This window comes from Narcine bancroftii, chromosome 6 (genome assembly GCF_036971445.1).
Source record: "Narcine bancroftii isolate sNarBan1 chromosome 6, sNarBan1.hap1, whole genome shotgun sequence".
NCBI lineage: Eukaryota > Metazoa > Chordata > Chondrichthyes > Torpediniformes > Narcinidae > Narcine > Narcine bancroftii.
Window position 1 is genome coordinate 197,651,733 of NC_091474.1, and position 62,481 is coordinate 197,714,213.

At 38.4% G+C, this 62,481-nt stretch overlaps 1 protein-coding gene across 1 annotated transcript; it reads left to right on the forward strand.

Moving 5' to 3' along the window:
* Window positions 1–8,206: 8,206 nt before the first annotated feature.
* Window positions 8,207–45,984, forward strand: mchr2a (melanin concentrating hormone receptor 2a). Its single transcript, XM_069888318.1, has 5 exons — window positions 8,207–8,394; window positions 13,288–13,497; window positions 39,054–39,248; window positions 41,632–41,751; window positions 45,391–45,984. The coding sequence occupies exons 1-5, from the start codon at window positions 8,207–8,209 to the stop codon at window positions 45,713–45,715; spliced, it is 1,038 nt and encodes a 345-aa protein (XP_069744419.1). The 3' UTR covers window positions 45,716–45,984.
* Window positions 45,985–62,481: the final 16,497 nt, after the last annotated feature.

The following is a 62,481-nucleotide window of genomic DNA, read 5'->3' on the forward strand; positions in this document are numbered from 1 at the left end:
CAGTTTCCACAAAACAGGACATCAAGCGCTGAAGAGCTGGCTATAAATAAGGGTGATAAAAAGGGTATGTTTTTTGCATGTGCCTTTTTGTGGGGTATTCTATCATTTCTTGTTTCTTAACTTTTCTTTTTTTCACACATTTATTGGTATGATAGATGTAATAAAGGATAATGCCTTTGTTATGTTAAAGTGGATTTGGAAGATGAAGGCTGGATGAGTAGGGGGTTTATCTGATTGAAAATGATTGGGAAGATTAATTTTATGAGTTTTAATGTTAATGGAATACAAAATCAAATAAAATGAAAAAATGAAAAAAAATAGAGCTTTTTTACAAGAAATGCATTTAGTGGAAAATGAATTAGATAAATTACAAAAGAATTGGATGGGGAAAGTAGTGGCAGCCTCATTTAATTCAAAGGCTCGAGGAGTTGCAATATTGATAAATAAAAATCTGCCAGTAAAAATTTTGAATGTAGAAAAGGACATGACAGGAAGGTATGTTATGGTAGAATATCAAATATATTCAGAAAATTGGATCTTGTTGAATTTATATGCTCCTAATGTATAAGATTATAAATTTATGCAAGATGTTTTTTTATGAAACTATCAAATGCCAATGGTAAAATTTTGATGGGAGGAGATTTTATTTTGATATTAAATTCAAAGATGGATAGATCAGGAAAATATGTAGGAGATAGCAATGTCTAAAGAAGTAAAAGATTTAATGGTAGATATGGGGTTGATGGATATTTGGAGGAAAATGCATATGAATAAAAGAGATTATTAATTTTATTCTTTTCAACATAAGACATATTCACAAATTGACATGTTTTATTGACAGCTCAATTTCAATCTAGAGTACAACAGGTGGAATATTTGGCATGTATTATCTCAGACCATTCCCCTTTGTTATTGTTAATAGTGTCTGAGGAAGAAAAAAATTAGTGGATACAGGTTGAGATTAAATAATGTTTTGTTGAAAAGGAAAGATTTTTGTGATTTGTAAGAAAACAAATTAAGTTTTTTATGGAAAATAATAAAGATTTGGTAAAGAATAAATTAAAGGCATATTTAAGAGGACAAAATTTAGTTGTACAGTAAAATTAAAAAAGGCTATTTAAAGGAAGTAGATCAGTTAGAAAAGGAAATAACTGATTTAGAGAAAACAATACAAATTAGTCCAAATGAGTAAAGGAAGAAATTAATGGAAATTAAAAAGGTCAAGCTTAATATGATACAAACATATAGAGTTAAAGAGATATTTTGCTAACTAAACAAAGGTATTATGAACTAGGAGAAAGAATTCATAAGGTGTTAGCATGGCAGTTAAAGAAAGAGCAGGTATCTAGGACTATTGTAGCAATGAAAGACAAGAATGGTCAGATGGTTTATAAGTTGAAGGAAAAAATGAAAATTTTAGAGAGTTTTATGAGAAGTTATTTAAGTCTGAGTTAAAACAAAATTCAGTTATCAAATTTGTGTGAAGAGGAGAAGAATTATCTAATTCATTTACAGAAGCTGAGATATACGAGGTCTGAAAACATTGCAAAATAACAAAACCCCAGGAGAAGATGGTTTTCCAGTAGAATTTCATAATGAATTTAAGAAATTGTTGGTGCCAATTTTAAAAGAGATATTAGATCACATAAGATAAGTAAAAGATGTACTAGAATCCTTTAAGATGGCATTGATAATGGTAATACCAAAAAAGGGGAAACATCCATTACAAACAGTTTCATATAGACCAGTATCTTTGTTAAATGTAGGTTTTCAAATTGTATCCAAAGTCGGGACTAATCATTTCATTAAAATACTTCCAAAATTGATTAATATGGACCAGGTGGGGTTTATTACAAAAAGAAAGGCAACAGCTAATATAGCGAGATTTTTAAGTTTGATTAATGTGGCTTAAAAAAGGAAAGCTCCAGTGATGCAGAAAAAAGCATTTGATAGATTAGAATGGGACTTTCTATTCTGTTTAAGGTATTATATATGTTTGGATTTTCTGAGACATTTATAATAAGCATTATATAATGAACTAAAGGCGAAAGTAGTAGTAAATGGCCAAACATTGGGTTTCATTAGATTAGGAAGGTCTTCTAGGCAGGGTTGTCCACTTTCATCATTCTTATTTGTATTGGCAATAGAACCATTCACTAAAGTGATTCAAGGGGATGAGGAAATTACACCTTTTGAGATAAGAGACAAAGTTAATAAAATTAGTCTTTTTGCAGATGATGTTATTTGACTAAACCCAAAATTTTACTGAATAGACTAAATGAAAGATTAATAGAATATGGATTAGTTTCAGGATATAAGGTTAATGTGGATAAAAATGAAATTATGCTGTTGGTTGATGCAGATTATACACAATGTAAAAAGTTAGTAAAATTTAAATGGCAAAATGAGGGGGTTAAATATTTGAGGATAATAGTAAGTAATTAATAGAATAATTTGTTTAAATTGAATTATTTTCCCTTTTAAAAAAAAGATGGCAGGATTACCAATAATTTTAATAGGATGGATGGGTGAATTGTGTTAAAATGAATATTTTTCCCAGAATTCAATACTTATTTCAAACAATACTAATTCGGGTACCTGAAATGTTTTTAGGCAATTAAATAAGAATATTAGGGAGTTTTTATGGAAAGGAAAATCGGCAAGGATAGGTATGGAGATGTTGACATGGAATAAGAATCAAGGAGGTTTGAGATTATCAAATTTTAAAAGATATAAGGCAGCTCATTTGAGATTTTTGTCTTCTTGGTATCAAAGAGAAGAAAAAGTATCATGGGTAGATATTGAGATGAATAATATTGGTGAAGAAAGTCCAGACCAAATATAGTATGAATAGAATTATGAAATTTTTAAAGGTAGAAAATAAATACCAATTTTAAAACATTTGTTTCAAATATGGAATGGGTTCACTGTGGAAATTGTCAGTTAGCTCAATTGACCTTAAAACAAATCAATTTCTTCTATTTACAATGAATAATTCTTTATTTGAAAATTGGTATGTAAAAGGTATACAGAAAATGCAATATTGTTTTAGATGTTCAATTTTTATGACATTTGATCAATTAAATGAGAAATATGGGATACTACAAAATGCAATATTTGTTTATTATCAATCACAATCATAATTGAAGGAAAAAAATAGGAATGAATTTACTATTTAACTTTCCTAATGAACGTCCAGAATGAATTTCCTATTTAACTTTCCTAATGAACTTCTGGAGCATAGTCAATTTGAATATGTTATGACAGATGCCTTTATTTTTTGAAGATTTATAACTACTATTTATAATAAATTACAAGAAATAAAAGAGAAGAAAGATTTGTATAAAATTAAACTGAAGTGGGAACAGTATTTTAATATACAAATTCAAGAAGAAATATGGATGAAATTGTGTAGAGATACTGTAACTAAACCAATTAATGCTAGATATCAAATGGTTCAATATAATTTTTTTTACATCAAATGTACCAGCCTATAAGTTGAATAAATTTAATGTAAATTTTTATACTCAATGTTTTAGAAATAAAAAAGAGGTTGGTAATTTTTTGCATTCAGTATGGTTGTGTGAAAAGGTAAAAAAAAAAACTTTTGGAAAGAATTATGTGTTATCTTAGAGAAGATATTAAAAATGAAGGTTAAATTAGATCCAAGATTTTTTTTGTTGGGTAATATATATGATGAAGACATTAAGTTGGAATTAGATAAATATAAAAAGTTATTTTTGAGTCTAGCAACAGCAAATAGCGAGAAAGTGTGTAGCTAAAAAGTGGAAGTTGGAAAATAATGTTAAAATAGAAGAATGGTTTAACAAAATAAAATATTGTCTCCCATTAGAAAAAATCACATAATAAGAGATGTTTATGATAAATTTTGTCAAATATTGGAGCCTTATATAAGATTTATGAATATAGACTAATCCAGACCTTCTAATTCAATCACCTCTCCCCCCCAAAAAAAATATGGTACTTTTATGTGATTATAATTATTATGATGAATGTGTTCTTTCCTCTCCATCTTCTTTTTGTATCAGTAGGGGTTGGAGAGGTTGGGGGGGGCGGTGAAAATTGAAAATTATTTAGTATCTATTATATAATGTTATAGCAAGTTAATTTGAAATGTATGAAAGAAACTAATAAATAGAATGTTCAAAACAATTACACATAATTGACTTTAGTCTGCTATAAGGCAGAAAAAGATTCACTATCAGCAGAAATTGGCCAGTGCCCTTTACAGTCAGAGAATCAGAATCAGAATTTATTGTCATGAATAAGTCATGAAATTCGATGTTTTGTGGCAGCGTCATAGAGCAAACATTCATATAATAACCATATTACAACATTACTGTAAATAATTAAAAAATTAAAATAGTAGTGCACAAAAAATAAGGCAGTCTGTTTGATTCATTGATTATTCAGAAATCTGATGGCAGTGGGGAAGAAATTGTCCTTGTGCCACTGAGTGCTCATCTTTAGCTCCTGTACCTTTTTCACGATGGTAGCAGAATGAAGAGGGCATGGCCTGGATGGTGGGAGTCTTTGGGAATAGAGGCTGCTTTTTTAAGACACTGCGTCTTGCAGATGTCCTTAATGGAGTGAAGTCTGGTGCCTGTGATGTCACAGACTGAGTTAACAACCCTCTGGAGTTTATTCTTGTCCTGAAAGCTGGTGCCTCCAATACCAGGCAGCAATGCAACCAGCCAGAATATTCTCCACTGTACACATGTAGAAGTTTATGAGAGTCTTCAGAGACATACCAAATCTCGTCAGACACCTCACAAAGTATAGCCGCTGGCAAGCCTTCTTTGTGATTGCATCACATTGAGGCACCAGAACAAATCCTCGGCGATGTTGACACCCAGGAATTTGATGTTATTGACCCTCTCCCCTACTGAACCCTGGGTCGTGTTCCCCTGATTTCCTCCTAAAGTCCACAATTATCTCTTCGGTTTTGCTGATGTTGAGCGCAAGGTTGATGTCGTTCCACCATTCAAGGAGTGGATCTATATCCCTCCTGTTCGCTTCCTTATTGCTGTCTGTGATTCTGCCAAGAACTGTGGTGTCATTGGCAAACTTGTAGATGGAATTGGAATTGTGTCTGGCCACACAGTTGTGGGGGTATAATGAGTAGAGCAATGGGCTAATCACTCATCTTTGGGTGCACTTGTGTTGATGATCAGTGAGGAGGGGGGACATTGTTTCCAATTCGTACTGACTGTGCTCTTTTGATGAGAAAGTCAAGGATTCAGTTGCAGAGGGAGGTACAGAGGCCTAGAGTTTGTAACTTCTTGACCAGAGAAAGAAAAGCAAAAGACAGTGCCATGAGATTAGATTTAGTTTTTGGTTTTTTTTATTTTTTTTTAGATTAACTTGTCAAATATGGGTTTAAATATGGTTGTCATAGATCATATCATTTTCTATCCAGAACTATTTTCAAATATCTTATGAGAAAGAGATATGCAGTTAATTACCAAGTTGATAGAATTTAATGGTTTAAAGAAATATTATTAAAAAAAACAAATATGAATAGGTTTTCAATTTATATTTAATTTGTGATATGTATATGATATGACTTGCTGTTTGTTATATTAGAAGACTTTATATGTGGGATTTATATGTTCAACTCAATAAAGAAAATTATAAAGAAAAAACAGTATCCCCCAGAGTCACTGAGTGTCCATGGATTCACCACCAGTGCTCCCTCAGCCTCCACAGCCACACAGACCAATCCAAACCATTGGCATCCCCAGCTCCAAATCCAAACCTCCGACACAAACAAGATGCCTTCAGTGCCTTCAGTACCATCTTACATCCTGATTCTGATATCTAGTACCCCTTCAGCCAGTCTTGAGCCAGTCTCCAGCAGTCTGCAACCTGGTGTGAGTCCTCTGACCACAGTCACCAACAACCCACCATCTCTGTGTTCTTTAGCCGCAGAGCCCCTCATAGGTCCACTGCTGTGGTCACCATCCTTTAGGCTAAACTCCTCTGCTTCCCCTTCTCATATGGGGTTGTCCTCACTATTACTGGTGCCCTTCGCCAATCCATTGTTTTCCCAGAGTCTGTAACCTCTAGAGGTGGCTGCTGGACATAGGTGCCACCATCTTGGGCCCATTCATATGTATGATTTTAAAGTAAACCACCATCAACTCCATTAACAGGCCATTTAAAACCTGTAGTGAGCCGTCGGTAGTTGAACTGGGCAGTAGAACGCTGCAGAGGTCCAGTGTGTCTCTTCTCCTCACTCTTTTTTTCTTGACCTGATGCTGCTCAACCTGCTGACTTTATCCAGCAGATCGTCTTTACCTTCAGATTCTAGCATCTGCCATCCCCGTGTGTCCGTAGGCTAGATGTTTTGGAAGTCAGATGCAGTGCGGCTGTTATCTACTGTACAATCATTTATTGGGTTTCAGCGCTAGATGGTACAACAGGTTAATCACGTTTCCATGAAAATTGAGAAGCTAGACTTGTTATGTCAGTCTTCTATGAAATATGTTTATTTCTTCATCTGAATTTACTTGCTATTCCTGGTTTAACTTTAATCACTTCTATTAATAAGAGCTGCCTTGGCTGCAGGCAATTTTAATAACAAGAATTGAACGGGAATGAAAATTTGAAATTAATTTAATTTTAACAACACAGCACGCCACATTGACCACCGCCAGTGGGCTGATAACGCCTCAAACCGTGCATCTTGGCGCCTCACAGTTTGGCGGGCAGCAACCTCCTTTGAAGAAGACCGCAGAGCCCACCTCACTGACAAAAGGCAAAGGAGGAAAAACCCAACACCCAACCCCAACCAACCAATTTTCCCTTGCAACCGCTGCAATCGTGTCTGCCTGTCCCGCATCAGACTTGTCAGCCACAAACGAGCCTGCAGCTGACGTGGACTTTTTACCCCCTCCATAAATCTTCGTCCGCGAAGCCAAGCCAAAGAAGATTTGCTTATTCTCTGCTCAGTGGTACAAAGATAATGTTGAAAATGACTGATGGTGAAATAGCTGAAATGGTTAAGAATCAAGGTAAAAACAAAACATTCTTTTAATGTGAAATCTAAAATTAATCTCCACCTAAAATGCCATGTTTGGATGTAACATGAGCAGTAACATTACTCCATTGAAAAAAATAAAATACAGTGTACTGTAACCTTTTGATCAAAACACAGCATCGTAGGTGGAGACTGAAAACCTGCCGTTATTTTTTGTTGTTGTTCAACAGCTGCTACAAGTATTTTGCTGATGCTACTGTGCTGCTTAGTTACCTTAAACACATTATTCCAAAATCCAAAAAAAATCCGAAATCTGAAACACTTCTGGTCCCATGCATTTTGGATAAGGGTTACTCAACCTGTATTAGCATTGATATTACCTTGCCAAAATATATTCATCAAAATGTATGCAATGCAAAATTTCCTGAGGGATGAAACCTGTTATTTATTTGACAAATTCAATGTGTTGAAGTTTTTGTTAATTTCAAAGTCTATCTATTTGCAATCTTATTATTTGATTCCTCAAAGTTCTAACAAGGCCTTATATTTGCTAAGTAATTTTGCCTGATTAAATTTGCAAGGTTAGAATTAAAATGCTTCATAATGATCTTACTATTTGCCAAATTAATCTAACATAGTGGTTTAGTAGATTGGAGAAAACTTAATACAACTATTTGCAATTAGAAAACATTCTCAATGTAGTGAAAATGTCCCAAGAATTTTACAGAAATGAAAATGGAAAATCTAAAACAAATGCATTGGAGTGAGTGGATGAACATAAAGGGGGATAAAGTGGATCCACATTAATGCAAAAAGAAAATGGCCAATTAAATGACAGTTGATGAATAGCGTTTGGAGGGAGAATCTTAAAAGGGGTAAAATTTCAACTCTATCCATCAATCGGATAATGAAGGGGAAAGAAGCCTAATAAAGTACTTTGAGAATCAAGAGGAGACAGATGCAGAAATGAGAAGGTCATTGAAAGGTACCAACAAAAACAAAATAAAACCATTTAATTGTGAGAACCAATGTGGATCAATATGAATATGATAATGGGTGAGCACTAGTTACCGTAATATCTGGTGACAACTTAGTAATGCCTGAACTATGCCTATTCCTTTGTGGGATGTCTATTTTTAACTGACTCTATACTAATACTATATATTATTTATTACAGAACCAAGAATCTATACTATTTGAGCAATGAACAGATCCCAAACACGGTACCTGGTTTGGAATAATGGATCTGAATGGATAAACAAGTCCAGAAACATTGTATATGATGATCAAATGATAGATGGATTGGAAACTATCCTTCTTCCTTCTTTCATGGGCATTATCTGTTCAACAGGATTGGTTGGAAACCTTATCGTCTTATTTACCATCACTAGGTAGAAAAAGAAAAGAAAATTGGAAACTTAATTCTTAATGTTATGAAAATTTATAAAACAAAAAATTGAGTGAATGAACATTAACAGTTAGATCTCATTTTGAGCTTGTACCAGGTCACCATGGAGATCTAGTATTGCTATTATCTTTTAATTGTTCCATTAGAAATTAATGTAAAGGAGTCCAGATTTGGTTTAAAAACATTTATTGAAAAGGTTAATGAAATGAAAACCCATTTTGTTCTCTGCAGATGCTGCCTGCTCTGTTAGGTATTGTCAACATTTTGTTTTTATTTCAGAATAAGATTTATTTGCAAATGAATCATAAAACCAAAAGAAAATCAGGAAGTAGGCCATTCAGATATTAGGATTGTTGCCACCATTCAGCACGCTTATGGCTGATCTGTCACCCAATACCCTGTTCTCGTCTTCTCCACATCCAGACATTGATCAACCCCTTTCTTGAATATATTTTGATGACTTGATCTTCACTGCCTTCTGTGATAAATAATTCCATGGGTTCACCCTCCTCTGGGTAAAGCCATCTCTGTTTAAAATGACATGCCCCAGCAGTTATCTCTAGTTCTGGAATCTCCAGCTTCTGGGAACATCTTCCTCTGTCTAGTCCTTTTAGAATATTATCAGTTATATAAGAAAGCCCCTCATTCTATCATGCTCCAGTGAAAATATGCTTAACCTTCCTGACCTCTCCTCATATTTCAGTCCTTCCATCCCAGGAATCAATCTAATAAACCTTTGTTTAACTGCACCATGACAAAAACATTCCTTCTGAGATAAGGAGATTAACTCTACACACACATCTTTCGATCAGGTCTTGCCAATCTCTTATACCATCTGCAGCAAAATATTCTTATTCCTGAACTGAATTGCCTTGCAATTAAGCCTTTTGCTTTTCCAATAGACTATTTCTTGCATCAAAGTACTTGCCTGAAGCATACAAGACATTCAAGTTGTATTTGCACATTTTTTCCCCATATGCAGTTTTACCGTTCACATAATCGTACTCTCAAGCGCTGAAGAGCTGGCTCTGAATGACGTCCTGTTTTGTGGAAACTGCCAAAATGTTTGGCCTGGAAGTCAGCCTGAAGAAAACTGAGGTCCTCCATCAGCCAGCTCCCCACCATGACTACCAGCCCATCCACATCTCCATCGGGCACACAAAACTCAAAACGGTCAACCAGTTTACCTATCTCGGCTGCACCATTTCATCAGATGCAAGGATCGACAATGAGATAGACAACAGACTCGCCAAGGCAAATAGCGCCTTTGGAAGACTACACAAAAGAGTCTGGAAAAACAGCCAACTGAAAAACCTCACAAAGATAAGCATATACAGAGCCGTTGTCATACCCACACTCCTGTTCGGCTCCGAATCATGGGTCCTCTACCGGCATCACCTACGGCTCCTAGAATGCTTCCACCAGCGTTGTCTCCGCTCCATCCTCAACATTCATTGGAGCGCTTTCATCCCTAACGTCGAAGTACTCGAGGTGGCAGAGGTCGACAGCATCGAGTCCACGCTGCTGAAGATCCAGCTGCGCTGGGTGGGTCACGTCTCCAGAATGGAGGACCATCGCCTTCCCAAGATCGTGTTATATGGCGAGCTCTCCACTGGCCACCGTGACAGAGGTGCACCAAAGAAAAGGTACAAGGACTGCCTAAAGAAATCTCTTGGTGCCTGCCACATTGACCACCGCCAGTGGGCTGATATCTCCTCAAACCGTGCATCTTGGCGCCTCACAGTTCGGAGGGCAGCAACCTCCTTTGAAGAAGACCGCAGAGCCCACCTCACTAACAAAAGGCAAAGGAGGAAAAACCCAACACCCAACCCCAACCAACCAATTTTCCCTGCAACCGCTGCAACCGTGTCTGCCTGTCCCGCATCAGACTTGTCAGCCACAAACGAACCTGCAGCTGACGTGGACATTTACCCCCTCCATAAATCTTCGTCCGCGAAGCCAAGCCAAAGAAGAATCGTACTGTCTTTTGGAACCAAAGTGGATAACCTCATAGCTTTCCATGTTAAACTGTACCTGCCTCCCACTTGTTTACTCACCAACTTTTTTGACTCATGTTGGAATCGCTTTGCATTCTCCTTACATCTCATACTCCCATCAGTTTGTCACATTCAAATATTTTGTGCCTTATTGAAACATTGCTTGCATATTGTGTATAGCTGGGGTCCAAGCACAAATCTCTGCTGTGACCCATGTCACTTAATGCTGCCTGGAAAATTACCCATTTATTTCTACTCATTCATGTCTGTCATTCTTACCCTGAATCCTATGTGGTTTGCACACTAACCTCTTATGTGAAACCTTATGAAATGCCTTCTCAAATTGTTACACAATTTCAGAGTTCCTGAATATAATCAGTATCTGTCATATCTGTTGGGAAACAATACCATTTGTGTAGTCTACTTTGTTGTGCACACCAATTATACAGAAAAGTTTCATGTCTAAAAACCTAATTTAGGTTATTAATTCCCTGTGCAAATTGTCATATTTCATTGCATTTCCCTTTGTAGTGCAATGAATAAAAAATTATGTCAACCTTAGCAAATGCATTAGTCAGCCTATTAACAAAGTAAGGACACATTTCATAAGAAATTAAATCTTTTAGTTATGAGTAAAATATCCTTAACTAAACAACAACAAAAAAATTGACCCAGACATGAATCTTGTTTAATCACCTTTATTATGAATTTAATTGTATCAGCAACAATTGTATGCAACTACCTCTGTGAATTTTGCTTCTTCTAATTCTAGCCTCATTTGTATTTCTTTATCCTTCACAGTAGGCCCTTTCAAGCAAGGAAAATGCCCGACTGTAAAGGCGGTGGTTCTCCGTCCTGTGACAGACCCATAGAATCCCAAAACCCAGCAGCAATAGAAATTCACCAAGACAAATTGTTACTTAAACAAAGTTACTTTTAATTTTCTTTAAAACATAAACACAGGATCAAACTTTAACTTATTACTATTAACTTAACCCCCTCCTAATTCTAAGCACACATGTATGCAATGTGTGTGCCAGTTCAGAAAAGTTCTTTGATTCACAGTCCATTTTCACTTCTCACTCCTCCAAGTTCACCGGTATCAGACAATTCTTATGCTGTGCACAGAATTTAACATTTATGAATCTTCACCTGGCTTTGGTGCTTTAAAGGTAAATGGTTACTACTCAGGAAGGTTCTTGTCCGTTTTCAGAGAGATTTGTTGCTCATTGGACACAAACTAATTCCTTCCGATCAGCCACTTCAGGGTCTTGCCGAAGAAACTTGCTCCATCAGGGTTTTTTCAGATGATAATCTCTTTCTTTCAGGTCACCACAGAGTTCCTTTTCTCTTTCCCTTATCTCAGGTGAAACATTATGCAGCAGTCATCTCCTCTTTTATGGATCACAAGGGCTTTGAACAGACTGAACTCAGAACTCACAACCCGTCTTCAAAATGGAGTTTTAAACAAGCTTCCAAAAGCCACTGAGACTCTCTCTCTCTCTCTCTCTCTCTCTCTGTCAAATTTAGAGACAGACCTGTTTGTCTCTCTCTGCTTGCAAAATCACATGAACCTCCTAAAACAGCACACTCCACCAAAATCAATTCATGAGAGATCTTACCAGTTTCCTGAGATGGGACCTTCCATTTGGACCTCCTTGTGAAAATCTCCAGCACAGGAGTTTATTGTCTTTGCAGACTTTTAGTTACCACTTTATGCATAACTCTTGGATTTTAAAATGAGATCTGTTTTGAAATGTTTATATCTGTTTGTGACCTAACTAAAACCCCACAATCTATCTTCCACAATCATATCTATACATAATATAAAATATAACATAATCTTTCAGCCCTCATCCCTAGAGACTTACCTTTCTGAATGTGCCATGGCTGTCTCCGAGGCGCCAAATCCAACCCTTCTCAGGGAAGGATAATCGGTGGAGCTCTGCGCTCCACCACCTGGCCTGAATGTACAGCTGCTGCAAGTGGCTGGTTAGGGGTGAGCTGATGATGTCATCAGCCCATCTCCCCACTCACCCTCTCCCTCTATCAGGCAGCAGGGGCCGGTGGGAGCCGACAGGGCAGTGGGGGCCAGCAGGAGCTGACAGGGCAGTGGACGCCAGCAGGAGCCGACAGGGCAGTGGACGCCAGTGGGAGTTGTCAGGGGGCAGTTGATGCAGGCTCAAAATGCAGCAGAGCAATGGCCATCTTCCTTACCCATAATCCCCCACGCAGCTGGAACTGTTCTGTGAAAAACAAAGTGGTTCCAGCTGCGTGGGGGATTATGGGTAGGGAAGACGGCCATTGCTCTGCTGTGTATTTATGATTGGTGGTGCTATGGCACCAGTCGCCCTGCTTTCATCTGATCCGGAGGGCGCTACCAGGTGCTGCTCGACATGAATATGACTCTGGAGCAGCCTTTCAGAACTGCTCTATTAAGGGTAATTTTTAAGTTTTCCCTCTGTGCTTGTAGCCGGCCTCCAGGTGGAGGCCTGGCATGAAATGGCCAAGTAACAGTGGCAATCATGGCTACATCACTTAAAGCTCCTTGCCTTGTCAGCTTCTTCTTCTCCATTTGATCTTCCTTAAAACCTAATCTTCTAATGTTTCCCACTATGACTTAGTTAATTTTTATTTGACTACTGAGAAATGTATTGAGATAATTTGTAATGCAAAGTTAATTAACTCTTGATATGGGAAATTAATAAAAAAAGAAAACATAAGACAAAAATTATTAATTAACTGGATTATACACTGTAGTAAAAAGATTCTGTGTAAAATTCTGGACTAAATTTGAGCTAAATAAAAATGCCTTTTCTAAGAAATAATTTTTTGGAACATGTGTTATAAAATGCTGATTAAATTTGGATTTATTTCAGGCCTGTGAGGAGAACTATTCCAGATGTTTATATTTGTAATTTGGCAATGGCGGATTTGGTTCATGTGATTGGAATGCCATTCATAATCCATCAATGGGTCCAGCGAGGAGAGTGGGTGCTTGGTAGTATTGTCTGCACTATTATCACATCATTGGACAACTGCAACCAGTTTGCTTGTTGTGCCATTGTGACAGCTATGAGTCTGGACAGGTAAGCAAGAGCACAATCTTGTTAATGAAACAAATGTTCAAATGATTTAAAGGAGCAATGGCCCTTTATGTATATTAATCCTCACACAATATGTTGAAGTTGTATTTTGGGGACAGTTAGTTTGGATTCCTGGAGATCTTTCAAAGTGGGATGTGTATCACTTCAAAGCGTATAAACACACACTTTAATTTGCAATCATTTGGAAAGTTATCTCCATGTTCCTGATATTTCAGACAACTGATCAATTAAGATAGAAGTATTTAGGTTGGGCAGCATCCGTGAATACATAATCAGAATTAACATTTCATGTTAGTTCATTATCTCTCATCAGTTTTCACTTGACCTGCCCAGTATTTTCAGCATTTTATGTTGTAGCTATCCAGCAACCACAGTATTTGGCATTTAATCAATTGATAGTTGGGCTCAAATACAATGGTAGTCTCTACCCTTAGTGAGTTGTGGTAACGAATACCCTAAGATACACAAAATGCAGAGTATGAGAAAAGTTTGTTTAATTCAGATTTCTTTATTCAAAGTACAATGGTTCAGTAGTCCATCCACTTCTTCCTGTTTATTGTTGAATTTAATTTTTTGGTGTTGTTTGTGCACATTTTTTTTTGCATTGACACACCATGAATTTCTTTAATATCACTTCAATGCAAAAGGTAAAAATTGAAATGCTTGAAGGTGTTTACATTTCAGCCTGCAGATAGTGATTGCTTGAGGAAACTGGATTGATCTCTGTATTAAGGCCACTTGAGGCACAGAGCAGAATGAAATAGACCATTCAACTCTGTCACTTTAATTAGAGTACAAAAAAATTGCATCATAATAAACTGACAATTACAGTAAATTGCTATTCTCCATAAAAGTCATCACATGTAAGTTAAATTCAACAGCAGTGCCTAACTTTACAACCTATTTCTCCAAATCTCCAGAGATATATGAATATTTGTCCTGATATGTGTTAATGTGAAACGCTAAAAGATAGTGTCTGTGCCAGATACATGTAAGTTATTTTGCATGCTGCCATTCATGCTTGTTTTTAATTTGAAACAGTACAGTTGGAGGCTTTTTTTTAAAATGAGCTATACAATTAAATCCATGCCCTTGGTTCTGCTATTTTGCCATTTGAAATATCTAATTCCTTTTGAAAATTAGCAATGAATCTACTTCTACTATTCTTTTCATTCTAGACAATATGAACTCATTTTATAAAAAGGTTCCTTTTATCTCCCCTTATCCTCTTATGCCAAGATTTTCATCCTGTTTCCTTGCCTGTGAAAACATTTTCTCCCTGCCTTTTCCATCAAAACCCTGCATCATTTGAATAATACTGCTAAATCATAGATTAATACACATTGACCTAGAGAGAATAATTTGAGCCTCTCTCTTTCCTCTCTTCTTGGCTTATTCTCTTTCACTGTTTAACTGAAATTCCTCAACACTGGCATCATCTTTTTACGTCATCTATGAAGTCATCACACTGCTTTTACCATTACTGTGTAGTTGTGTACATGTGTGTGTATGCTTTTTCATCTAGAGTGGAGAGGGAGCCTCTAATAAATATGCATTATGGACTCCAGAATGTAGGTTTACACATTTTTGGCACAAAAATCTGAGAAAAATGGCAGTGTTAAGTTTGTGTGTATTCCCTCCTACTAGTATTTTATAAAAGTGACCTGAAGGTCATTGTTTTTGTATTCTTTGCTTCTAGTAATAATGTATCTCACACTTACCCTATATTTTAATTTTCCTTATCAATTTCAAAGATTACCATGTGTGAATCCTGGAATCTACTTGTACTTGAACCCTCCCTGTCATTTGTCTCTCCTCATCCTTCTTTACAAAATATATCAATTTGCATTTTCCATTCAATTTAATCTTCTTCACTGCCCATGTCAAGTGTCTTTTGAATCCTGCTACTACTGAAAACTATGTGGATACTAAAATACTCAACATTCTGGATTCTGAAAGATCATTGATCTGAAACATTAACCTGTTTTACTCTCCACAGATGCTGCATGACCTGATGAATCTTTCCAGCATTTTCTGTTTTTATTGTTATCTCCAACCTCCTTGCTGAACATTACATTCATTTCCCTCTCCAGGGATTCATCCCCAGCAAATTTTTTAATTGGCCTTAAAATGTTCATACCTAGTATTTTTCTGATGTATTAATGGAAAAAAATATCTTCCACTTTCAAACTGCTTAACTTTTCATACAATCACAAAATCATATACCCAAACACAGGTTCAACCATTTCATCTTCACTTTTGATCCCCTTGACATCACAATCCGAGAGCAAATTTGCACATGCAACTGCTGTTAAATTAAGATAGAGCACATCATGGATTATCAGGCCTTGCACTCTTCTGCTAAACTTACTTACTGGATCAGACATACCAAAAATCTCCTTTAATATCCTCAATCCAACGAATTCCTTTTTCAGAAACCATAAGAGGCAGCTTATGGACTTTATTAGGAGCATTGAGTAATTTCAGTAGGCACTGGTTGGCTTGCTCTGTGTTTTCTCACCACCCATAGCTTTCTGCAGGATAACTTTTGCCTGGCCTCATGACAAGATCAGGAGTAAGGTTAAAGCTACAAAAACATGCACAATCCATCCCATTTTTACAAAGATAAGAAGAGACGTGAATAACCCATCACAAGCAGATGGCTCAACATCTTTAAAATAGCCTCCATACATATTTCCCAGGCGTTGTAAACAACCGAAGAGTTTTGTTGGACTATTTTTCTAATAATTTGCTAAACTGCCAGCCAAGGAATAAAACAAGAAAATTCAACTCAAGTCAGCTATTAAGTTTAACAGCAAAAACGTATCACTGGGCCAAGTGAACCTCTGTGTTTTAAAACACCCACCTACCTCTTAAATCTCAATATTCATGTTTCAATGGAATTTCCCTTCATTCTTTCTCTAATGTCTTGCATCCTTGCCACTGTGGAGTTAGTCAAGGGCTTTATGTGCAAAAGCAAAAAAGGGCAATTCCATTGCAAGTATGTCTCCCAGTAATAATAAAATAATGCAGCGTGAGTTATATACAAAATATGTATTTAACATTCCCTCTGAATTGAATAGTGCTCTTGAGGCACGTGACAACCTCAATCCTAACATGCTTCTGTTTCAGGTAATTATTAAAAATGCTGAAAACTTTAAATTTTACTTGCTGCTCAAGAGGTTGGAGGGAAGAAACTCCATGCTTTAAACCTAATCCAACTTCTTCAGAATCAAGTTAGTTTTAGCTTCAAGTCCTTCCAATGTGATCAGCCAACCTCTTCCTAGACATCACTTCTTGGAAATTCTTCCACAAGAGTTCTAATTCTTCCTGCTTCCTACTCTGCTAATTTAAATGACAAAGGATAAATAGAAAGAAGAGCAATGCCTTGAGCTTCACTGTAACCAAAACTCGGGAGTATCCTGATCCAAAAGTGAACGTGTTCAATCAGTCCTCAATCCCACATACCTTACCACAGGGTATTCATCGGTATCTTAATACTGTCTCATTGTACTTTTTTATACCTTTGCTGGAAGAGAGAGCATATTCACCATCTGGTCTATCCTTGAGTTAAATCACATGTGCTATGTTCGAGGGGACATAGTTTCCCAGTGAGCCAAAGTGAATTTCAAGACATAGGCATACAATATCTTCCTTTTTTCATGCTTCTCAATCATATTAAAGCCATGACCATTGACATTGCTGTGCTGGTGACATAAATTGGATGGGGATACACAATGATTGCAGCATTATGTCCTTGAATTGATTCACATACAATTGTTTATTATGATTCACTGCATAATGTCATCAATTATTATCCCCATATTTTCTACTTGTTACATATCCCTAGGTACATGGCATGTTTTCCTAACAGTGTTCAATCTCTTTTTTTTTAAAGTTTATTTAGAATTTTGAGAAATACAAATATCAAACACAAAATAAAATACAAGAAAACAAAATTAAACTGCCCCCTATAACCCCCCACCCCCCCCATCCCACCCCTAACTACCCTCCCCCCCTTGGAGCTTAAATTACATACAAAAAAATATTTGTATAAAATACAAAATCATAGTGGGTTGAATTACAATATACCAATTCCCCACACAAGACTAGTATAAAAAAAAATTACCGAACATCTAAATTCATACATTCCAAATACAGAGTCCACATTTTCTCAAAAAAAGGGTAATTATTTGGTAAATTATATGTAGTTTAATTGAATTTCATTATGCCATCTTTTTATATTTAACTCCACATTATTTTTCCAAGTTACTGCTATACATTTCCTGGCCATTGACAAACTCAATCGAATAAATGCAATTAGAGATTTATCTAAATGTGCTGTTAATGGATTCATATAACCTAATAAACAAAACCATGGATCCACATATAATTCTATTTGAAATAATTCTCACAAAAATTTAATTATCTTTTCCCAAAAGGGTTTAACTTTTACACAATCCCACACTGAATGGACGTAAGTACCTATCTGATCACCGCATCGAAAACACATATCTGAATCACTGAAACCATATCTTTTTAATTTTTCAGGGATTAAATATAACTGATGTAAAAAATTATAATTAACTAAACTAGTTTTAGTTTACTAAAATTAACTAATTTTGTAACACTCTCCAAACATAAATCTAACCATTCTTGCTCAGAAATAGAAGTAGATAACTCCTGCTCCCATTTATCTCTTATTCTCAGTACACCTGTCTTCTTCATTTTTGCCTGCAACAAGTTCATTTATGAAACCAACTCTTTCTTTCCCTTATCCATAAGTAACATCTCAAACTTCAATTCACTTGGCAATATTATTTCTTGACCATAAGATTTTCTTTAAAAAATCACATACTTGATAATAAACAAACAACATATACTGTGATATACCAAACTTCTCTCTCAGTCTATCAAACAAAAGAAATGAACCTGGTTCAAAACAGTCTTCTACTAATACCAAACCCTTAAAATCCCAATGTTTCAAATAAGGATTATGCATAGAAAAAGTAATTAATTGATCCTGATATAAAGGGGTTTTAATTGAAAATTTTAAATATTAAGGGAATTATGATAGGAGTATAAAATTAATTTATCTGTTGATGACGTGCTGATATATCTGTCTCAGCCTAAAAATTCTTTAGAACCTTTACAAGATTTATTAAAATTTTATGGATCGATGTCGGGTTATAAGGTGAATTGAGATAAGAGTGAGATATTACTGATATCTGATGGGGATTATTCAGATTGTATGCAACTTACTAAATTTAAGTGATCAGATAAGATTAAGTATTTGGGTGTAATTGTGGATAAGGAATATCAAAATTTATATGGTTTAACTTATTTGCCATTGTTAAATAAAATTAAGTCTGATTTAAATAGATGGAAAGATTTACCATTAACATTGATTGGTCGAGTAAATTGTATTAAAATGAACGTATATCCTCGTATTCAGTGTTCCATCTCTTACAACACATTTCACATTAATAGTTGAGATGTCAACGGGTCATTTTGGTGAATTTTGAAGTTTGGTCCCTAATCCAACTAATCTGTCTTGGGGTTTTCTGCATTTGCTTGTACTGTGCAAATGGCGGATATGGAGCTGGTGTAGCATGTTGTGAGTGAGTGCAGCGAAGAGACTGAGACAAGAGACTGAGCTCCAGTATCACAACTGCTTTAATTTGAATCTCGTGCTGCAGCCTTTAAGCCGGATCTTCGACACACCCCTAACGTCTCGGCGCTTGCATCCCGATGATGCAAGTGCATACACAACCTTCCGTCCTGGACTGGAAGATACGGTCCCGCAATGCCATCTTTGCTGCGACTGCCCCACGGACTACACGTGCCAAGCGGGGCTGGTTTGCCGCTACAAGCATGTGCATTGCCACACAACTTCTCTCCCCCAGAACCGGCATTGATGATCTCAGGATGTGTCATGGGAAAAGTGTGCTGGTTCGGTGGCACTATGCACTGGTAGGGGGACTTGCACTGGTTGGGACAAGTCCACATGCACTGGTTTTAAAAGGTCCAGCATGAATACCTCCTCTTTGCCCCCAATGTTAAGGGTGAATGTTGAAGTGTTTCTGTGTAGCACCCAGTATGGGCCTCATAATTTGTCATTGAAGGGGAGTCCTGTGTGCACCCCTATGTATGAACACATACTCACTGGAAGACAAATCCGGAGGGTAGTTGCAGGACAGTTGACCATGTCACGATGGTGGGGGTGGTGCGATGGAGCCCAGTTTGTCACGCAGCTGCTCAAGGCCAATGGTGGTGTCTGCATCATGCTTGGTTGCTGGAGGGAGGAATTATCCAGGCACTGTGAGGATCTCTCCATAGACTAGTGCGGCCGAGGAGGTAATCTTTTGGCACCGTGCGAATACCCAGGAGAATCCAGGGCAGCTTGTCCACCCAGTTGGGCTGATCAAGGCATGCCATCAGAGCCAATTTGAGGTGGTGGTGGAAACGCTCAACTAGTCCATTGGCTTGAGGGTGGTAAGCTGTGATACAGTGTAGCTGGGTGCTCAGGAGTCTGGAGAGTTGCTTCCACAGGGCAGAGGTGAATTTTGCTCCCTGGTTGGTCATAACATCAGCTGGGACACCAAAATGGGAAACCAAGGTGGCGAGGAAACCTCTGGCGCATGTTTCTGTGGAGGCGTCTGGGATGGTTATGGTCTCCGGCCAGCAAGTGAATCTGTCCATCACTGTGGTAGTGAGATCCCTGGGAGACAGGCAGGGGTCCGACTATGTCAAAATGGATGTTTTGGAACCTCCGGGTTGGGCCATCGCAATATTGGAGTTGGTGCTTGGTGTGCCACTGGACCTTAGCTGTCTGGCAGTCTGTGCCATTCTTCACCCATTCTGTGACTTGTTTACACAGGCCATGCCAAACAAATTTTGCGTATGGAGAGGTGCAATAAACCCTGGATTAAGTTGAAAACCGTTCTGCTCCACTGTGCGGGGATGAGAGGGCAGGGCTAGCCGGTGGAAATTTCGCAGAGGAGCGTGGTGCTGTCAACATCCAGCAGGAGGTCTTCGAGCTGCAGCCCCATATTTGCTGTTCTGGAGCTGAGTGTCTTGGTGTTGTTCTGCTGTGCCCAAGCCAGATCATGGAAGTCGATGCCCCCTGTGACATAGTGTTGGCTACAGACCTGGAAAGTGCGTCAGCAACCATGTTGTGCTTTCCAGAGAGGTGTCGGATAGCAGTGGTGAACTCAGAGATGAGGGCTAAGTGTCTCTGTTATCAGGCAGACCATGGGTTGGAGGACTTTGCGAAGGTAAAAGTAAGTGGCTTGTGGTCGGTGTAGACAGTGAACAGGTGCTTTCCAGGAAATAATGGAACTGGCATACGGCCAGGTAAAGGGTGAATAGTTCTCTGTCAAATGCGCTGTACTTAAATTCGGCCGGCTGCAGGAGTCAACTGAAGAAAGCGAGGGGTTGCCATGAGTCATCAACAAACTGTTCCAGGACTGCGCCCATTGCCGTGTTGAACACATCAACTGTGAGGACCGTCAGTACATCCATCCATGGGTGTACCAGCATTGTAGTGTGGGCTAGAGCACGATGTGCCTCCTCCGTCAATTCAAGCTCTTTTGACAAGACCAAAATTAACATGAAGAGAGGGCACATAATCTTGGCTGCTGCTGGGATGAACCTGTGGTAGAAATTCACCAATGCCATCCAATTACTGAAGTCCCTTCAGAGTTGTCGGTCTGGCGAACTGCCGGATGGCATCAACTTTGTCACTAGCTGGTGTGATCCTATGGCCCAGAAAGTCTATTTCTGTGAGGCCAAATTGGCACAACTCTGGATTAACCATGAAGCCGAACTGTGCAAGGTGAGTGAACAGCTGACGGAGGTGTGTCATGTGTTCTGCAGGCAAGTGCCTGGCTACCAGGGTATTGTTGAGATAGATGTAAACAAAATGCAAGTCTCTGCCGACCACGTCCACGAGGTGCTGAAAGGTCTGCGCTGCATTTTTCAAGCCAAACGGCAAGCGTAGGAACTCGAACAGGCCGCAAGGGGTGATGATAGCAGTTTTTGGACATCATCTGGGTGCATGGGGATCTGATGAGTATCACTGGATTAGGTCAACTTTGGAGAAAAGCTTTGTGTCATGAAGATACACTGCAAAATCCTATGGGGGATTGGGTAGTGGTCCAGTATTGTTGCATCATTGAGATGTCTGTAATCACCACTGAACCTCCAGCAGCCATTGGACTTAGGCACCAAGTGGAGGGGTGAGGCCCATGGAGTATCGGAATGATGGATGATGCCCTGCTCTTCCATGCACCTAAACTCCTCCTTTGCAAGGTTGAGTGTGTCTGGGGCCAGGCAGTGGTCATGTCAATGCAATGATGGACCAGTGGTAGCAATATGATGTTGAACGGCATGTTTGGGCATGGATGCCGTGAACTGTGGACACAGAATGGAAGGAAAATCTGCAAGGAGGTGGCTGTACTAGCCATGTTTGTTCTCCACGGAAGTGAGCTGGGTGAACGGTTTGTTGGACCTGCCGAGGGGCACTGTGTGGTAAGTCTACGTGTGGACTAGTCATCTGCCCTGCAGGTCAATGAGTAGGGAGTTGGCCAGAGGAAATCCGTGCCGAGCAGGGGTTTGTCCAACGAAGCGAGGGTGAAGAACCATGGGAACGTGCTGTCTCCAAAATGTATGGGAATCCACCTTTTTCCAAAGGTTCAGATGGTAGTGTTATTGGCAGCCCAAAGGGAAGGACCGTGTGGTCTCATGCACACGTTAATCTCCACCCCGTATCCATGAGGAACCTGTGGCCTGAGACGCTGTCCCAGATGTGGAGAAAGCTATTTGGTCACCAGCCACTGCAGCCACTAACGGCAGCTGGCCATTTCATTTGCTGGGAACAAACATGGCTGGCGGGATCTGCGGGTGGACGCCCAAACCAACGTTGGTGATAGAAACACCATCTGGGAATGGACCTCTCCATCCTCTGGTGGGGTGGGGCATACTCACATGGTCGACTAGTCTTGGGTGTTGTCCTCAGTGGTGGCCTTGAGACACAATCAACAGAGTCTATGGCTTCGTGTTTCAAACAATAGGGAACATCTGCATGCACCTCAACCTTGAGCGGGTCGCTGAAGTCTACGTCAACCAAGAGGAGCCTGATGTCTTCAGACATCTGCTATAGGAATGCCAGCTCAAATATGAGGCAGGGCTTGTGCCCTTCTGCCAGTATGAGCATCTTGTCAGAGGAGGTCCTATCACCTAGGCCATCCAAGTGCAGGAGCCTGGCTGGTAGCTCACACCATGAAAGGCCGTACATGCTAATGAGGTGGTTTTTCAGAGCCGTGTATTTACCTTCCTCTGACGGTCATTTTTCTTCTCAATCACCTGTCTATCCACCCCCAAACTTTATCTACAAGCCTTCTCTATTTGCAGTCTACCCTTCTCCTTGCTGTTCTCCTTTATTTGGTTTCCTTCCCCCCCCAACCAACATTGGCACAGCACTGATCCCTGAGGCGTACTCTAATCACAGCCCACCAGTTTTAGAAGCAATCATCCCCACTACCCTCTGGTTTCTCCCGTCCAGCCATTGTCAAATCTATTTCACTACTTCACCATGAATATCTCACATCTGAACCTTCCTGACTAACTTCATCTGCAGGCCTTGTCAACAGCCTTACTAAAGTACATGTAGACAACATCCACAGCATTTCCTTCATCAACCTTCCTGGTACCTCCTCAAAAAAACACTATAAGTTTGGTTAAACACCACTTACCATACACAAAATCATATTGACTATCTATAATCAGTCCCTGGCTATCCAAATGCTTGTACATCAGATCTCTTAGGGCACCTTTCAATAATTTACCTTTGACTAACATCAGGCTCAATGCCCTGTAATTTCCTGGGTTATTTTTGGAGTCTCTTTTAAATAACAGAACAACATCAGCACCACACCCGTGCCTAAGGCCATTTTAAATATTTCTCTGCCAGGGCCACTGCAATTTCTACACTACCCTGTCTAATGGTCCAATGGAATATCTTGTCAGGCCCTGGGGATTTATCCACCCTTATTTACTGTAAGTTAGCAAGCTCCCCCTTCTCTTTAATCTGTACAGGTTCCATGACCTCACTGATTGTTTTCCTTACTTCCCTAGACTTGTGCCAGTTTCATGAGTAAATACTGATGCAACAATAATGATTTAATATCTCCCCATCTCTTTCAGCTTCTTACAGAGCTAACCGCATTGATTTTCAATGAGATCAATTTTGTTCCTTACTATCCTTATGCTCTTAATATACCTGTAGAAACTCTTAGGATTTTCCTTCACATTGTCTGCCAAAGATTTCTTTCTTAAGTTTTTTTCTTGCATTTTATACTCCTCAAGTACCTCATTTGTTCATTGTTGCCTATACCTGCTATACACCTCTCTCTTCTTAACTAGATCCCAACACTCCTCAAAAACCAAGGTTCCCTATGCCTGTTAACTTTTCCTTTAAACCTGAGTGGAATATACAAAATTTGTACTCTCAAAATTTCACCTAAGAAGACCTTCCACTTAACTAACACACCGTTACCAGAAAACAACCAAATCCATGCATTCTAAATCCTTTCTAATTTCCTCAAAATTTGTCTTTCTCCAATTTAGTACCTCAACCTGAGGACCAGTCCTATCCTTATCCATAATTAACTCAAAACAAATGGAATTATGATCACTGGACCTAAAAGGTTCCCCTACACATACTTCTGTCACCTGTCCTGTCTCATTCCCCCTTAGGAAATCCAGTATTGCACTCTCTCCAGTTGGTGCCTCTAAGTATTGATTTAGAAAACTTCTCTGAAAATATTTGGAAAACTCCAAGTCATCCAACCCTTTCCACTATCTGCTATGGGAATCCTAGTCAATATTAGTTAAAATCTCCTGCTGTCACAACACTTATGTTTTCTTCTGCTGAATGCTATCACTGTACACATCTGCTCCTCCAATTTTCAGTGACTATCAGGCAGTCTATAATACAACTCCATTAGTGTGGACATAATTTTCCCATTCCTCAGCTCCACCCATATAGCCCCAGAAGACAAGCCCTCTGGCCTGTCTGAGCACAGCTGTTATATTTTCCCAGTCGAGCAATGCCACTCTTCCCCTTTCATCCCTCCCACTCTATTATGTCTGAAATGACAGAACGCAGGAACATTGACTGCTACTCCTTCAACCAATTTTTCACTCATGGCCAGAATGTCATAATTCCATGTGCTAATCCATGCTCTAAGATTATCTACAGTTCTCCTTGCATTGAAATAGCTGCAGTTGAGAATATTTCCACCGTATACAACCCATTGATTCCTGACTTTACATGCAGTCTTCACATCATCTTTTTTCTCCTCCACTCCACTATCTGCTCTGGCACTCTGGTTCCCATCCCTCTGTAAATCTATTTTAACCCACACACCCCCCCCCTCCCCTCCACACCAGAGTAACACTAGCAAACTTTCCTGCAAGGATATTCGACCCCCTCCACTTCAGGTAAAAACTGTCATTGGAACAGATCCCTCATCCATGGAAGAGAGTACAATAATCCAGAAACCTGAAGTCCTCCTTCCTTCACCACATGTTAAGCTTCCTATTTCTCACCTCATTAGCATGTCACATAGATAGGTATCCTGAGATCACAACCCTGGAGGTCCGCCACTTAGCACCTAGCCCCCTGAACTTTCTTTGCAGGCCCCAAAATAGACCATGACTTCTGTCTGCTCACTCTCCTCTTCAGAATGCCATAAGCACGATCTAGGATATCCAACTCTGGCATCAGGGATGCAACATACCATTCAGGCCTCTCAATCTTCCATAGAACCTCTTATTTCTTCCCCTAACTATGGAATCCCCTATCACTACAGCTTGCCTCCTTTCCTGCCTTCCCTTCTTAGCCACAAGGCCATGCAAGAAGCCTGACCATCGTGGTTCTTCCCTGGTAGGTCATCTCCCCACCCCCAAAATGCTATGGTTGTTTTTGAGGAAACAGCCACAGGAGTGCCATGCACTGCCAGCCTGTTCCCTTTCTCTCTCCTGTCACCCAGAGACTTTCCTCCTGCCTCCTAGGTATGGTAGTGTTCCTCTAACCTCTGTCTGTCACCCTTTCAGTCTCCTGAATGATCCAGAGATCATCCAACTCCAGCTCCAATTCTCTAACTCATTCGCAAGGAGTTGCAACTGGATGCACTTCTCGCAAATGAAATAATCAGGGGTACTGTTGGCTTTGTTGGCCACCCACATTTGTCAAGAGGAGCCTGTCATGGCTTTTATTCCCACTATCTAAGAAATAGAAAGAAAAATTGATAAAAATCTATCCTTTCCTTGTCTCAACTCCTGCACCTTCTCCTCCCCTTCCCAATACAGCCGTACAATATAATTTCTATTGGAAAGTGAATGCCAATGTGACTATTTCAGTACAACTCATTTACATTAAATATTACCATGGCAGATCCATCTGTATGGTATTTTTGACCAATGTCCTTGTACATATTTCCCTTCTGCCCATCTGCCAAAATGACACTGGTTGTTTATTCACTGGCTCAATGAACTGGATTCAATACCATCATTTCTCTTTTTCTGCTCTTTTGCCCTTGATGTCATCAGCATAATCATGTCATTCACTGAATAATTCTTTTAGTACCCTCCTTCTTTTGCCGCCTTCTTTTCATCTAACTTTTATTTCAACTACTCCACTGTCTTTTGCACATTTCTTTCTTTCTGCCTCTTTGCATATTCTTTTATCCATTCATTTGTCTTTTGAATCACGACCCTTTTCTGAAGAATGGGTTGTACCCATTGGTCCTTTAGGAATTCCCTAATCCTGATGTTGCTCTTTCTCATTGCCTTAATGTTCAGGCTACCTTGTTTTCACCTTCAACTTTCTGGCTGACTCGCCACTTAATTCTGCCACCTAATCCTAACTCAGCTGCAGAGGTTGACCCTTTGTATCAACAACAAGTAAGTTTCATTCATTTCAACAAATATTATCCTCACATATTCAAGTGTGAATGATTTTAGACCAAGATGGCCATAAATTATAAACTTCCTTATTCTGACCTGTGTAATTGGTCATATTACTTTTGTTCTTGAGTTATCTACTGTCACCTGACGGGTCTTCCTTTTCTCTATCCCATTATGGGACTGCAGCCTGCATGACCAGACTCTAGTTAGTTGACCTTACTTTTTGGAAATTGGTTAGTGGCTACTGGAGGGCATTGTAAGTATCTACCATGGCCGATTGACCTTGAGCCATCTTGAAAACACCTTGTTTGAGGGTCCTATCTCCCAGTTTCCACTGAAGGTGGTGGCTAAGCTCTTCTTTCTTTGGTCTCTCAGGAAAGAAAACAGATTGCTTCATTCCTGGGCTCTTCAGTTCTCTAAACAATTAATTAATGATAAAATGTTATCAGTCACATCCTCTGCCCACGGACTTCTGGAGATGTGCAAACATAAGCCCTCTTTGATATATTAAAATCTACTTACACATTCCCTTTCCACATTTAATTTCTGTCATGTGTAATTCATGAGTTTTAGTTTAGAGATCCTTCAAGGTAGCAGATCAGATCCATGAGATTGATTTTAAAGAAACAGTTTACAGAATACTTACCTTTATTAAGGCATTAAATGTAAATGCAGTAAGCTTATACATGCACTGAAATTTTACACACTTGTTAGGCCACAGCTTATATACAGTTCTGGTGACATTACATGACAATTGTGATTCCACTGGAGAAGGTCCAAAGATTTATGAGGATTCTTCTAGGGATCATTAGACTATTGTTTGGATGTCAAGATGCCTGGATTGGCACTGGGGATTTATTTGTTTCGAATTTATCCCAATGACCTGGATGCAGGTAGTGAAAGTATGGTTGCTAAACTTGCTGATGACATAAAAGTAGGCAATAAAGTAAATTATAATGAGGACATACAAAGAGAACAAAGTAACTTAGCTTGTTTAGGTGAGTGGGCATTGATCCAGAATATACTATGGAAAATCATGAAATTTCTCCAGTTTGACAAAAAATAGTTTATTATCCATAAATGGTGAGAGATTGCAGTCCTGCTTTGCAAATAGGCTTCAATGTCTGAGTGCATGACTTCTTTCACAATTCTCAGGAATACGGGATGCAAGGAGAAACAAAGTAATAGAATATTATGATTTATAGATAAAGGAATCAAATACAAACATAGAGAGTAAAACACAAAAGTCCATGGATGCTGTGACTGAAGTAAAAACACAATTCTGGATAAACTCAGCAAGTCAAACGGTGAGGTGGGGGGGTGGTGGGAGAAGCAGGGAGAAGAGCACAGGCCCACAGGCAAGAGGTAATAGGTGGATAATGGAGAGAAGGCAGAACAGCAAACAGGGGAAGGGAGAAGGCTCTGTGAATGGAGATGGAAAGAGGGTGGAGAGGTGAAAGAAAGGAGACAGTGGGATAAGGAAGGGTGGGAAAACAGGAAGTGGAGTAACATAAACTGGAGAATTCGATGTTAATGCCATCTGTTTGGAGAGTGCCAGACAGAATATTAGATGTTGCTCCTCCAATTTACAGGTGGCCTTGGTATGGCAGTGCCTAATACCATGGACTGACATGTTGGCATGGAGTGCAGGGCAGAATTGAAATGGTTGGCCACTGGGAGATCCCTGTCATTGATGAACACAGTGTGAAGTTGCTTAGCAAAGCAATCTCTTAGACAACGTCCAGTCTTTCCGACGTAGTAAAGGTCACAATGGTACCATCGGATATAAAAATAAGGAGGCTATGCATCAGATATATGGAGTTTTGGTGAGACCACAGCAGGAGTATTGTGTCTGGTTCTTTAAGGAAGTGTGTAATTTATTGAAAGCAGTTCAGAGGAAGTTTACTGGACTGAATCGTAGACTGAGTGGGTGATTTTTTTTGATGAAAGATTTGACAGGGTGATCTATTGGCTGCTGGAGTTTGAAACTGTGAATAATATTCCTGAATACTAGTTGAACTGAAAGACTGAGTCAGGCAGCAGATGCCCTGGCAGAAATTCAACGCCTACTCTGTTAATATAAGATCTATCATGGCATGCAGACCAATGAGAAAGGGAAAAATATTAAATAACTGACATAAATGTGAAGTTTGATACATCATAATTACAATCAGCCTCAGAACTAAATTGGTCCGTATTTTTCATTATTGCCCCTGTCCGTTAATTCAACGTTTCCTCCCGCCCCATCCTGTCATGAGGCGCAAACTTATTTTCTTCTCAACCCATCATTTGTCCCTGAACCACCAGTTTTCCTAACCTTCTTCCAAAGCCACTTTATGCAAAGGAATAGCCTTATCTATGCCCACAGTCCATACAGTAGTAGCCAAAACCTTGGAACTTAAATACTGAGAACATTGGTTAACCAAAAAATAAAAGGTGTCCCTGAACCACCACACAACCACCATTCAGTATACTTCCACTGCAGAAATTATATTTTTTTAAATGTGAGTATATTGTGAAAATAAAATCAATTGGTATATTAGATTTTCTCTGATCAGACACATTATACTGGACATCAATTTTTTTTCAAAAAAGTTTGCTTCCTGAAAAAAAATAGTTATTATTATGGATAACTTCAAGCTGAACACAAAGATAATTTCCAGAAAAGAGGCAATAGTCATCTTAAATGAATAGCACGCAGAAGGTTCATCCAGATTGGGGCATGAATTTCCTCTTTTCTAAGACACCTTGAGGGGATATGTTGTTTTCACATACACTGATGTAGACTGATTTACCAATTATATGGAAGTTCAAACATGCAACAAAACTGGAAGCAAAATAAATACCTTTTATTTAACTTTTTAAACCCTTTGCAAGACATAAAACAGTGATTGGCACTAGCAATACTACTTCAGTAGAAGGTGAAATATTATAAGCAATAGAATTATTCATCAAAAGTGTAGTGCTACTTTTCAATTTTGTACAGATGAAAGTGATTTCTTGTGGAGGAGAGTGCAACTACGATTACATGTGCTGAAACTCAATCAGGTTCTTCCACTCGTAGATTAAGCTTGCATAGATGATATGGTCAGTGTCATTCATAAGATCATAAAAAGCAGGAGTAGAATTGGCCCATTCAGCCTGCCAAGTCTGACCTCCATTCATATTATGGCTGATGTATTCTTCCTTTCAATCTCATTTTTTTGCCTTCTAATCCAATGGCTAATAGTATTATTTCTGCTGCAAGCAATTTGTCCAGGCAATTCTACAGTATGGTTGCTCCTGGCATCTCTCAGGATACATTCTTAAAGGTCTTCCTATCTCTACAGCAATGCAATGGTAAAGTTGAGACCCCTGAGCAAGTCACAGATTGCACCTGGAATGTCACTGGTAGCTTTAATCTGTTCACTTGGCTGTTTTGTAAGGACTTCTGCTATTACACCTTTCCCAATCAACTGTGTTCATTCCATCCTGTACCTAGCAGATCACTCTTCTCCAATCCTGATTTGCCAATACAATCACCATCTCCACTGCTGATTCAGTATCATCATTGCCCCAGTTCTTCAATGTTTCTCCCTCATCCTATCCTGTCATGAGTCATGAACATATTTTCTTCTCGATCTGCCATTTGTCCCTGAAACACCAGCTTTCCCCTCACATTAACTTTCCTGCAAAGCCACTTTATGAAAAGAAATAGCCTTATCTATTGTTACGAGCCCAAAGGATGACAAAACCCAGCAGCAACAGATATTCACCATGACAAGTAGTTACTTAAACAAAAGTTTTTAATTATCTTTAAACATGAAAACAGAATCATACTTTAACTTATCACTATTAACTTAACTAACCCAACTTAACCCCTTTCTAATTCTAAGTGCACGTGCATATAATGTGTGTAAATTTAAGAAAAGTTCTTTGGTTCACAGTTCAATCTCACTTCTCACTCTTCCAAGTTCACTGGTTGCAGGCAATTCTTATACTGTGCACAGAATTTAATATGTATAAAGTTCACCAGGCTTTGGTGCTCGAAAGGTAAATGGTTACCGCTCGGGAAGGTTCTTGTAGGTTTGTAGAGAGAGAGATGTGAAGTTCCAGGATTTCCACAAATGAGTCACCTCAATGTCTCACTGATGAAACTTGCCCCATCAGGGTTCTCCAGATGATAACCATTTTCTTTCAGGTATCACAGAGTTTCTTTCTGTTCCACTTATTCCAAGAGATACATCAAATAGATAGCACTTCCAGCCATCCGCCACTCTGGAACTCTGTTTCAGTTCCAACAAGCTTCTCCTGGCTTGTTACAGCTTTGTGTCACACACAGTCAAAGACTTCAGCAAACAATAGGAGTCAGTCTTCTAGTCCATCTATTTTAGATAAACAAACCTCTCAATTACCTCTGAGTAAGCTCTTTGCAGAGAGGTCAAAAGCCTTGCAAAAATGTCCAAAATAAACAACCTGACTCCAGTTGTTCTTCCAAGACAATAGTCTATTCATTTCATGACATCATTTCAATTAGTACCTACTTGTGAAATGTGCATAGCATTCTTCATAGTTTTTGTAAAGTCACTGAATGTGAATTCTTCAGTATTTCAAAAAAGATCTGTTTTAAAGTGTGTGTATGTAACCTACTCTAATTTTACCAATTTATCTCCCATAAACTTTCCCAAATATTCCATCACACTATGTCCACAGTCCATTCAGTATTAGCCAAAGCCTTGGAACTTAAATACTGAGAACTTTGGTTAACCAAAAAATGTAAGGTATCATTAAACCACCACAAAACCACCATTCAGTATACTTCCATTGCAGAAATTATTTTTTATGAGTTTATTGTGAAAATAATAATCCATTGATATATTTTCTCTGATCAGACAAGTTATACAGGACATCAACTTTTTTTCAAAAGGTTTGCTTCCTGAGAGAAAAAAAATTGGGGATTATTATAGACAACTTCAAGCTGAACACAAAGATAATTTCAGATTTTCTGTATCATGTAGGACATTGGAGAAACATTAAATTAACTCTCATTGAATTTAGAATGTTTAATCGCATCATGATGCTGAAACATTTCTTAGTTCAACTGACTAAAAATATTTTTCAGCTGATTTTCATTTGTACTCAGCATCTGATGCCTCTTGTGTCAGTGTCCAACAATAGTTGCCTTGCATTAATGGAGTTCAGTTACGCTGATACTGCCTTTTCATGATCGCAATGTCCTGGTGAAACCTTTCACTATGTTCATTAGTGACTGCGCCAAGATCAGCAGGGAAGAAGTGCGAAGACAGAAAATTAATTTTCAATGACATGTTGCATTTCATGGTTTTGTATCCTAGGTTATTTTAAAAAACAGTACATAGGAAATTTTGAAGGTGATTTTTGATCCTCAGCCCAAAATCCATAAAATGCACTCACAAGTCTTCTGGAAGCAAAATCTTTGTTGCCCAATGCTATTGAGCATTAAACCATATATCTTTTTAAAAAATACTTTATTTCCTCTTTTATCCATAAATGAATTCAAATATATTTAAAAATACAGATATAATAGTATATTGAGTATCAAATACATGATGATAATACCCAACATCCCCTCCCCACCCCCTACAGTTCCAAGAAAAGCAAGTATGTAGTTAAGTGTTAGAATAGAAGAAAAGAAAGAAAGAAAAATAAGAATGAGAATGGACTGCTGAAGCTATTAAAACTCATCTAATCTAAAATTTCATATGTATTCCATCATTAATGGGATTCCATGCTGGTCTTAAAGGCTAAGAAGAACATTTAGAAATCTAAAAAAAATCCTAGTTTTTGTAGATATGGGCACAAAATTAGTAAAAATATATCATACTTTTTCCTTAAATTTCATGTAATTTTCTCAAGGGGAACACAACTCTGCATTTCCCCACTCCATCATTCCACACTCAGGTGTTAATCAGATTTCCAAGCAACTGCAAATCATTTCAGGCCATTGCCAATGCAATTTTAACAAATTCTATCTTGGTATTTAGTTAATTTCAATTTAGGTCTTATCCCTAAAATGTTACCTAATAAAAATAATTCTGGATTTTGTAGAAAGTAGACTCCTGTAATTTTCTCTAAAAATGTCCTAATTCCAGCCAAAATGGTCTTACTTTGAATGTAAAAAAAAAGTTCCCACCTCTTTGCAACATCTAAAACACTGATCTGATAAATCTGATTTCAGTTTACTTAATTTTTGTGGCGTGAGGTATAACCGATGTAAAATATATATATGTGTGTATTTTACCACTGTATCTTACATTTCCACTGAAGTCATACAGTCTCGACATAAATCACCCCAATTCTTCTCATTTATTATCACAGTTAAATCTGACTCCCATTTTTGTCTAGATTTAGGGGTCCCCATTTGAAATTAATGATAAATAGCCAAAATAGATATCTTTGTATTTCCCTTTCTTATTAAAGTCTCTATATCACTACACTCTGGTAAAAATATTGTAAGACCCAGGTTATCACTTAAAAATGCTCTGATTTAAAAATAGAAAAATATCGTATTATTACGAATACCATATTTATTCTTAAGTTGTTCAAATGACATCAATTGCCCTTGCTTATAACATTCTTCAATGTATCTGATTTTCCCCCTCTTCAAAGAAAGAGGTTAAGAAATTTAAATTGGGCTGCTCTTTTAGAGTTAGGAAGCTGTAAACCTCCAAATTCATATTTCCACGTTAATTTTTCTAAAGAGACTCTTGACATTTTATCTTTCCATAAAAACTTTATAATATATTTATTTAATATTTGAAAATTTTTTGAGATATAAATATAGGAAATGATTGAAAAAGATACTGTGTCTGAGAAATACATTCAATGTTATACAATTAATTCTTCCTAATAATATTATAGATAATTATGTCCATTTATTTAAATCCTCTTCAACTTTTTTAAGTAATTCCAAATATTTCAATTTATATAAATGTTGTATTTATTATCTGTACGAACTCCTAAATATTTTATCCCATTTATTGACCACTTAAACTGAGTGTTTCTTTGGCAAATAGTTTAATCACCTCTTACAAGAGGCATAATTTCACTTTTGTCTCAATTTATTTTATAACCTGGAACTGTACCATATTCTTCTTGTTAAATGTAGCTTTTGTAATGAATTTGCTGATTCTGCTGATTTTGCAGTGACCATTGGATGCAGAAAAGATGCACCCCGCCTCCCCCAGAAAAGATTTCACTTTTTATATGTCACAAAGGTCACTCTTTTAATTCCCTCCTTATTCTCTCTATTCCATTACCTTCCCTTATTAATTCTTGTCTATACTATCTATATTTTCCTCTAAGTACAGATACATTCATGTATGCTCATTGTCTCTATTCACTCTTATACCTCTTTACCCGCATACATATCAATCGTGATCATTTTTACTCTCATTACCCGTCTTCCTCCCTCAGTCTATTTTTGTCTTTACCCACATACATATCAATCGTGATCATTTTAACTCTCATTACCCGTCTTCCTCCCTCAGTCTATTTTTGTAATTGTTCTGCAAATTTTCGTGCTTCTTCTGGATCCGAGAATAGTCTGTTTTGTTGTCCTGGAATAAATATTTTCAATACCGCTGGATGCTTTAGTATAAATTTAATGGAGAGGGGAGATGTGGTTGTCCGACAAGGGATAAAGGACAACTCAGGAGGTGAAGGGGAGATTGGGGATAAATAAGATAGAAATAGGAGAATAAGGAAAATGTTGGATGTTGTAGGAATGTTGTCTTATAAAGAGTTGAAAATAAGAAAACAGAAATGGAAAAGGAGGAAAGGTAATGATGGAAAAACGGAAAGAGAAGATAAACAAAATATAAAAGGGCTACGCTGAACTATATGTCTTTAAATATTAATGGAATACATAACCAAATTAAAAGGAAGAAACTACTAAATTTAAATGAATAAATGTATTCCATTAGAAAAAATAACATATAGGTTAAGAAATAATATTGAAATATTCGAACAAGTATAGGAGCCTTACATTAAATACAATAGCGAAAACCTACCGGGGACAAACATTACCTAAGTTGATGGAAGGAGAAGGAAAGAAAAGAATGGACTCAGTAGAATTTCTGGTGTAATTTTGTTGAAGGACAACATTGTCTGACTGGCTTAATGCAACCTAGATTGTATACCTAAAATGGATGAGGGGGGGGTGGGGGGGTGCTTTGGGAGGAAAGGGGGGGGAGAAAAAGTCACTGTATATGTGTGAAAAAGAAATAGTGTATATCATGGCTAATGTGATTTATGGTGTGAAAAATAAAAAATTTAAAAAAAAAAGAATTTGCTGATTCTGTCAGATATATCAGCTCATCAGCAAATAAGCTAATATATGTTCCTCTTGATTAATTCTAAAACCCTAAATATTCAGATCTCTATGAATTGCTTCTGCTAAGGGCTCTATAGCTAAAACAAATAACACTAATGACAATGGACATCCTTGTCTACTCGATCATGTTTATCGAAATGGGGCAGAGATTTGACTATTTGTTACCACCTTGGCTTTAGGTTCGTTATACAAAGCTTTCACCAATTTATAAAAATCTGCCCTACTCCAAATTTTTCCAATACTTTAAATAAAAAATCCCATTCTAATCTATCAAACATCTTTTCTGCATCCAATGGATTTCTATGCTTAGTTCACTTTTTTTTGTACGAAATGAATTATATTCAATAATCTAATTATATTATCTGCTGACTGTCTCTTTTTTCTCAAAACCAGTTTGATCCATATTTAGCAATTTAGGTAAATATTTTGTAAATCTATTTGTAAAAACTTTAGCAATTATCTTAGTCTGTAAGATAATTGCTAAAGTTTTTACAAATAGGCTTTAGTGGATCTTCATCTTTTTTGGGGTATCATGGTAATTATTGCTATTGAAAATGATTCAGGGAGACTATGGGTTTGCAACGCCTGATTTAAAACATCCATAAACAAAGGTATCACTAAATCTTTGAACTCTTTATAAAATTAAGGAGATTTATTACTTTATAAAGAACATTGCAACTATTCCTCCACTTCTCTTCAAGTAAGGGGAGCATTTAACTCTGTTTGTTCAGTTAAATTTAATGTTGGTAATGCTATATGTGACAAAAAGTCTTCTATTTTATTTTTAACATCTCCCTGGGATACTGATTGATATAACTTGGCATAAAATTATTTTAAAGGTTCATTAATTTCTTGAGGTTTATAATTAACAGCATTTATCTCCGTTTCCATTGCATTAATCATTCTTGAAATTTGTTCTGCCTTCAATTGCCAAGAAAGTACCTTATGTGCTCTTTCACCTAACTATTAATATTTCTGTTTAAATCTTGTAATCATTTTTTTCTGTCTATAGGTTTGTATTGCATTATACTCCAGTTTTTTTATTAAAAAGCTTTCTCTTTCTCTCTTCAGAATGCCTTCATTAGAGATCTTTTTCTAAATTAATTATCTCCTTTTCCGATTGTTCCACCTCTCTCATATAGTCTTTTTTTTCTAATTTAGAAGTATATTTTGTCTTTAAAGCACCTCATGTAATAAATTTATTAGGTGTGGATGCGTAGTTAGTTTCACAAAACTTTTGAATTTGTCTTCTAATAAAATAACATAAATCTTTTATTTTCAAGAATGGAAAATTAAGTTGTCATCTATAACCCAATTTCTCTTTATCTGTCATTGTGATTGCCAATGTCAATGGAGAGTGATTTGATTATATTCTTGCTTTATATTCAGTTTCAATAGTCCTACCCTGTATTTGGGCAGATAGTAAAAATAAGTCTATCCTTGAATAAGAGTCACGTCAATGAAAAAAAAACATACATCTTGATGCACCTTGAAAAGTTATGCTCCACAATTATTATTACAATTTTCTATTTTCAAGAAGAAAAGCATAAGAAATAGAAGCCATCTATCTTGAATGTACTCACTAACTAAACTTCTGCAGCCCTTCTGGCATTCCTAAAGTTAACTAGCTTCTAGTTGGAGAAATTTCTTCTCATTTCTGTGCTGAACCAATCAAGCCCCTTAACAATGCTGTACACTTCAATAGTATCACTCCCAAATGAGAAAGTTCACTCCATATTCCTGATGCACTGTTAACCACATCTATGAAGAATGTATCTCACTGTTGATGAATGAGCAGAGTAATATTGACAGCAGTTTCTGAAATTCCACATTTTAACTTGTTTTAAGAGTGCAGACCAATGAAGGCAAACACTGATAGCTTCAACTGTAAACTCTGGGCTATTATCAAAAACCACAGATGTCTAGAGGTCCCACTGTTCCACTCACAGTCAATTTATTCATGGTATGTTAATCTGTTTCAATGATGTATTCAGTTCACAAACTATTGATTTAAAATTCTTGAGTTGCAATTTTAAAATTAAAATTGTCAGTTTCTTGGAAATATGGCTTTATGGTATTGACTTAAGACGTGTAGTTCAATAAAGGTAATTAACAAACAGGGGATTAGACAGTTCTATACTTTTTTAAGTTTGTTGCTATCGAGTGTTATCAGAAAAAAAACATCTGCACAAACAATAGTGTTATTTAATACAAAGTGAAAAACTCCAATTGCGAGCAACACTTAAAAAGAAAAATAATCCTAGGTTTTGAAAATATGATGTAAGTGCGTGAAATGCCGCAGTGTGATGCAGGTCAATGAGGTACCGAAGGACAAAGAAAGGTTCCAAGTATATATTTACATTGGAGAGGCTATTTTCAGCATCTCCATTTCCGGCAGAGGTCAATGCCATCAGGAAAACTAATATTAGAAATCCAAGCAGCAAACTTTGGAGTAGCAACATAACACATTACAACATTTTCAGCAAGAACTCCCAGTGAGTGAGGTTGTCTATTGAATGCACAGAGTTAGATGGTTGCTCATACTTTAATCATCTTTCTCTTTGGGATATAATTTACCTTCTGGAAGTTCATTATTAAGGCCAGTTTTAATTATATACTGCACCATTATAACAAAGACAGAGAGTCTAATCATTATTTAATGCCATTTGTGTATGGTGTGCCTGCCACTTAGCCCTGTTATGCATTTATGTTGTAACAGGTGGGATCTATTGCAAAGATCTTAATGATCATTCTTAACAGTAATAATGGGTGCCTCCACCAATCTTACAGAAGATCAGACTCTAATGTACACAAAAGACTAGGTTAAGAGTTCCTGGAGATAAATTGGTGATGTCATTAACATAAAATTAAAAAACACAATGGTGGAGAAACTCAGCAGTTCAAACAGCATACTCTACATAACAAAAATAAAGATATATCACTAATGTTTTGGGACTGAGCCCCTCATCAAGATATGAGCAAAATGTACGTAGGCGCCTGAATAAAATGGTGGGTGGGAGGGGCAGGGGGAGCACGGGCCCACAGGCAAGAGGTAATAGGTGAATGGAAAGGGAAGAGGGTAGAGAGCTGGAGTAAAGGAGACAGAGGGATAGGGAAGAGAGGGAGAACTATGAGTGGATGTGATGCACAGTAGTGACAGTAAGCAGACACAAGATTCAAAGATTGAAACAACAGGCTTTATTCAGCTTAAACTCTCTGCTGTGGCTAGCTGTGACTTGCTTCTGAGTGACTGACCGCAAGAGGGGCTGCATGTGGCTTATATCCTGGGCAGCTGATTGGCAGCCGATCAGGTGGGGTTTGGTCCATTCAGGTTGACTGATTGACAGCCGGCCAGGTGTTGTCTGTCCTCCAGTGATCTTCCTGCAGGTACAGTGGTCGCCCCCTGCAGTGGGCTAGTGGTGTATCACCACAGTGGATGAACAGAAACTGGAGAAGTCGATGTTAATGCCATCCAGTTGGTGAATATCCAGATGGAATATTAGGTATTGTTCCTCCAATTTATGGGTGGCCCTGATTTGGCAGTGCATGAGGACATAGACAGACATGTTGGTGCACGAATAGGATGCAGAATTGAAATGAATGGCCCATGGAAAGTCCCACTCATTGATTCAGAAAAGTGCTCAGCAAAACGATCTCCCAGTCTCTCTGATGTAAAGAAGGCCACAATAGGAGCAGTAAATGACTCCCGCAGATTCACAAGTGAAGTGTTGCTTCACTTGGAAGGACTGTTTGAGGCCACGAATAGTGATGAGTTCATTAAGATTGTTGGAATAGAGTACCTTTATTGACCATTGAGTTATCATCTGAATTGCAGTGTGTGTAGTGAAACAAAATTCAATGGTGATGTTCAAAGGAGAGTTGGTAAGTATTTCAGAAGACACACTGAGGGACCATTGAGAAAGAGGTGGTAAATGCAACTTCTTGAATATGCGTTTCAAAGAAATGGTCTAAATTCAATGCGCAAACTAGCCTGCAACTGCCCTGTGTGATTCTCTCTCCCAATCACTTTCTATTCTGCTGTGACTTGTTATCCAGCATCTACCAGCACAATGACTTCAATAAAGACAGAAAGACATTTTGAAAACATAAATTTTAAATAATATTCAAACTCTGATTTTCAGTTCATTAATAGTGATTATTGTGTTTTTTAAAAAAAAAGCTTCTGAAAGTCTATTCAAATTCTCATCCATAGGTACCTGGCTCTTGTTCATCCATTTCGTCTGACAAGTTTCAGAACCAGGTCAAAAACCATTAAAATCAATCTGAGCCTTTGGGCTATTTCACTTGTATTGGCTCTTCCAGTCTGGATGCATGCAAAAGTCATTAAATTTAAGGATGGCTTGGAAAGCTGTGCTTTTGATTTGACTTCACCCCAGGACATACTTTGGTGAGTGTATTTTAAAATAAGGTGCCTAATGGTTGATGTACATTTTTTCAAATAGTATAAGGTTTTACACTTAAATCTAACAATGCTCCATCCAGACTGATAAACTATCAACTTTTAAACTGAGCTCACTGCCAGTAATGATTGTAGAAACCAAATCAATCAGAACCTTGAAGAAGGTTTGACAATTGAGGAAAATCATTTGCAGGCCACAGAGAAAGATTGGGAGAGTGGGACTGTGCATTGCAGTGAGATGAAGGCCATTCAGCCCAACTCTCACCTCTGCTGTTTGTGATCCAAGTGAATTCCATTTTATCCTACTGCATCTTACGTTACCAGGATATTACCTTATTCCTTTATCCTTCATGTTATTATCCAGATCTTCATTAAGGACATTTATACTGTGTGTCTCAACTACTCCTGCATTTAAGATTTGTCATCTTATTATTCTCTGTACAAAAAAGATGAATTTAAATTTAGACATACCGCATGGTAACAGGGCATTTTGGCCCAACTTGCACCTAATTAGCCTACAACCTCCAGTACATTTTGAATGGTGAAAAGAAACCAGAGCCCCTGAGGAAAACCCAAGCAGACAAAGGGAGACCATACAAATTCCTTACAGACAGCGCAGGATTTGAATCCATGGTACTGATCGTTGGTGCTGTAGTGGTGTAATAATTGCTACGCCAACCGTGCACCCAATGCATATTCTTCCAATTCTTAATGCATATTCTTAATTAATTCAGAAATAAATTATGCAGGACTTTAATGTGAATATATGAATTACCTTTTGAATAAAAAATTGTACCTCATTTATTATTTTCTTTATTTTGCAGTCTTGCCCTCAAAGTATTTTTCAGCTATTGTAAAAACCTTTCCAGTGTCACAATCTTCAGAATTCATATTTGGAGCATTTTTACTTTATTTTAAATCAAATTTTTCTGCTAAATCTTGTTAAAATATGCACTCCTTTTATGCCAGGAAATAACAACATACATCTAAATCAAGCCCTCATGTTAAAATGTTTCCAATGTATTAGTGTTTACTAGCAGTTAGGGAGCCAGAACAATAAACCAAAGGGAGATGAAGAGGTGTTAACTTTGACCCAAATCTACCCAAAAGGGGTTGAATGAGGACAGTTCGAATTTATTTTGAAAAACACACCAAAAAAAAAATGCTGCAACCCTATTCAGATACTCTCCTCAATCAGTGTGGTGAATCAACCACAAAATGTAAGAATGCATTTTTCAGCGCCCTTCTGGCGATGAAATGGACGCATAAAATTGCACCCGCCTGTTGATGGAGGAAAATTTTAGTAGAATTTCTCATTGCTATTACATTTCAATATTAATATCACTGGAGAGTATTTTTCACTTCATTGCAAAGTCAACATTGAAAGTAATTTCATAAAAGCGATGAAGTTCACATCCTGAAATTAAATATTCACCAATAGACCAAACACAGACTTCAAGTAACAATACAAATTCCTTAAAATTTGTTGAATCAATCGCAGTTACAGCATGTAGTGTAAAACTGTACAAGGAGTGAACATTGTTTCTGGACTCAGGCATCCAGCCCTGTAAATATATAGCCAGAGCCACTTGTTTAAGGCAGTGCTAATTTTTGAAATGTTCTGTCAAAGCTCACTGCTTAATAGTCAACAAAAATATCAAAGTCTACCTGATTCATTAATATGGCACTGATTTGGCTATTCAGAAGATATTTTGGTTATTGGCCAGTAAATGAAAATTAAAATGCTTGTCAACCATTTAAGACACAGATGACCTGAGGCTCATTAGTCTTTGGAATTTGTTTCTTCAATCTGGGGGTGGCAGTGGAGTCTTTGAATATTTTTAATGCACGTATATAGACTTGATAAACCAGGAGGTGAAAGGTTACGGAGTTAGTCAGAAATGCAGAGCTGAGGTTACAATCTTTTATTTAATTTAATTTAGACATACAGCATGGTAACAGGCCCTTCTGGCCCACAAGCCCATGTCAACTAAATGCTCCAATTAGTCTACAATTCCCATATGTTTTGAAGAGTGGGAGGAAGCTGGAATTCCTGGAGGAATCCCATGCAGACATGGGGAGAACATGCAAATTCCTTATAAACAGTGCCAGATTTGAGCCTGGGTCACAGACATTATAATAGCACTGTGTTAACCGTGCCTTACTGAATGACAGGACAGGCTTGGTGCAGAAGCACCTATTCCTGCTTTTAAATCATACGTTCATATAACACTATTCATTTGAAAATTGACAACAAACAAAGCAACCTCGAAATATATATATATTTAAAAAATCAGTCATTAAATCTTCAGACAAGCATTGATTAATAATTAGCCAAAACTAACATGTTATTTCTCTGGTCCTTTCACAGGTATACATTGTATCATACATTGACTTCTTTCTTTGTTCCTTTACCACTGATACTGATTTGCTACATATTGATTCTATGTTATGCATGGGAAATCTACCAAGAAAACAAGAAAAATGGAAGGTATATTGTTTGTGTAATGTACAGAATAAGTAAATGAACAAAGGAGGATTTTTCCCCAAAAATATTTTATATTTGGAAGTATGACATGGTAGCGATTAGTGAAACATGGTTACAGGAGGGATGTGACTGGCAGCTAAATATTCCTGGATTTAGTTGCTTTAGATGTGGTGGAACCGGGAGGAGGGGTGGGGGGCAAGAGGGGGTGGGGTTGCACTACTTGTTAGAGAAAATATTACAGCGGTGCTTAGGTGCGAGAGAATAGAAGGCTCATCTAAGGAGGCTATTTGGGTGGAATTGAGGAATGGGAAAGGGGAAGTTACAATTATAGGGGTGTATTATAGACCACTGAATGGGAACGCAAATTAAAAGAACAAATTAGTAGGGAGATAGCAGATATTTGTAATAAGCACAGGGTAGTGATTGTGGGGGATTTTAATTTTCTGAATATTGATTGGGAAATCCATTTCATGAAAGGGCTGGATGGGTTAGAGTTTGTAAAATGTGTGCAGGATAGCTTTTTACATCAATACATGGAGGTACCAACTAGAGAGGCAGCTGTGTTGGATTTACTGTTGGGGAATGAGATGGGTCAGGTGACGGAGGTATATGTGGGGGAGCACTTCGGGTCCAGTGATCATAGTGGCATTAGCTTCAAGGTAATTATGGAAAAGGATAGGTCTGGGCCCAGAGTTGAAGTTTTTGAGTGGGGAAAAGCTAGGTTTGAGGAGATGCGAAAGGATTTACAAGGGATGGATTGGGAGAATTTGTTTTCTGGGAAGGATGTAATAGAGCAATGGAGTCTTTTAAAGGAGAGATTTTAAGAGTACAAAATCTTTATATACCTGTTAGGTTGAAAGGTAAGGTCAAAAGTTTGAAAAAGCCATGGTTCTCAAGGGATATTGGAAACTTGGTTCGAAAAAAGAGGGAGTACTACAATAAATATAAGAAACAGGGAAAAAAGGAGATGTCTGGGCACTAGCTAAAAGAAGGTATGAGGTGGCTATAGCAAGCAGGATGGAAAAAAAATCCAAAAAGTTTGTACAAATATGTAAATAGCAAAAGGAAAGTGAGACATAAAATTGGTCCAATAGAGAATCAGAAAGGACAAATGTATGTGGAGCTAAAAAGAGATGGGGGAAGTCTTGAACAATTTCTTTTCCTCAGTATTTAGTAAGGAGAAGGATATTGAACAGAGCAGGGTAAAGGAAGCAAAGGGGGTATATATGGAGACTATAGTGATTAAGAAAGAGGTTGTACTCGAGCTTTTGAAACATATAAAGGTGGATAAGTCTCCAGGTCCTGTCAGGATTTTCCCTAGGACCTTGAGAGAAGTTAGTGAGGAAATAGTGGAGGCTCCGCCAGTGATTTTTCAAATGTCATTAGAGACGGGTATAGTGCCGGAGGATTGATGTGTTGCGCATGTGGTTCCTTTATTTAAAAAGGGTTCGAGGAGCAAGCCTAGCAATTATCAGCCAGTACATTTGACATCTGTGGCAGGTAAATTGATGGAAAGCGTTCTTAGAGATAGTATATATAAATATATGGAGGGACAGGGTCTGATCAGGGACACTCAACACGGATTTATGCGTGGAAGGTCATGTTTGACCAATCTTGTTGAATTTTTTGAAGAGGTGACTAGGAATGTTGATGAAGGTAGAGCAGTGGATGTTGTCTATATGGACTTCAGTAAGGCCAAGTCCTTGGGTATTAATTTGGAGATAATCAAATGGATTCAACAGTGGCTGGAAGGAAGGTGCCAGAGAGTAGTAGTAGATAATTGTTTGTTAGGATGGAGAGCTGGTGACAAGTGGTGTACCTCAGGGTTCGGTATTGGGACTTTTGCTGTTTGTCTGGCTCTTCTTGTCTGGACTGATTCAAGTACCCTCCTCTAATCCCACCTACCAGCATTCTGCCCATATCCCTCCATCCCCCTCCCATCTATATACACATCAAACTCTTTCTTAAATTACGAAATTGACCCTGCCTCCACCAACTTTCCCAGAAGCCCATTCCACACAGTAACCACTCTCTGAGTAAAGAAATTCCCCCTCATGTTACTCCTAAACCTTTGCCTGTCAACTCTCAATCCATGATCTCTTGTACTCTCAATGGGAAAAGCCTTTCCACATCAACTCTATCTATCCCTCTCATTATCTTAATCACCTCTATCAACATCACTCTCAGCCTTTTATGTTCCAAGGAATAAAGACCTAATTTGCTCAATCTTTCCTTGTATTCTAGATGCTGAAACCCAGGCAACATTTTTGTAAATCTTCTCTGCACTCTCTCTATCTTGTTAATATCCTTCCTATAAATCGGTGACCAGAACTGTAGATCCATTTGTAATATTGGTATAGAAATGACAGATTAAATTTAAGCTGGACAAGTGTGAGTACACAGTAAATGTCAGGATCCTTATGAGCATTGATCTATAGGGACATCTTGGGATACAAATCCATAGATTCCTGAAGGTGACAACACAAGCAGATAGGAAAGTAATGAAGGATTACAGCATGCTTCAATTCCATTGGCTATATTTGGAATATTGTATGTAGCTCTGGTTTGCTGCATTAAAGAAAGGATGTGGAATATTTGGCAATGGTGCAAATGAGGTTCACCAGGACGATGCCTGGATAAGAGGGTGAAAGCTTTTGGGAAAGGTTGAACAAACTTGGATTGTATTTTTTTAGCATGGAAGCTGTGGAGCTACCTGATAAAGTATATAAAATGATGGGAGGCATAGTTAGGGTAGACAGTCAGAATCTTTTTCCCTGTGTGAGGGTAGTGAAGTTTGAGGGACATTTATGTGGTAAGTTATTAACTCCAAGATTGTAGGTGCCTGGAACATGATGCTTGGGAAGTGTTGGAAGAAGATATGAGAGCAACATTTAAGGGGCATTGCAGTTATCAGGAATTTACTGACTGTGTGTAGTTTAGATTGCTGCCCCCCCCCCCCCCTTTGGCTCTACCTCTACCTAACCCAATATAAACCTTGGTTTTCCTGCCTTACCTCAGATTCACCTGAAACTATTGTATATACCAGCCATTGATTGTAAGCTATTAAAAGCATGTCTGTGCTCTTCTCACGTCTCTGAGTATCAGTCGTGTTTAAAATGTCATCATGGTTAGCACAAATATCAAGGACTTTTCCTCTGCTGTACCATTCTGTATTCTATGTTCTTTGCATGTATTATCAAAGGTGAAAGTTCCAGATTCATTTACTGACAATTTTAAAATTAATTATGTCTTAACTGCTTTTTGCTGATTTTTAATATGTTAATTTTTGAGATTTTAAAATTACTCACTTAACGTCTTGTAGGCTTAACTATATCTCAATTTTTGGGACATTTAAATACTGTTGTACACTCACACCTGTGACACCTAAGGCTTTCCGTGTCTATCACTGGAGGCCCTGATTCAAAATTTAGGTTTTTCCCACAATCCAGAAGACATGTTTGCCTTGGGGCAATGAAGGAAATTCTTCATGTTCAGATCTGTGCAGAAACTGATGGTCTATCTGAGGAGAATGGGGAGCAAGATTTGACCAATATTTAAAGTAGAATAGCCTTGTTGCCACATAGGTAAAGGGAGTGAAATAGGCTGCGCTTAAATCAATTATTTTATCTGTTTACTGTCTAGGTATGATGTGACCATCCCCAGAGCACGGATCAAACGACTGACCAAAATGGTCTTGGTTTTGGTGGGTGTTTTTGTGGCTTGTTCGGCACCATACCACGTGATGCAATTGGTGAATCTCAGAATCACTCAGCCAACCACAGCATATTTCATCGGCTATTATATCTCCATCTGCCTCAGTTATGCCAGCAGCAGTATTAACCCATTTCTCTACATGTTGCTCAGTGGCAATTTCCGGAGGAGGCTGACTCGTTGTACAAAGATTCAGATGAAAGTAACAGAACGTCAAATTATTAACATAGAGAGCACAATAAAGTCAAGTTATTAAGTTAAGTAATTAAATATATTCAAGGCTGAGACAAATCATTTTTGAACCATGAGGAAATTCAGGATTATTGGAATTGGGCAGGAAAGTACAATTAAAGCCAGGATCAGCTCAGACATCATCTTATTGAACAGAGTGCAGAATTTAGAGGTCAAACAACCAACTCCTGCTCCTGTTCCTTATGTTCTTAATCGAACACATTGTCTCTTAGTAGATTAGAAATCTACCTTCAATTTAAATACACTCAAACCAATCATCCTATCTCCATTAAGCAGGGTAAAATCAATCAGATGTAAATAGTACTCTGAATCAATGGAATTGAAATAAGCATTCTGTTGGAATATTACAATCTCTGCCCTGTCAGTCTGAAGTCTGAAATCAACTGAAGGAGAATTGTTTTAAAGATGTCTTAGTCTAAAAAAAATTCCTGGAATCAAATCGCATTCTAAGAAGCAATAAAAAAGATTGACAACAGAAATTTCTAAGTGCAAGTCAATATCCATTGTGAGAATACCAAGTGTGAAAGCTCTGGTGAAGCTTTTCCACACCATTAGTTTGAAAATGTTCTTAATTTCCATCATCATTATTTCAAATTTTAAAATTAGAGATACAGCACGGTAACAGGCCCTTCTGGCCCATAAGCCCACACCGCCCAATTAAGCAACTAACCCCATATGTCTTTGAAACATGGGAGGAAACCCATGCATTCACAGGGAAGACATGCAAACTCTTTACAGACATCTGAGGATTCAAACCCAGATCACAATGGAGCTGTAATAGCATTGCACTGGCCCTGATGTTAACCGTGCAGTCCCACATTGTATGGAAAACACCATTCATTTAAAACGACATAAGTTGCTCTTGCAACTTCAGAACAGGAGTAACAAGTGTGACTTATTTCACTCTATATCTACTCATATGTTTTGGCCCTTTCTAATGAAAATTGCAACAGGTTCTTATCCCAACAATTTTTTTAATGTACTTCCATACTTGAAATAAACTGGTGTCAAGTAGTGTAGTTAAATACATGTGTTTGTTATGATTTTATATTTAACAGTGATTTTAAAAATGTCTATTTGAACAGATTCATAATTTTTTGAAAAAATTACACTTTTTCTCTTATGTTTTTGTTGAGGTAATTAAACTTGATAGAGAGCATTATTAAAAATACTTCGGCAGAAATCTGAAGTGAAGTTGGGTTAAATTTTCTTGGCTTATTATCTGGTGTTATAATATGCTACAAAATATTTAAAATTACATGCATTAGTTGCATCAATTACAAAATGAGATGTTACTGTTAAGAAAAATCCATGTACATGATAAAAGCAATATTTGTCATGACTGCCTCTGGTCCAAATTATAACACTATGTTATTCACTTAATGTTATCTTGTTAATTAAAATCCCATGTGACCAAAATAAAAATAGTTTTGGATTGTTTCTTGCTTCATTAAATTATTGCTCATGCCTCTCCTCCTCACTGCAATTAAACTATGTGCATGTTTTGTCTTTTGTTTGACCTATTATTTCTGCCGTTGTCTTTCTCTCATCACGATTCATAGACTACAGTACTTATTAGACCATAGGACCATAGAACATTACAGTGCAGAAACAGGCCTCTTCAGCCCTTCTAGTCTGTGCTGAACCATTTTTCTTTGCCTAGACCCACTGACCAGCACCCAGTCCATAGCCCTCCATACCTTTCCCATCCACATACCTGTCCAAATTTCTCCTAATATTAAAATTGAGCCCACATTCATCACTTCAGCTGGAAGCTCATTCCATACCCCCACCGCTCTCTGTGAGGAAGTTCCCCCTTATGTTTTCCTTTCAATTTTAACCCATGTCCTCTGGTTTATATCTCACCTACCTTCTGTGGAAAAAAGCCTATTTACATTTACTCTATCACCCTTATAATTTTGAATACCTCTATCAAATCTCCCCTCATTTTTCTATGCTCCAGGGAATAAAGTCCTAACCTGTTTAACCTTTCCCTGTAACTGAGTTCCTGAAGTCTGGGCAACATCCTAATAAATTTTCTCTGCACTCTTTCTATCTTATTGATATCTTTCCTGTAGTTTTGGTGACCAAAACTGCACACAATACTCCAAATTTAGCCTCACCAATATCTTATACAACTTTATTACAACATCCTAATTCCTGTACTCAATACTTTGATTTATTAAGGCCAATATCCCAAAAGCTCTCTTATAAAACCTATCCATTTGTGATGCCACTTTCAGTGAATTATGCATCTTTATTCCCAGATACCTCTGTTCTACTGCACTCCTCAGTGCCCTACCATTCATTGTGTATGTCCTTTCTTGGGTTGTCCTTCCAGAATGCAACACCTCACACTTGTCTGCATTAAATGCCATGTGCCATTTTTCAGCCCATTTTTTCCAGGTGGTCCAGATCCTTCCGCAAGTTTTGAAAACCTTCTTCACTGTCCACAACAGCTCCAATCTTCGCTGTCCACAACATCTTCTGAAAACTTGCTGATCCAATTTACCACATTATCATTCAGATCATTCATCTAGATAACAAACAACAATGGGCCCAGCACTGATCGGTAAGGCACACCACTAGTCACAACCCTCCAGTCTGAGAAGCAATTATCCCCACTACTCTCTGGCTTCTCCTGTCTAGCAATTGTCAAATCTAGTTCACTACTTCGCCATGAATACCGCGTGTCTGAACTTTCCTGACTTATGTCCCATGTGGGGCCTTGTCAAAGGTCTTACTAAAGACCATGTATACAACATCCACTGCCTTTCCTTCAACAACTTTCCTGGTAACCTCCTCAAAAAACTCTTTAATATTGGTTAAACATGACCTACCACACACAAAGCCATGTTGACTATCCCTAATCAGTTCATGGCTATCCAAATAATTGTATGTCCGATCTCTTAGAATATCTTCCAATAATTTACCTACTACTGACATCAGACTCAAGGGCCTATAGTTTCCAGGGTTAGTTTTGGAGCCCTTTATAAACAATGAAACAACTTGAGCTACCCTCTAATGCTCTGGCACCACAGCCATGGCTAAGGACATTTTAAATATTCCTGCCGGAGCCCCTTCAATTTCTACACTAGCCTCCCTCAGGCCCAAGGGAATATCTTGTCAGGCCCTGGGAATTTATCCACCCTTATTTGCTTTAAGACAGCAAGCACTTCCTCCTCTTTTATCTGTATAGATTCCATTACTTCACTGCTTGTTTTACTTACTTTCCACAATCCTGTGCCCTTTTCCTGAGTGATTTTTTTTTAAACCTCTCCCATCTCTTTTGACTCCATACAAAGCCAACCACTCTGATCTTCAAGGGGATCAATTTTGTCCCTTTCTATCCTTTTGCTCTTCACCCTGAGGATTTTCCTTCACAGAGTCTGCCAAAGCAACATCATGTCTTCTTTTATTCTTTCAAAAGGTTTTTCTTGCATTTTTTAAAAATGTACTCCTCAAATACCTCATTTGCTCCATTTTGTCAATTCCTGTTATACTCCTCTCTCTCTCTTCTGAACCCGATTCCAAATATCCCTTGAAAACCAAGGTTCACTATGCCTTCTAACTTTGCCTTTGATCCTGATAGGAACATACAAATACTGTACTCTCAAAATTTTACCTTTGAAGGTCCTCCACTTGCCTCGCACATCCTTAATGGAAAACAGCTTTTCCAAAATCCACACATTACAGATCCTTTCTCATTTCATCATAATTTGCCTTACTCCAATTTAGGATCTCAACCCAAGGCCCAGACCTATCCCTCTCTATAATTAACTGGAAACTAATGGCATTATGATCACAGGATCCAAAATGTTTCCCTACATATTCTTCTGTCAACTGTCTTGTCTTGTTCACTAACAGGAGATCCAATATTGCACTCTCTCTAATTGGTACCTCTTTTGATTTAGAAAACATTCCTGAACATGTTTGGCAAACTCCAAGCCATCCTGCCCTTTTACAGTATGGGAGTACCGGTCAATAGGTGGAAAGTTAAAATCTACTATCACAATTTTATATTTCCTGCAGTTGTCTGCAGTTGACTCTCTACAGATTTGCTCCTCCATTTCTCACTGACTATTGGGTGGTCTATAATACAACCCCATGAATGTGGTCATACCTTTCCCGTTCCTCAGCTCCTCCCATACAGCCCCAGTAGATGAGCCCTCAGTTCTGTTTTGCCTGAGCACAACTGTGATATTTTAAGTGAATTGAATTGTTCATTGTCAAATGTATCGAAATAAAGTGAAATAAGTGTGCTATTTGGGCAAATCAAGCAATCCAACAGTACAACAGGTAATGCAAAATAAAACAAAAATTCTGAATATAGTATTTCTGAAAAAAACTTCCATCATAACAGTTCAAAGGTTTCACCATTTCCCTATTGAGATGTTTACAAACTTATGTACATTCTGCTGACAAGAGAGGGCAGTAGAGAGAGTGACTGGGGTGGAATGGGTCTTTTCAGATGTTGGCTGCTTTCCCAAGACAGTGGGAATTATAGATGGAGTGTGTGGAGGGGAGGCTGGTTTTCATGATGGACTGAGCTACATTTCCAACTCACTTCAATTTCTTGCTGCCATGGGCAGAGCAGTTCCCATTCCAAGCTGTGATGCAACCACAGGGTACATGGTAAAAGACACTGGAGACATGCCAAATTTCTTTAGGCTTCTAAGGAAATCAAAGCATTCATGTGCTTTCTTAGCCAAAGTATCAACATGATCGAACCATGATAGTTACATCTAAAAGCTCAAAACTCCCTCCCATCTCAATCTCAGAAGCATTGTTGTGGACAGGGATGTGTCCTCCATCCAGCTTCATGAACCTGATGACCAGCTCCTTCATTTTGTTGGCATTGACGGAAAGGTTATTGTCCTGACACCATTCTCTCTATCCCCTTCCTGAATGCCATCTTGTCTTCGTTTGAGATCTATCCTGTAGCAGTAGCATATTGTGCAAACATATGCGTGGATTATTTTGATATTATGTTGGTATTATTCTGCCTCCATAACCTTCTCATTCTGATCAACATTTTTTACATTTTTAACATTTTCTTGCATGTGATTTTCATTTTATTTATGGCTTTTAACTACCACTACTTCTTTCACACATCCTCTTTGTTTTTTTTGGGCTTTAAATCCCAGCATACATTGCAACATAAAAGACAATACAGCACAGTACAGGCCCTTCAGCCTTCAATGTTGTGCCAACCCATATGTTCCTTCCTAAAAAAAATGTACTAAACCCTTTATTTTTCTTTCATCCATGTGCCTGTCGAAGAGTCTCTTAAGTTCCCCTAATGTTTCAATGTCCACCACCATCCCTGGCAAAGCATTCAGGCACCCACAATTCTCTATATAAAAAACTTACCCTGATGTCTCCCCTAAACTTCCCTCTCTTAACTTTATACATATGTCCTCTGGTGTTTGCTGATCCATCCCTGAGTTACAGGTGCAGACTGTCTTCCCTATCTGTGGCTCTCATAATCATGTAGACCTCTATTGTCTCCTCTCATTCTTCTACACTCAAAATCCATCCTATAATGAGGTGACCAGAACTGAACACAATACTCTAAATGTAGTCTCACCAGAGATTTGTAGAGTTGGAATGTGACCTCTTTACTCCTGAACTCAATACCCTATTAATGAAGCCCAGCATCCCATAGGCCTTCTTAACTATCCAATCAACTTGTGTGGTGACCTTGAGCGATGTATGGATTTGTACACCATGGTCCCTCTGTTCATCCACGCTCTTAAGTAACCTTCTGTTAACCCTGTACTCACCTTTCTGGTTTGTCCTTCCAAAATGCATCACCTCACACTTATCTGGATTGAAATCCATCTGCCACTTTTCTGCCAAAATCTGCATCCTGTCCCTTCCCCCTCCCACACAGATTCCACTGTCCCGCTCTCTCTCCAGAGCCCCGTAGTCAGCCCTCACACTCCCCCCTCACTCTGTCCCACGTGATATATTTGAATTTCTTCTCTGTTTTGCCTCAAAGATCTTGGACCAGCCTCCGGGATGCGAACGCATATTGCGGAGGCACCAGTAAAGTAGCATGGCAAGCGTTGAATCCCAGGACCTACATGCAGCCTCAGAGGAAGGTTTGCTGATTTAAATAGCATGGATTCCATGGATCTGATCAAGATTGTATCATCATAATGTCGGCAGCGGACTCAACAAGCATGATCCATTTCTTCGTTGAGATCAGACCTGTGGCACCACTTGGCACCCCTGCCTCCCACCTAGGAGTGGGAGTCATGCTTAGAAGTAGTTCATAGGTAGTGGTTAGAAGTTAAAAAGTGGTTGTACCTACAGCAGAGGCCGAAGGTGGAGACAGTCAAGTTGGAAGGTAACAGTGGTTATGGCAACTCTGGGGGGGGGGTGGTGATTTTTGTGAGAACAAGAGGTGTGGCAATGGCGGCAGAGGCCTGAGCAACTCATACCTCACTGAGATAGTTTAGTTATGATCATGTGTGGAGAGATACAGTGAAAAGCTTAGTTTTTGAGAGCATGACTGTATTCAAGGGTGGGGGAGAGAGGTGGTTACCAGGTGACAGGGTAGTTATAGCAGCTACGGACTCCACTGTTACCAGAACTATAATTTTGATTCATCTACATATTAAGAGGCTAGAAACCAAATTAAATCCCTGGTATCCAGCACTTCTGGGTGCCCAATAAATGAATTTGCAGGTTGCTTGACATTGCATGTTGCCTGATTGGTGAACTAATTTTAAATATTCATATTTTTTACCTATTTATTGTCCACTTTTTTTTTGCTGGTTGCTTGAGGCTGCCTGTTGTTTGACTTCCAGATAGTGAGGATTTTACTCTATCTTTCTTTGCCTCAGGCTCTTTCCTGTACAATGTTGGAGATTAGTGGAATGCAGCACAGATACAGAAAGGGCAGCAGCCCCCCAGAATAGAGGCGTCTGTTATCGTCAGTTTAAGGTCTCTGAGAAGCTGCACAAAGTGAGTGGCTGCGATATTGCACCTGGAATCAGGCTTCTCCCAAGTGAATGAGGTTCTGGTTGGAAAACGCATGGTCCTAAAGACAGCTGATGACGAGACTATCACTTTATAAACCAGAAAGGCCATGATTCAGTCAAGCTGATAATCTGAGGCAATGCACAGCTGAGATGTATGGTGACTTCATCCACTTACATTCAGACCTGCATGGCACCTTTACATTATGTACAGCATCCAAACAGATCCTTGAAAAAAGAATGCTATAATTTATGTCAATGAATCACAAGATCAATAGGCCATCTCATAAGAGATGGAATTGTACACGTGAGTATTGCAGTGATGGCGAGTACAATATATTAGTTGAAGTCATGTTTCTTTTGAGCAGGTCTGTGAGCAGTGCTCACCTATGGATTGCATAGCTTTGTACTGAACATGACATTGACAAATCAGATTTTAGAGGGTGGATTCAGATAACCAATACTTGGATTATTGGGAGCAATTTTGGGCTCCTTATTTAAGAAATGATGTGCTGACGTTGGAGAGAGTTCAGAGGAGGTTCACAAGGATGATTCTGGAAATGAAAGGGTTATCATATGAGGAGTGTTTGCCAGCTTTTGGCCTGGACTCATTGGAATTTAGGAGAATGGGGGGGGAGTGGAGCAGAGATGCAGTGGAATTTCTTTAGCCAGAGGGTGATTAACCTATGGAATTTGTTGCCACAGGCAGTTGTGGAGGCCAGGTCATTGGGAGTATTTATGGCAGAGATTAATAGATTCTTGATTGGCTGATTGGAAGAAGGCAGGGCAGTGGGGCTGAGTGGGAAAATGGATCAGCTCATGATGAAATGGTGGGGTAGACTTAAAGGGCTGAATGGCCTAGTGATGCTCTTATTGTTATCTCTTTTATGATCTCGCATACACGAGGATTGACTGCTGAATTGCCACACACCGCAAGGAAGAAGCAATGACATGGGCAGTAAGGAAGCAACTGGTGGCAGGTGTATTTGGCTGCTAATGAGCATCAAAATCAGGATGCAGTAGTAGCAGATCTATAAACTGAGGAATTTTACCACATTTGAATGAACCTCTTTTGCCCTTTCCCTGTACCATCAAATTGTCTCCGGAGCTCCTCCACCTTCAAGTGCTTTCCATGTTCTTGACATCCACCATCTCTTAAAACTGGTGGTTGGAATTACAGTGTCATTATGTTCTGCTGCGCACTGTGTCTTCCAGGTCACATTACTGCTTCTGGTATGTGCATTCAAGGATATTCTTACACCTTATTTATAGTTCTCTCCCCAAAGGCCAGCGTTAGTCCCGAAACCTCAGACACAGCATGCTTACCTAAAGGGGGAACCTCTTTGACAAATTCCCCTGGCTTCAGACACTCTTTGCTTGTCTCCTTCTTAATTGTGAGGTGAACGAATCAGCCACAGGCAGAAAAAAAAATTTCAACTGCATTCTCAAAAGGCTTCTAATCAGCATTCTCTGATTTTGCATTTATACATAATCAGAAAAATCGGTTAATTAATGCATAATATAAGGATATAACAAGTTAAAATACACCTCGACTTCAATTTTCAGAAAACATATTTTAAAACATATTTGAAGATAAACAATAGTACCTATAAAAATCAATTGGAACGTCTGTGGTTTTGCTGTTTGCTTTCTTAACAGTTGGAATTAAACCATCACCCTGTCAGTTCTTCCATGACTTCTAGCATGACACATCTTTTGGAGTCTCTCCAGCAGATTGTTTTTTTTTGCTCTACATTGTAGCATCTGGAATCTCTTATGTGTTCCCACATCTTTTGGAAGCATGGATTGGAAGATGCTGGAGGGGTTAGGGTGGAGGATTGCGGTGAAACAGGCTAGATTCATAGATTAATTGAGCTATGCAGCACAGAAACAGGTCTGTTGGTCTAATGCGTCCATGCCAATAAAGATCCCCACCTAAGCTAATCCATTTTTATACTTGTCCCTTTAAACTTTTCTTATCTATATACTTGTCCAAAAGGTTTTTCAAACATTGTAACTGTGGCTGCCTCTACACCTCCTCTGACAGCCCATTCCATGTATCCATTACCCTATGCGTAAAAATGTGCCCCTTAGATCACCTTTACGCCTTTCTCATTTCACCTTAAACCTGTAGTTTTTGAACTTCCCTACCCTGCAATTAAAAACTCTATCTATACACCTCATACTTTTATAAACCTTCACAATTGCCTTTAGCCTCCTTTGCTTCAGGGAAAATTGTCTCAGCCTATCCAATCTCCACTTCTAAATCAAGCCCCCCAGTTCAAACAACACCACTGTAAATCTTTTCTTCATCCTTTCTAGCTTAATTACACCCTTCCTGTAGCAGGGCAACCAGAACTGTGCACAATACTCCCAGTGTGAATGACCGATGCTTTTGTTCATCTGATGTCCTAACACCTACACTCAATATCACGGCCAATATCACGGCCTTATCTCTGAGACCAGCTAACAGCTGAAGTTGATTGAACTCTATTCTGAACTGCTGTTCTCCAAATTCCATTCCTACAATGCCACCAGCAGTATAACTGAGGCATTGATCAGCAGGATCTTCTAGTGGTTACTGCTTTTATTTCAGTAGTGATGCAAGGAAAGTAGAGGAAGATGAATGATTTTTAGGGATATTCTGCAGATAAGTCTTTATATTTTTGTCTAATATACTGCAAAGTTGAATACCAAATATGAAAGAATACCAAAATTCAATGAGATTTTGGTTTGTGAAACAGAGATTAAGTTGTATTCATATCATATGCAAGTCCTTTTCTGCTCACTTTCTGAATGAAATAGATGATGATACTTTCTAGAGTGCTTGACCCAGATTATGGGAAATCTCTGCTCTAAACACAAAAAAAAAACCCAACGTGGGTAATTCTATCATTGGGCCCTATCATCTTTCTGAAGCAACAGATGGTTCCAAAAAATCAACATTTTTAGGTATACTGGCTGCTATACTGAGGGACACAGTTCAAGCAGGGTGACAGACAAGGTGAGGTGAGGAGAGGAGCAGTGAAATGAGGAGAGGGAGGTGAGGTGTCACGAGGAGAGGAGAGGTGAGGTGAGGTGAGGAGCAGTGAGAGGAGAAGAGGGAGGTGACTAGCAGTGAGATGAGGAGAGGGAGGTGGGAAGAGGTGAGGAGTAGTGAGATGAGGAGAGGGAGGTGAAGAGCAATGAGATGAGGAGAGGGAGGTGATGGGGGCAGGTGAGGAGCTGTGAGATGAGAGAGATGTGAGGAGGAATGAGATGAGGTGAAGTGAGGAACAATGAGATGAGGAGAGGGAGGAGAGGTGATGTGAGATGAGGAGAGTGAGGTGAGGAACAGTGAGGTGAGGTAAGGCAAGGTTAGAGGGACAAGGAGAGGAAAAGTTTAAAGGGACAAGGAGAAGAAAGGTAAGGAGACATGAAATAAGGGGAGATAAGGTGAGATGCATTGAGAAAAGTTGAAGTGAGGAAGGGTGAGGTGAGGAAAGGTGAAGTGAGCAGAGGAAAGGAGGTGTGAGATGAGGTGACAAGGGGTGACTGAGGTGAGATGAGGGGCAGTGAGGTGAGGAGAGATGAGGTGAGGAGGAGAGGAGATGTAAGGTTAGGTGCATTGAGGAGAGGTGATGTGAGGAGCAGTGAGGGGAGGAGAGTTGAGGTGAAGAACAGTGAGGTGAAGAGAGGAGAAGTGAAGTGAGGAGCAGTGAGATGAGAAGAGGGAGGTGAGGTGAGGGAAGATGGAGAGGTGATGTGAGTTAAGGTGCATTGAAAAGAGGTGACATGAGGATCAGTGAGATGAGGTGAGATGGAGAATGCAGGGGAGATGTGAGATGATGTGAGGAGCAGTGAGTCGAAGAGAGGTGGGGTGAGAGGAGAGGAGAGTTTATTGTCGACAATTCTTTCTTAAAAAATTAAAAATTAAGTGTCAATTATAATGTATCCTGACAAACAATGCCCTAAAGCAACATGAACAAGAACGACTTTAAACTCTTTAATAAAATAAAAAGAAACCAAACTCTACAATCATATAAAATAAACAAAAAATATTTAACATCATATAAAAACATAAAATGCTGGAAATATTCAGCAGAAAAAGCAATATCTGTGGAGAGAAAAGTGGAGTCAACAATTCATGTTGATAACCTTTCCTCATAGCCTTTTCCTTAATTCTGCTATTTAGCGACAGGCAACTCGAGACCTCATACTTTGTAGGCTGCAGCTCAAGTTATAAACTTAATAGTTTTTGAACTCTTGCAATAATGCATTGTTGGTTTACAGAACCTACAGAATTACATTTTCCTAAGAATAAAGATTTTAAAAGGTTCAGTGTTGCATGAGACTTCAATGTGAATTGTACCTAAATTATCATCCATGAAAATCTTATTAATGTAGCTCTTCATTTCTGACCATGCATAGATCTAAATTTTTATTTTTATTTAGCTTTTTTACAAATGAATTGATGGAAAATATTGTTTTATTTATTCAATATTAAAATCAAAAACAAATCATTCACAAACTTCCATTTCCAGATGTATTAAAAACTTTTGTATTGGATGCAGTCTATAGCATTAGATAATGTGCAGGTATTATATTTCACTGTAGATCCCATAACAATCAGAGGTTACCTCTGTTTAGCATTTACAATATCAAAATTACTGCTGTATCTTGTTAGCTGCAGATATTAGCTGTGGCACTTGGACCTTGTGAGCCAACCATCATTCCACTATGGAGTCAGTGGGTGGCAGTGCTGTGATACCTGAGGAAAAGCAGAGAAGTAAATTGCAAATCACTTATTTTGAATCTTGACATTTTCCAAACTGGTATGGCTTGAAGAAAAAGAAAAAAATCAGAAAATGCTGGTAAAATTCAATGGGACTGGTAGCATTCATAGAAAGAGAAACAGAGTTGACATTTCAAAAGCCCTTGAGAAACAGTTCATGGTTTATTATGTAATATGATCAAAAGGATGAGAGAGAAAAAAAAAAGTTACTAATTCCAGACAACCCTAAATGAGTGTTCAGCATTCAAACAAGCAGACAAGTGTGAGCTATTGCACTTTGGGAAGATGAATCAGGGTAGGACTTACACAGTAAACGGGTGGGCACTGCTGAGTGTGACAGAACCAAGGGATCTGGGAATATAGATATATAATTTTTTGAAAGCTTTTGGTGCATTGGCCTTTTTAAGTCAAAGTACTGAATACAGGAATTGGGATGTTATGTTTAAGTTGTACAGTAAAAACTCTGGTATCTGATACCTATGGGGATTGGTAGGTGCCAGATAAGTGTATTTTCTTGTACTTGAGACTTACTCTTAAGATGCTTAACACCTGTATTAAGAATAAACAATTTAAAAGACAAAAGTTCTATATTATAGTTACACTGAGCAAACTTTACTTGCATGAATATATAAACCTTAAAGCATTTTACTTTATTTTCAGTCACATTCTTGGAAAACATGTAACCATCACTGCATCTGCAGGTTCCACCCCTCCATGGAGCCATTCAAAAGATGAACAATAGCATTACAGATAATGAATCCCCTCCTTCCCCCAAGTTTAGTGATAAAGCCTCTGACCAGGTGTTCCTTACTAAGCAGGGATAAGAGGACACTTTAAGGAAGTCACCCCAACAGCGAGTGGCATCCATCAGCTCTTCATCCTGGGCGATGTCATTTCATTCAAACACAACTTTGTTCAAACTTTATTCAAAAAGCTGCCATGAGCAAAGTATGACCAAGGCCCTCCACTAGCTCAATATTTGCTCCCATCTTCATCAAGCATTTATATGTTACTTCATAGAACATTTACTTTTACAATTTTAAACATATTTTTTACCTATTATTTCATCCTTATTTATTTTAATTTTTTATAATTTATTTTCCTCAATTTTTTTTGCCGGTTGCTTGAGTTTGACGATACCAGGGATTTTACTGTATATAACATTGGTGAGGTCAAATTTGGAATATTGTGTGCAGTTTTGGTCAACTACATCTAGTTTGGCATGTACTAGATGAGCTGAAGTGCCTGTTTCAGTCCTGTAGTGTCCTATCATTCTATGGTTCAGTATTTATCACAAAGCAAATCATAAATTCCAAATAGAATGTTAGTTACAATTTCTTTTAGATTTTTTTAATTGTTTTCTTTGTGTTAAATTAATTAGAAAGATTAATTAAAGCTTTTAAAGGCTTTATTTTGAGACCATGCTTCAATAAAAGGTTTCATCTTGTGCAATTTTAATGTAAAGAAAAATAATTCATAATTTTGTTTAAAACTGACGATGTTGAAAATCTGAAATAAAATCATAAAAAGATGCAAATACTCAGCTGGCCATTCATCTGATATGGAGGGTGAGGTAGAGTTCAGATTTCAGGTTAGAACAAGTTGCAATTAGAGATTGTTGCTCTGTTTCTTTCTCTACACATGCTGACTTACCTGCTGAGTTTTACCAGCATTTTGTATTTATTGTTATAAAATATTATGTTCTGTTATGTTCATTGGCTCATGAAAGATTTTACATTTATGATTATGCTAATATATTTTAGCACATTTGAACTGTAAAATAACAAATACAATTTTCAGGTGAATTTCATTTGTTTAATCAAATGGGCAGAATCTTGAAGCATATCCCTCTTGGCTTCACGTCCCATATAATTTTGTTCTAATACTTTTTCAATTATTAGACAGAAAACACAAACACAGATTGCATTCCAGGTTTTTATTTCAACTCTGTCATTTGAAAGTTCTTCATTTATTACTCTACTTTTCCTTTTTTTGGAAATAAATGAACTAAATTTTATGAAGACCAAAAATGGAATTGAATTGTCTATGATTACGTGTACTGAGGTACAGTATAATGTTTGCATACTATCTAGCAGCTCAGCTTTACTACCTCTCTATACAGCAGGTGGTACAAGGATATAAATATAATGTTACAATAAAACAAAAGTGCAGGGGATGGTGTAACGTAAGACTAAGTGAATGGCATGGTGTTAAAATGGATTCTTACACAGAGATCCTGCAATCCTGCTGTAAAAAAGATCCATCATTAAGCCAGCTTTGGTCATTTATACTGAATCAAACAACGCCGACATAATGCTGGGCCAGTGTGTCGTTTTTCACAGCGAGCCAGTATTCCAGGAGCAAAAGAGATGGGACGGGTAACACAATAGCGTCTAGTGTGATGCATAACATATGCGTCAGACATTGCTTTCTCCACAATAATGCTGGGTGAACTTGGTGTATTTATGCTAGCCATGAACATTTATGCCAATCTCCAAACGCAAGCAAATTTTTCTGCACTTCGTACACAATATTTTGACGTGTAGAATGGCGCATTCATGTGAGCAACATGTGTGGTGACACAGGGTGACCTGTGTACCTGCAGGAAGATCACTGGAGGACAGACCACACCTGGGCGGGAGTCAATCAGCTGACTTGAATGGATCAAGCCCCACCCAGTTGGCTGCCAATCATCCGCCGGGATATAAGCCACATCCGGCCCCTCGAGGTCAGTCACTTGGAGTGCAGCCAAATACAGCAGAAGACTTTAAGTAGAATAAAGCCTGTTATTCAGTCTTTACGAATCTTGTGTCTGCTTACTGTCACCACAGTGCATCACAACATGTTTGTGCAATCAGAAATACGTTGGAGAAGAAATTGAAGAGAAGCAGGAAGCTGTTTAAAGCAGAAAGGTGTGCAGACCTTAGATGCCATGGACGGAGACGTTTTCTTCTTGTGAGTCAATTTGCACTGGTCTCGGATAGAATAATGTGGAGAGAGAGTCCATATGAGCCCTCTAGCCCTGGTCTGGTTTAATGTCCTCAACAATTATGATGAAGATGAGTGGTGGAGTCATTTTCGTATGTCTTGGAACACTTTTGACGTTGTATTGGAACTCATTGAGCCTCACATGAGGCACAAGACAACAAACTGGTGACAGCCTCTGGAACCTCAGCTTAGACATCATTGCTTTGTGGTAATATGCTATCCCATGTGAATATTGATCCATTAATTGTATTTTTAGTGTCGGTGTCACCACTGTTTGGGTGTTTGTATGTCAAGTTACTAGAGTATTGAAGAGGGCCTTTTTAAATATTTTGTTGACATGCCACGTGGTACATGTCTTCAGGAGACAATGGACAGATTTTCAGAACGGGAATATCCATTGTGTGCTAGTACCATCAATGGCACACATATTCCCATCATCAAACCAGCCTACTACAATCAGAAAGGGTGGCACATCATTGTTCTTCAAGCTGTTGTTGGCCACAACTACTGGAAAAGATCGCGGCCTAACTTGTAATTTTTTTATTTTTTAACAATTAATATGTTTCATATGTCAATCCCACAGTCCTTTTGTTGTTCCAGCTTCACAGATGTGTATGTGGGTTGGCCTGGTCACACACATGATGCTCGAATTTTAACCGATTAACCCAAATACAGAAAGGCCAAAGATCAAGGCAGGTACTTCTTCCCACTTGAAGTAAGCATAAATACCCCATTGTACAGTAATGTATGTGTGGATCAATTAATCATGTTTATTTGTCACATGTAACCATATAGAATACAATTACAGTAAATATATATATATATGTTTAAACTGAAGGAATGGGTGACTGCTTACTTCAATAAAACGTATGACAACTCCAAAGGTCAGGTTCAATCCTTTTATTGTAAAATGCCCACTATAAAACATTAGTGTTTGCGATCTCAGAGATTGCATAAAGTACTTATACATCTACATTGCTTTGCCAAGAGAAATCCAAAACTGTTAACGGAGTGGAAATCCCTGTACCTCTAATCAGAGACCCAGCTTACACCCCTCTGGAAGTGCCTGATGAATGGGGTTCACTTACCACCTCACACACGATTAACTGCAGCGAAGCTTTAACTACCATTTGAGCTTGGCAAGGATGGTGGTATAAAATGCTTTTGGATATCTCAAAAGTCACTGGAGGTGCCAGGCCAAGAGACATGATATTTGTACCATTTTTGTATCAGACGTTGTTGTTTCCTTTTTTGTTCTACACAATAAATGTGAAATCAACAAGAACAATTCTTGCCAGAATGGAACACTGGCTACTCGATTTCCCTGAGACTGATCGAGATGCACAAGCACACAGACACCAGGCTATCCATGAAGCAATTATGTCCATTCTGTAAGCTATATAAGCAAACAATAACAATTTTTAGTAAATGTCAGAGAATTGTAATGTACAGGAAACACGTAAATAACAATAAAAAGGGCAAATTACAGAGGAAGGGTGAGGTCTGGGCCTGATGTCCCGCTCACCCAGGGAAAGTACACACATAATACATTATCTCTCCTTTCTCAGTGTAGAGATCGCCGCATGGTTGTCTGTCTTGCCAGGTAGGAGGTCTCTGCAAATGGACTCTCCCACATTACTGCATCTGTAGCAACATCTTCTCATCAGTGTCCCCCATTTTCATTGAGTTTGCTCCATCATGGCATGACTGAGTGTCCAGCAGTGTAACTGGATAGGTAGGCAGGCCCATTAGCCTTGGTTGGTAGCCACCCTAAGAAAAGGAAAACTCTGATTTCAAATCTGGGCAGATGGGGCTCATTATCTTTGTTAAGCCATTCATCTAGGAGAAGACACCCCAACATGACACCTACAACCCGAGGACCTAGCTGTCACCATCCCAGCTTGCGAGGCCATGGCAGATAAGCCCCAGGTGTAAAGGGTGGAGCCAGTATTGTGCACACTGCACTCCACCTAAAAAATCCACTGTGCAGGCTCAAAGGATATGCCCATGTCTATGATC

What these genes read in the sequence shown, in the direction of transcription:
- mchr2a (XM_069888318.1), top strand. Translation starts at nt 8,207, where the DNA reads ATGAACAGATCCCAAACACGGTACCTGGTTTGGAATAATGGATCTGAA. An exon ending in GTCTTATTTACCATCACTAG is followed by an intron (nt 8,395 to 13,287) that starts GTAGAAAAAGAA and finishes GATTTATTTCAG; the next exon opens with GCCTGTGAGGAGAACTATTC. An exon ending in TCACCCCAGGACATACTTTG is followed by an intron (nt 39,249 to 41,631) that starts GTGAGTGTATTT and finishes GTCCTTTCACAG; the next exon opens with GTATACATTGTATCATACAT.